The 72,089-nt window shown below is 38.5% G+C and overlaps 3 protein-coding genes across 3 annotated transcripts; 1 reads left to right on the top strand and 2 right to left on the bottom strand.

Moving 5' to 3' along the window:
• Nucleotides 1-7,226: 7,226 nt before the first annotated feature.
• Nucleotides 7,227-16,841, bottom strand: LOC146314095 (breast cancer metastasis-suppressor 1-like protein-A). Its single transcript, XM_084737963.1, has 10 exons — nucleotides 16,555-16,841; nucleotides 16,234-16,324; nucleotides 13,948-14,075; nucleotides 13,578-13,657; nucleotides 13,243-13,339; nucleotides 11,873-11,962; nucleotides 11,662-11,726; nucleotides 11,531-11,570; nucleotides 11,137-11,266; nucleotides 7,227-8,184 (listed from the first exon to the last, which is right to left on the bottom strand). Exons 1-10 carry the CDS (start codon nucleotides 16,688-16,690, stop codon nucleotides 8,067-8,069), a joined length of 975 nt encoding a protein of 324 aa, XP_084594089.1. The 5' UTR covers nucleotides 16,691-16,841; the 3' UTR covers nucleotides 7,227-8,066.
• Nucleotides 16,842-30,763: 13,922 nt separating this feature from the next.
• On the top strand, nucleotides 30,764-33,958 carry LOC146314094 (NF-kappa-B inhibitor alpha-like). Its single transcript, XM_084737302.1, has 6 exons — nucleotides 30,764-31,064; nucleotides 31,604-31,709; nucleotides 31,838-32,045; nucleotides 32,147-32,235; nucleotides 32,838-33,098; nucleotides 33,525-33,958. Exons 1-6 carry the CDS (start codon nucleotides 30,832-30,834, stop codon nucleotides 33,552-33,554), a joined length of 927 nt encoding a protein of 308 aa, XP_084593428.1. The 5' UTR covers nucleotides 30,764-30,831; the 3' UTR covers nucleotides 33,555-33,958.
• A 3,663-nt stretch (nucleotides 33,959-37,621) lies between these two features.
• LOC146314093 (proteasome subunit alpha type-6) lies at nucleotides 37,622-45,159 on the bottom strand. The gene is made up of 7 exons (XM_084737301.1): nucleotides 44,978-45,159; nucleotides 43,446-43,540; nucleotides 42,559-42,640; nucleotides 39,867-40,022; nucleotides 39,548-39,726; nucleotides 39,273-39,367; nucleotides 37,622-37,829 (listed from the first exon to the last, which is right to left on the bottom strand). Exons 1-7 carry the CDS (start codon nucleotides 45,051-45,053, stop codon nucleotides 37,772-37,774), a joined length of 741 nt encoding a protein of 246 aa, XP_084593427.1. The 5' UTR covers nucleotides 45,054-45,159; the 3' UTR covers nucleotides 37,622-37,771.
• Between the last annotated feature and the right edge of the window lie 26,930 nt (nucleotides 45,160-72,089).

The raw sequence follows: 72,089 nt of genomic DNA, 5'->3' as shown, positions 1-72,089 counted from the left end.
ATGCATACACCTTAATAGTAGAATGTGACAGACAGGAAGGGGAGAACAGAACAGATTGTGTAGCTCTTGGGGTCCACTCACTCTCTTTACACTGCTTCTGAAAGCCCAGACATTTGCCTCGTAAACAGAAATGGCAGACTGCATACTGAGATTTTTGGAGTCAGTCCTAGATGCACCCTGTCCATCTCAGGATCCAAGCCTTGAGAGGCTGAGGGCTGTGCCAGTCACGCCATTCACCTGTGACAACAATCCCCAGTATTCAGGATTTTAGCTTGCATTAGCATTGATACCTTAGCATAACATAAGACTGTTGCTCAGTCCAAGAGGTTGACAGGCAGTTCCTCCTGTCTGACTCTCTGACAGCTATGCAAAATGTTAAGCAGCCTTTTTGCCATTTCCCAGGAGAAAACACATCTATTCCTCTGGGTGGATGATCTTGAGCGGATGGGGAGTAGGTGTCCTGCTTTGAGGCATGACAGTCTAAGGCTGTCACTTCTCTGCCACGCTTCATTCTTTGAACTGACTCCACAATAGCCATCTTCTCGGTTCTTGGGGTCTTGGGGTCACCAAGACCTTGCTATCTCACTGCTAAAGGGAATCACGCCCCGCCAGACCTGAGATACTCCAATAGTAGTTTGAGATGTGACAGTAGCAGTCATCCAAACAGCTGTGCAGGATATAAGATTCTGAATGGGTACTGCTGTGCAAAGACCTCACCTGTTACTGCAGACACGCCAAAACTTGCCAAATAAAGAGTAATTGTGAACTTGATCAGACTGAAGACATTGTTACCACTGTTTTATCTCCTTGCACAAAGTAGTCTTTGCACATCAGGAACCCCATTTATAAAATTAAGGTGCACTGAAAAATATGTTTAAGTAGTCATTTATAAAAACCTTACTTTGACCTTATCTCGTCTAGACCAGTCTAGACTGGACATATGTCAGTTTTCTGCTGGTTATGTAGGGATGTCGCAGTTTGGGACGCATGTACACACTAGCCTGTGGTGAACTTTGCATTAGTTTTATGAACAATGTGGTAGCAATTTTCAAGTAAAGGTGAAAGGAATTAATGGCAACGCACTCCCAAGTGATATGTTTAAGCTTTGTTTGTCAACCCACTATTTAGTCCTGTGAATAATGCGTGTTGCCTGGCTTCAATCTCTTGTACAATTACTGTGAGCTTGTCTTCCAAAATTTTTGCTTTTATTTTTTTTGTTTTGGTGCATGGTTATTTCCGAGAAAACTTATAAAGTGCTAGCATTATATGGTGGGAAATCATTGCTGGTAAAGCAGGTGGCATCAATTTTAAGTTAACTTAAGATTTCTAGGTCACAGGTGCTTAAGTTACTAATTTTCTTCTCAGAACCTACATATGCAAGGTATTTATGTTCAGTATCTTTCAAACACATCATAAAAATGATCAGAAGTCTAATTTCAAGTACAAATCTGAAAATATTTCTATAAATGAGGCTCCAAGACACAGGTGAGAGGTCAAAGATATGTTGCAGATGCCAAGACAGTGGCAATGTACCATTACGAGGAAGGATGTCATGCCAGCATGTAAGTCTTCCTGCTATAAAGCCTTGGAAGCTGGAGGTGTGAGACATGATCACCATGTACTCTGACAAACCTGCTAGGGAAGCAATGTATCTAGTAAAAGGAATGGTGTTTCTTGCACAAGAGCAGAGAAGCCCTGAGAACAACTGCTCCACACAGCTCCACGTTCTTACCAAATATGGAGCTCAATAATGTGAAGACACTGGAAATAGTCAAACCATTGCTTGCACCTCATTGAAAAGACGGTTTGGTAGTCGACACGATGCTGGCAGAAGTCAGGAGTAGCATAAGGTAGATACTGAATCTCTTTCTTTGCATAAGTTGTACCAGCACGTTAAGTGTTTGTCAACTACTGATGCCTGATGAGATGGACTTTTTGCTAACCTAGAGAGGGATTTAGACTTTTTTTTTCTTTTGCAAACTCTCAATCACAAGTACCATCTTAACTTGATTAATGCACCTATTTCTGTAAACATTATAAATGTCGTCCTATAGGATGTAATATTAAGTGCCTACATTGTTTTATTCAGCTTGAATTTGACATTTTCTTCACCAGACATTTGTCACCTTGTGGGAAAAAAAGTGTCTTTATTTATGCTTGAATTGTCTAACAGTGAATAATTTATTATCTTTACTTGACTAATGGATGAACTGGTGAAGGGTGACATGCATATGAATGAAACGGGCAACTAAAGTGTAATGTTAAGGAATTGCATCATGTATTGCTGTGTTCCCACTACTTTTATCTCACTTTAAACCACTCTTTCAGTCAGCCAAATCAGATGAAATAGATTATGTAAATGTCGAACATGCCCAGGATAAATGTTTGGTGTCTGGGCTATGACCTATATATAAAGTGTTACTCACACAATAGGCTACATGTAAACTTACTTTTGCAAGTGTGGAAGACAAATCAAGCCTAAGAAGCAGCAGCTTAATGCAAGATGATGTGGTACAAGATGGAGAAACAGCCATTAGCTGCAGAGAGCTAATGGTGAATTCTAGGCCGCCGCCACACTGACACACCTAGAGAGGTGATACCAGTCTCATTTAGATCACAGGTTGCAGGCTGCAGCACTGTCCACTTGAATCCACCTCGCTCTCGTCTATTTCTTCGTCTATCCCGATGATGAGCAGCTTGCCTCATCCCTTTGATGTTAACTTACGGATGTATGCATTTAACATTCTCTTATACAATCAGCATCAAAGGTACACGCCCACGCACGGGCCTGGCACACAGCAACATGCATGCATGCACAAAGAGATTCACATACAGTCTCACTCTCTTGATAACGCATAGGGATGCACACATACACGCACATACATCACACAGAGGGGAAGGGATATAAAGAATTTAGCACAGTGTGACACTTTCACGGTCTAATTAGCCCCAGTGTTGCAGTAAACACGTCCCAATGACCCTCCAGTTCTGGTTACTCATTAAGAATAGATGGGGCTGAAGATGGCCAGAAACTCAGGGACAAGTATCCCGATTCAATCATCATCATCATTAGACAGAAACCACAGAAGGAAATCCTTTCCTTTGCTGTTGCGCACGTTGGGAGGGTATAGCATGTTGTGTATATTTCTGACCATATCCATACATACACAAGGGTGCATGTACACACTCACAAGAGTGTGTGAAGCAGATTCAAAAGATGCTGCGTGCCGTGTTGAGATACAGACATCCCTGTTGCTTGCTTGCTGCTGCCTTTGACGCGGTGATGGGGATTTTCCTCTTTCTCTCCCTCTCTCTCTCTCTCCCTCTCTCTGTTGCAGTAGCAGACGTGGCCAGTGAGCTGTGATCAAACTGTGCCTTCATCCCTCTCTCTCTCTCTCTCTCTCTCATCAGCTGGAGGGCTTCAGCAGCAGGGTGCCCCAGATTCACAGACCACCTCCCTCCTCCCAACTAGTGCAGAGGCTGCCTCCTCTCCACTGCAGAGCACCACTGACACCTTCTGGCCAGGAAAATGGTGGTGCAACGAGGAAGTGCAAAGAAGGCCTGTCTGCTGGTTTGAAATGTGGGACCTTGTCAATTGTTGAAATTCTTGAAGAAGTCTTTCATCAAGGATTCATTGTACCGTACTATGAAAGGGTTCTCTGTAGGATACCCTGGGTTAGTTCTAGATAAAACCTTTGGTATATAGAAGGGTTCTCGGCGGAACTCCTTGGGTGGGTTCAAAATACAACCCTTGGAATACAAAAGGGTTCTAGGTAGTACCCCTTGGGTGGGCTCTAGATAAAACCCTCCTTATATAAAAGGGTTCTCAGTAATTCTCAGGAAGATGGACAGATTCTGGATAAAACCACAGAGGTTTCTCAGTGGCACCATTACATCATAAAAGTTCTCCTTTAGGACGTCTCAGAGAGGGAAGTGGCTGAAACCTTTCACAGCTGATTCTAGGTATAACCTATTATGTTGGGTTCTAGGTATGACTCTCTGAAAGGATTCCAAGTGGAAACTTTATAAAAGGTTCTACCAGGAACCAAAAGTGGTACTCCTTGAGGACAAGCTGAAGAACTCTTGTTCTAATTAGCACCTTTATTTCTAACAGTGCGGTGTGACTATGTGATAATTTCAAACACCAGTGTCTAAATAGGAAATTTAACCAATTAGCCTTTCAGTTGATTTATTTGAATTTCTGGCTACGCTGCCGTATCTGATCTGATCAATACTCCCAATAGATCAATAAAAGGTTGCAGTGATTCTGCATGAATTATCTACAGAGACGTAGGCCTGCTGGATGGACAGTGAGAGGGGGGGCGAGAAAATGGTACATCAGCGTAGATCCTGAATCAATACCAGTATGTGGTGTTAATCTAGTGAGTGTCCCCCTGGCAGAAATAAGTGACTGAAAGGTTGAACAGCGCAGCACACCAAAGAGCCATTATCAAATAGGACTAGCTCAGCATGTTTCTCCCAAATAAGCCACTTTTTTTTGTCACAGAGGAGTGAAGCCAGGGTTCAGCGAACCTCAGGGGTGACTTTGGGTTGAGCACTGTCAGGGACTTTCTCCCTTTGTACACTGGAGTATTATATAAGATTGTATCTGGGCATTTTTGTGCATGCTAGGCCAAATCCAATAGGATATTTAAGTTCTATGCAAAGCTCTGATATTTTTTTTTATCTAAAGCTCTTTAGTCCAAGAAAGGGAAATTATCTAGACTCAAGTTGAGCAGCGCAGGTTGATACTGTAATCATCTAAATGCACAGACACTTTTCTTTTTGGCTAGAAATGCAGGAAGAAAGAATTTTAGTTCAGTAAAAACATCATTCTGCTAAAGTTAAGGATGGGTTCACACAATCATTGTTCAGAACAGAACCCTCTGAACATTTGCCCCCCCTGGAGCAGGTCATTTGGGTTGGTGTGAACGCTGGCCTGAAACTCTGTTACTGCCAAACAACTGCTCTCTGGTCCACATCGAAGAGACGGTTTCTGACCACTTTCAAGTGAAATCTGGAGCGTTCGTTTCTGTTGTGAACACCATTCAAAGCATTCAAATAAGGACAAATCAGGTTCACAGCTCACTGTGAACAGTTCTTGAAATACAAACTTTTGGAGGCTTCTAAAACTCAAAGATTCAAGTTTATCTTAAGAAGAAAAGTAAAAAAGTAAATTATCCAGCCAGCAAAAGTTTAGTTTATTTCAACACTGAAGAGTTTGATTCAAAACTTAAATCTAGTGATGGCAGTTGCCTTGAAATTATGAGTTTTCTTCATTTTCTTTTTCTTTTTCCTTTTTTTTTAAACATTGTTTTAAGTTTTGCCTTCATAAACACAAACTGGACCAGTTGGAAAATTGAAACGATGCATCATCCTGGCATCATTTTGTTTCAGGAACCAGACCTTTCAGTGTGAACCCGCCCTCTGCTCTCTATTGCATATAAAAAAGAATTGTTGTTTATGTGCAGGTTTGACTCTCTTCAAAAGATACAAACAAAATCTTTAATCAGCTGTACATGCATTGGCACAATTTCACGTTTTCTTTTTTTACTTCTAATGTGGATAAGGAACGAGAATTCATAAAAGTGGTAAAAAACAAACAAACAAACAAAAAAAAGTAGAAATGGAAAAACAAAACTTGCAACAAACTATTAAAAGTACTTCTCAGTGAATGCCACATCAGGCTTCACAGATGCTTTGTTTATGTTTATGATATAATGTTGCAACCACTTCTCTTTACAATACTATTGGCAGGTAATACTTTGAAAGATGAATGCGATGTTGAAAATATAAAGCACCGTAAATACAACACAAAGCAAGATCCCCTCCATCGAATCAAGCATAATTTACAAAAACACAAAAGGTTCGATTGGACGGATTGTTCACACATAAAAGAAAAAATCTTTTAACTTTGCTTTCTCATTGTACTGTTAACACGTCAATGTTGAGGAACATTTTTACTGACAGCAAGGAGGAAGACAAAGGGGAACAGGGAAAGAGAAGTGACAGTTGAAAGGGAGAAACGTAGACAAGGGGAGAGGACGGGTAACAGGATATACTTTTGATTTTTCAGAGGTGTAACAGTTACACTGCAGGACTTGATAACCAATCCTTTCAGCTATTATATTCACTGCACACATAAAATGGCCTGAATAAAGACAAAAACATGAAAAATGGCACTATGAATTACAGATCTGAGGCAACTGGATCCTGCCTTCAATGTTCAGTTGTAGGCACTATCAGACGTATGGCAACATGATAGGAGACGGGAGGAAGAATCACAGTGAAATAAAGACAAAACATACAGTTGTTACTATATACAGGGCACCTTCTATTACTGTATGCTTCAGTTACAGCTTTAAACCTTTATGTTTTGCTTAGTGCATGGGGCTGGCCTCGGTTTGAACCTAAAGGGATAGTTATTTTAAGTGGGGCTGTTAGAGGTCCTAATCGATAGTCTGTGTATTAACTGCAGTAGATGACGATCCACACGCCTGCAGTTTGGAGAGCAGAGAGGAGTGTCAACAGGGAAGCTAAGGAATGAAGTGCAATGGACAGGGTCAGCAACACAAGGTATTTTAAAGCTACTACGAGGAGTTTTCAAATGGGTATGAAATAGTCTCAATTTATTACTGATGCCTCAAACATAAGTTAACAAGACCATCTGCAAGATAGTCCACATAAAACCAAACTCCATAAGCAAAATCAGTAATTTTACCTTGCAGAACACAGGAGCTGTTGGTCTCCCATTGCCGTGATTGGTTGGTTTGTTTGCACGATTGCGTGACTTTAGTGAAGCCAAACTAACCTATTAAAACACTGAAGTCACACAAAAACAAACCATCAGAATGAGAAAGCGGCAGACCAGCAACTCCAGTGTTATCCAGTGCTATGAGGCAAAATTACTGATTTTGCCTACAGCGTTTGGTTGGTTTGGAGGTATCAATATTTAGCTTGAATAATGATTATTTCTCATCAGAAAAGGCTGCTTAAAAAGTAAAGTCTGGGCCTCTTTTTAAATAGCTGAAATACCTTTTTCTACTGACCCTGTCTACAGTGGTTCATCGCTAAGCTTCCCTGTTGGTGCTCCTCTCTGCCTCTCCAAACAGGAGATTCTTCGAACGACACCTGCTGTAGGTAATACAGTCTCTATTGATAAGTACCTCATACAACCCCACTTTGAATAATACGACCAATCCCTTTAAAATATAGTGCTGTGAAAATCACAATAAAACACCAAGAGATCATTTCATACAGTGGTTCCCCAAGTGGATTCCAACAAAACCCTGGGGTGTTCTCGAAGAGTAGTTTCATCTCATTAAGTTCACAATATAACCATTTACTCAAAATTGATTAATCATTCTCCGTCTCCATATTGACACTTGTGCAATTGTTTTTACTAAATCAAACACCTCAAGCTGGGCTCCCTGGGGATCCTAATACAGATTTATTAGGCTCTACAGAGCATGAAATTTCATATCTAACCCGGTGCGTCCAGAGAGGCAAATCAAACACACCGCTGATGCCGTCCTCACCTGGATCAGGGTTTGTCACGCGCTCGTTCATTGACCCGCTTCAGTCCTCGGTACAGAGTAAGGCTTCACTGCATTGATTTTAATAGTTCAGGGCTTCTTTTTATGTTTTTCATCAGTGTAGGCATCATATTGTCTCAGAAAGGCACGCGACTGAGCTCCGCGGTTCACAGTTCGACACTGCTCCGGCTCTTCGCCCTTTGTTTTTTGTTTTTTTGTTTGTTTTTTTTGTTTTTTTTTAGCAGCACTTTGCATTGATCTCCGTTCCAGAGAAAATGACACTTTGTGACCTTGTCAATAATATCAACATACATACATATTTACAGGTAAGTTTGTCTCCTTAGAGTAACATGGTCAGATAAGACAGTTTCTTTTTTGTTACTTATACACAGATGATGTGAGCTTGTGTGTGTGTGTGTGTGTGTGTGTCTGTACATATGGCAGGGATGTAAAAAGATACCACACAGAAAGGAGACAAACAGAAACACAGCAGAGATGATGGTCTTTGCCTGTATACATGTGTTTTTTTTTTTACGAGTGCTTGATGGTGTATTTGCCTTTCTGCAGCTGGGAGATGTACAGCTTTGACTTGGTGCCGTCCAGCCGCTTGAACCACACCTCATCGTTGTTGACGGTGGTGATGATGGCGCTGCGTGACACAAACGCACAACAATGTTAGCGAACAATCCATTCCCAGTCCTCACAAGCAACACAGAGGGTATGCATGAGACATCACAGTACACAGAAGACACCACAGTCGACAGTCAGTGTTTGCCATCATGTATTTACATGAGAAAATTTCCATGCAAAACTTGGGTTAAGTGGCAAAGATATCGTAGGATTGAACATTCAGTAAGATTTTTAACAGAATACCTTCTAAAAGACTGTGTGATTGAACCTAGGGCTGCACGATATGGTAAAAAAGTCATATTGCAATTATTTTCATTGAAATTGCAATTGTGACATGTGATGCATTGTTTGCATTAAATTTTCATGTTCACTGAAAAATAAAAACTATTAAAACTGTGATGATGTGATAATTATTGAGGTCCGTACCAAACATATTTTCTTTCATCTGGAGAAGAAGATTTTTAGGCCAGGTCATCTCTGCAGCACTACAGTACCTCTTTATGAAGCTGTTTTCTCATACATTTTTTCTTTTATCAAAAAACTGAAAATCGATTTGGTTCTGGTTCTGCTATTTGGATACTGCACCAGCGATTGCAATTAATTGCACAGCTCTTTGAATTGAAACATTAAGACATTTTTTCCCCCAAAACGTGTCCACAGATGACCGGAATCTCAGTTCAAGCATTTATGAATATAATGGGGTTGCCAAATATGACTAGGGGCCAAGAAACAACTTATATTAACAATGAAAACCATGAATAAAACCATTTCATATACATGAACCAAACACGCCATTCATAAACATGGCTCTCTAGACTCTGTAAAGAGAGAGAGATGAAAAAATACAGTGAGAGACGAATCTAATAAAAGATCATTCCTTTAAGCAATATATTCCATTAGCCACTGATTGTTGTAATACTGAGTTTCAGCCTACACAGCACTCTGTAAAATACCTATTTATATCTTTTATGTTTATATCTTTTATGTGGTCAACAGGAATCATTTCCCTGTGTTTAGGTACTTTTCATTCTTTCTGAAATAGTGCTATAGATGGATACCACAATTCTGCAAAAGGTTTGGACATAATGACAGCAACACTGGTATTGTTAGAAAACACAAACACAATTGATGAAATTGCACCAATTTGCTGTTCTTTTCACCGACAGGTCTTTTCGAACGATGGAGCAGGCAGAAGTATTGTTATGGACAAAAGTGATGTAGGTCACGTCTACATCAATAACTGTGGGTGTAGAAATGAGGTTTGTATCGAGATTTATAAGAACTGGGGGATGTGTATTCATGGCTTTATAAATCTTACAGTAAGACTGCATGTGCACATTTCTGTCTTTGTGCACACACAGTCTGTCCCAAATCCACGTTACATACTAATTCTATACAGCAGGGCGGGAAATCCACACCAGCCAAAAGCCAAATGCTCATAAAATATGAAAGTGGCTGGTAGGTTTCAAACACAAAATCATGGTTTTCAAACTACTTAGTGGCTGGTGAATTTGCACTTTTATCTGCCAATGGATGTTAATATTTCATAGAGTTAATTTCCCACCCTGCTATTCAGTACAGACTGCAAACTAATCATCACAGTGTTCTATTTAAGCAGTTAGTTTACAAAATAAATCATCAGCATGTCTTTATTTTTGTTCCCCCAAAATCTATTTAGAGTGGTTTCTCTAAAACCAACAATTTATTGCATCTATTTATTTTTTCAGCTCTGACTACGTCCTCCATTTCCTGTGTGCATTGCATTGTGGGAGAATACTATCCAGATCGATTATTGCCCTGCCTCATTATCACCTCTAATAAGCATAAAGCATTTTTACAACATAAGAACTGTTTTTTTCCTTTTAAATCCAATTACTGATAAAATAAATTCACTGAAAAACGTGTTACTTTGGCTCAGATGCAGCTGCCTCTCTGTCTGTAATCCACTCTGTGCTCTCACTCAATGTCCCGCCCACACTTCTATCTGACTATTAATTAGACTACTTTATATACTGCTGGGTAACTTAATCTATGATAGTACATCGTAACTGTTCATAACATTTACAAATATAATATTTTGCCTCTAAAATGTTGTGGACTGGAGTTATAAAGTAGCAGATAATGGTTATTCTATTTTTTTTTTTCATTTTTACTGAAACTGTGTATCAGTTCCAAATATTGGTTATTGGTTTCCTTGATTACTAATAATCAGCCTCTTCCCTGAAAAAATAGTTGATCCTATTAAAAACCAACTTATAATTAGTATGTAGTTTGGAGTTGGGACAACAACACATTCGGCCCCCAGTATCTTTCCTGGTGTGGAGCTACACACACACACACACACACACACACACACACACACACACACACACACACACACACACACACACACACACACACACACACACACACACACACACAGAGAGGAATGGAGGAATAAAGTGCATAAATGAACAATTCCCTCTTGTGTAATGATGATGATGATGGTGTAGCTCCCATAAGTCGTCCATTAAGTTGAGATCTGGTGAAGGAAACTACATTTCTTTCTACATTTTAACATCCACAGACTCATTCAGAGCAGCCGCCTGTTGTGTTTGTGTTTCTGCTACGGGAAGGTGGTGGTGTGATGTAAAAAAAAAAAAAAAAACTGACATCAATGCGTCCCCTCTATTCACTGAGCATCCTGTCCTGACAGCACGCAGGGCAGGACGCACAAAGAGCAGAATGTGGAATCACAATCATTCAGCCTAATACTCACATTGTCTCTCTTTGTTTAAATCCCTCCACGATCATTTCCATTACAAATAAATGCATCGTGTGACCACAGCGTCTCAGCCACATACACTCACACAATGAGTCACAAACATTTGCAGATGAGTACACACATCATTTAGTGTTATAACTCACACACTCATGATTACAAAGAGCTTTTTAACTCTGCTCCCACACACACACACACACACACACACACCTAGTCGGGTACTCGTCCTTCCTGTTGATGCAGATGGCCTGTCCCCTGCAGTACCATTGGTTGTCATAGAAAAGTCGACCGTCCTCGGAGCGCGCCACATGGTGATGTCTGTCAGGCTTGACTGCAGGAACTGGAGGGAGAGAATCAGAATAAAAAAGGGGAGTGAGGAAGACATGGGTAGCTGCAGTTAAAAAGAAAAACAGCACAAAATATGACAAGGGAGAACAGGGAGCAGAACAAAGACAGATGAGGATGCAACATTGGTCTCCTTTTCAACTCTGAACTCGAGTACTTTTAGCTCAAAGTATTGAATCGACCTCTCTGTGCGACTGTGGGTCGATCGCTGCACTCAGCCAGCTATTGACTGTAACCGAGGATGAGGAGAGACTCTTACCGTCCACCTTCACCCTGTGTGGCCCCAGCGATGCCATCGCCTGTGTGAGGGGGAGAGGAAAGAGACTGAAAAGGTCAAATCACAACACAGACACATTCACCGGGTGACTACTCTGTCCGTTTCCAAAATACCTTTCTTATCGCAGTCCAGTCTTCAAGAATATCCAGATCTTGCAGCATGTAAACAATATAAGGCCGTAATAGAGCGGTTAAGGAAAAACACATAGAGAAGTGGCGGTAAACATCTGTCTTAACAGCATGTCACTGAGGCGCCACAGCGAAAAGTGGTGCCGATGAATGATGGGAGGAACGTGACAAGGACAGGGCGAAGGGAAAAGGATATCAGAAACAACAACAGGCTTCTTCTTTTTGACAGGGCAGAATGGGTCTTTCTTCTTGTTTTTCCGTGAGTGCAATCCATCATTCCACAACTCTGGAAACAAAGAGGACAGATTAGACAGAACAGAGGCTCGTCCTTCTCAAGGCTATTTGTCTCATATTTCACACATCTGGTTTTTAGATTATGAGTGCAAACTTTATATCTTGTCTGTAAATATATTCTTGAATTCACAATACACATATTATTCATGAAATGTACCATTTATCTTCTATTGAACATTTAATGAACAATTTTTGTTTTTTATGGGAGGGGGTCAAAAATATAAGCCACATAAAAGTGATAAATGTCAGATGGGAATCTGAAGGTTAATTTTAACTGCAGCTCAACATTCAAGTCATAATTCTGTAATAAACATGTTATCTTCACCCAAATTGAAATAAAGAAAAAACTTCATCTTACTCCACATAGATCCAGTAAATATGACACCACCCGTCGACATCAGTTGAGAAATAAAAGTTAGTGTTTTTTTAATCCATAAAAAATTCCAGCTCCCCCATTTACATATATTTGTTCGCAGGTCAGTCTTCAATAAAACCAACTCTACCATCTCTATGGTAAAAATGTAGCTTACGTGTAGGAAGTTCCTACGAGAAACATTAATCATTGCTGCCCTCTGGTGGTCAGGAGTATTAATAACTACTATCAGTGCTAAGGGGTACAATACTGTTTATGGTGTTAAAAAATAACACATTTATTCTGCATGGGAAAAAAACATGTTTTTTGCACAAAAATGGGATTAGCACAAAGTGGGAATGTCTTTAGGGGAGACTTTGTACCTGTAGAACCATTTTCATGCAAATATCTTGAGGCAAGAGGTTGAGGGACCCCTTTGAAAATGACTGTGCCATTTTTCCCTCGCCAGAATTTTGCCTAATTTTGGAGCACTATTTTGTCCCCTTCCTGATAAGCTAGCATGACATGGTTGGTACTGTGTTCTTGGGTCCTTTAGGTTGTCTGCTTTCATATGACTCCAGAATCTTCACTCTATCTCGCAATCTGAGCCAACTACAGCCTCTGAAAGAGAGTAATGCTGGCGAGGACATTCCCATGGAGTTGAAAAGGTTAACAGATTTGTCAGTTGAAAGATTAATCATTTTACTTATTGTTCAATGATACAAAATATTTACTAATTACTGCTTTACAAAAAGTTATGTGAGGAATACTTTTCTCTGTTTCATAACTACATGAACTGGATACTGTGGGTTTGGGGGATGGTGGCCCAACCTCTAATGGATTTTACTGAATAAATTATGAATAAATCGATCAAAACAATATTATTTTACACACTTGTTGGCCACAGCCCTAGTTGGTACCTGAGGTAATGTCAATACTGTGTCTGTCTTCCTCCAGTCTTCTTATTTTCTCCTCCAGTTCACTCTGCACAGTGTCAAACAGCAGCAACTTCTCACTCTGGGAGACAGAAAGAAGAAGGCAAGACACAGTGGTTGGAAAAGTGTCGTTAAATCATCTCCAGAAGGACCAGACTGAGGTTGGATTCAGTCTGTTTAGGTGGTGAGACCAAGCATCCTTAATTAGTGTTGCTTTCCTAAATTGTAAAAGCAGGAATCTATTTGAACATAATGTGGTTTGACGTGGAAAATGAAAACCTGACCTCACATGGGCACTGAATCATTTGTGGACTTCTTACCTCCCAGTGTTGGCAGGCAGCCTGGATCTCACACTCATACTTGTTCTTCACTGACTCCAAACACAGCTCTCTGTAGATCCCTGTGACGACAACCATTTAAATATTACATAAATCTGAAGCAGTGGCCTTTAAAGTGCAAAAAAAAAAAGCACATTAAGTTTTGTTGTACAGTGTATTCGTTCCATATCATTAGACACCTGCTCCCTTTAGGTGAAATGCAATAATATGGTGCCTGAAAGAAAGAGCATCTTGTTTTTGTCCAACAAATCATCTTAACTCTGTCATAAGTGAAGTCAAAGTCAGTCGCATTTAGTCAGAAGTTAATATTTGAGTATATTACAGCAGCACCTGTAATATTACTTTGACCTACCAGCGACTTTGGTTCTGATCTGCATGTTCTCCTGCAGGTTGGCTAAAGGTTCTAGATACTCTTGGGCACAGCCGGCCATGACCTCCTGCAGCTTGATGTCAACCTGGCTCAGACGCTCCTTGTACAGCCTGAACAGCAAAAAACAAGAGGAGGCAAGGACATCAGTTCATGAGCTTAAACTGGTGTCATTTTAGCATTCAGTGAGCTGAAAAAAATCTGAAAATATCTTGTCCGCGAATTTAAAACGGTTGTAGTATATAAGAAATTGGAGGAAACTCAACTGGTCTTGAAGACTATGAAGAAAATAGCACAGCACAACAGAAGAGAGTTTTAAAAAAAAATCTCTCACTTGTCTGCACAAAGGAAATATTGTGTCCTTGTCTCTTGAAAACAGGATGCTGTGGCACATCTACAACAGGAGGCAGTTTATTTAATGCACCTGTCAGTGTGGCTGACGGTGTTTCAAATATACCAGCTGAGTTAAAATATTATGAGCCATTTTTTAAAACAGATTACCTTACTGGTAGAAAACACTGTATCTGACTACCAACACTGGCTGGAGGTTGATGTATATTTATCATACAGGTTCCTACTAGAGGTGCACAATAATATTGGCACATCACTGGTTTTGGTTGATAGAGACTTTGAAAGGAAATATTTGTGTCAGCCTGAAATGAGCATTTCTACTGGTACGACAGGCTGATAAGATGACCCTTTAATTATGCGCTGACCATGCAAGTATGTCTGGGGCGTGGAGGGTTTTTTTTTAAGTGTCCACAACATTTGCAATTATTGCTCACCGTCGATCATGCAAAGAGGAGCCAAATCCCATTCTTTTAACACTACAAATTTAATTGGCCGTCTCGAGAGCTGCCCCGATCATTATGACGAATTTCCGAAGAACAAAGAGATACAGGAGCGGGTCGAAAGAAACTGTCAGCAGTAGTTTTGTTGTTCTGCAGAGTGAATTTGCCAGTTTTGAAGAGCACTGTATGTTTTGTCTGCATCTCACAGCAGGCCATCATGTTAGGGGTAAGCAGGATAATATGTTAAAGGAGACATATGTAATTTCTACTGGCATATCATAAAATGACATGATATGTCATCTAGGGCTGCAACTAATGATTATCTTCATTGTCAATTAATCTACCAGTTTTTTCTAGATCAAGTTGTTTGCTCTATAAAATGTTAGAAAATGGTGCAAAAATGTCCTTTAATGTGTCCTAGATGACATCCTCAAATGTCTTTTGTCCACAACCCAAAGGTATATTAGTTTACTCTTCACAGAGGTCTTTAGTCCTCCTAAAGAAACCAGAAAAAAAAATCACATTTAAGAATCTTGAATTTAGACTGTTTTTTCTTCGTTTATAATCGTTTGATAGTTGATTAAATGTTTCATCTCTAATGTCATCAGAAGTTAAAGAAACATGCTAAGTTGAAATACTGGTTTCTCCAACAACAACGCTACAGCTAGCATGATCTCCTTGAAATGTCCATTCCGGTCAAGAATGACTGTTTTTATTTGCCTTCATAATTCAAAATAACTGTCAGAAATGGCACATTTACATAGATATATATTGACTGCCAAACTGCTAAATTTGATCGACATGCTCTGTCAATTCAAATCCTTATCATGGGCTGAATATGGCAAGAAAACTTCCCAAAAAGGTGTTTTTTTTCTCTCGTCAAAGACAAAATTAATTCTTCTGACTCATCAAAGCTAAAACTGAACGCCCATCTTATCTTGTCCATTCAAAAAGTTAGTGACAAGTGAAGTGAGACAGCTGTTGTCATGGATACAGGCAGTCTTATGTACATTTTAAATACAGATGCAGGCATGACAGGACGAACACTGATGGAATAATTAAGTTTACAGCTCTAACGATGTCCTAAGATAGGTTACGATAAGGTGTGAGGTCTGGGATAGGATAGGACACAGCCTTGAGTTTAGGAATTGTTTCTCTAATAAGAAGATAGGATTTTTCGTATATAGGACACTAAAGTTAAGATGGAACAAGCTCTTAAGATTTTTTTCTGTAATGAGGCCCCAGGGGCTTTGACAGCCAGCTGAACCTCTGGTACATTCATTCAACTGTCCATGTCCTTCTGAGCATCACCTACTTCTAACACTACTTTGATTACAAGGACAGACATGAAGGGTGACTGTAGAGAGTATCCCAAGCAGCCAGATGAATCTCTGGCACTGACCCTTGTCAGTGTAAGTTCTACTTCAACATTAGGTACAGTGTTAGTTCAGTGCAGACAGCAGCATGTGAAGGAACTTACTGCTCCTTTAAGTCAGTGAACTGTTTCTCCAGGGTGGTCATCTCATCCAGGCACTCCATCCTCCTCCTCTCACAGTCCTCATCATCCATTTCTGTCCGTATAAACACATGACAGGGTTGACATCTCCTCCATATCAACTGCTTTTATTTTCATCAACATCAGAGAATCTCCATTCCATATTCTAAGATATATCCACCCTCCCTGGTCAAAATGTCCATTAATTTCCAACAACAGCGGTATATCACGTTGAACCCATGCCTGACAGACATTATATTTGACGCTTTCAGCTGTGTGATGATATTTAAGGCCTATTTTTCCTACCCGAGCTGTCTCCATCTTCAGACACCGACGAGCTAACGGTGTCCTCCTCGTCTGTGCTGCTGCCGTCCTGCTCGGGAAAATCCACCTCCATTTCTTCGTGGTTGCTTTCTTTCTTCTCCCGGGAGTGAACCGGCATGGCGACCTTCAGATGGGCCGGTGTTAACGGGCTAGAAGGGCTGTTTCTTAATTTTAGCCCGAATAAGGAGGCAAATGTACCTCAGACAGCTAACCGGTTAGCTAGCTCGCATCTGGACAGCTGGTAATGCAAACATGGCCACCGTCAGCCAATCGCGGGGAGCGTTACTGAGGCTGTCCAATCAAATCCTGGTATGGGTAACCTAGCGCTATGGACAGAGCTCAGGGACTTGTAGTTCGTTTAACTTTTTCTGAAAACCTAATACATACTGTATGGGCAGGTGTGTCTACATTGAAATGTTTTTAGAGGAATATGGAAAGTCATAGACCTTTTTTTACGGCAGTCATATTGATATGAAATAGTCAAACACAGGTGTTATCAGGGATACTAATTAAGGTCCTGCTACATTTAGCCTAACAGTTTTTCCACTTAGCATGTGCACAATAGCACCACCCTAATTCTGTTTGACCTGAAGGGAGCCTTGATTAGTATAATTTGTCACACCTGTGTTTACTCTAATATTTGATGTCAAAGTGGCTGCTGTGAAAAAGATATATACAAAGAATAAAAAATGTAGGTGACCACACTAATATTAACAAGGGGCACTGTACACCTAATCAAATCATATATAAATGCATGTCATCGCTTTCACTTATCTCCAAAATGTCAACTTTTCATGTCCTCAACTAAATTTTTCAGATGAACCAGTGGCTTTGTAAATTGTTTATTTGGCTTCAGAAATAGGAGAAGTGTCTCAACTCATACAGGAGCATTACCTCCATCAGTTTTTGCAAATAAAAAAAAAAATCACAGAAGAGAAGAAGTGATGAGAAGTGTTTTTTACAGGGCAGACAGAGAATGGAAACGATGGATGTTTCAGAATTATTTCAGACGGATGTTACTGGGGGTTTAGGCTGTTTGTGTTGAATCAGTGCTACCAGTCTGTAGTATCTGTGCTTCAACATCAGTAAAGACTGCGTGTACTTTGACCACTTCTGCTTGAAAGTGATCAATAAAGTGTTAGTAAATGGAGTATAACAATATTAGTTACAACTTATAAATCTTTCACAAAGGGTGGGTTATTATAAAGTGGAAACATTGCATGCATTATTGTCCATTTCTTGTGCAGATCTAGACTAAATCTACAGGAAATGATGAATGCTGTTGAAGATGTTGAGGTAGGTGGGCAGCACAGCACAGAAGAAGTATCATATGTGTTGACTGCTGACTCATGCATGAGAATGCGTCAGTCCTGCAGGTCCAGACTCAAAGACGTTGAATACACGCCGTCAGTGCCGTCATCACAGTCTGTCAGGGAACTTGAATGTCTTTTTTTGGCTCTGGAGGCCGACAGGAGGTTTTCACAGTGAAGGCACCCTGTACAGCTGCGGGGATATTTTGAAGAGGTGCTCGAGAGCCTTTGCTCGCTGACTGGCAGATGATTCAAGCACCCCGGGGGTAAAGCTGTCACGGATCGCTGCTTGACTCTCTCCTCACTCACCTAGGTGGCACTGACGGACAGACTGAGGAGTGGGTGGAGGCCAGAGTCGTGGTGTTGTCTAACAGTGTGATGGGTAGATGGAAGAGTATGACAAGGTTGTTTGGATGTCATAAAATTATTGTGTTGTGATTTAAAGTATGACAATTGAGTTTGAATCAGCAATTATTATGAACAGAGTGGAGAGAAAAGATTTATAAACGTGTACCTTTCATTCGCTTGACCTGCTTTTGGGGTTTAGTCATAGCTACATAATGTATCACTCATTCTTTAGAACTGGGACAAACTGGACGTAGACACATTTGATAGCAATATTATTAACTTTTTATTTAGGGTTGGGGAGGATGATAACATATAAGCGGGAATGCAGTGGTCAAGACTTTTGCCTCACAGCAAGACAGCTGTGGTTTTGAATCCCGATTCAGACACAAGCTTTTTTCTGAGGAATATATATGTTGTTCTTGTGTTTCTGTGGGTTCTCTCCAGGTGCCGTGGCTTCAATTCTCCAGTCTGTATTGACAAAGATGCTGCCTTTGAACTAATGCATTGAATACAGATAATTTAACTGTATAATTCTAATTTGTATATGTCACAATGAAGTTGACCCTTACCTATTTTTTTTTATACTATCAGATATTTTGCTGTACCATTTGTATCTTGGTATTTACCTCTTTATAACACTAAGGCCATGGCTATGAATGTATATATATTGTCTATACTATATATATTTGCCTCAATGTCATAAATTGACTTGATCAGAGACGGCTCAATGTGCAAGTGAATTGATCACCTGCTTAGAGCCCCTGAGGCCACCAGAGGGCCCCCAAGAGAGCTTGAATAGATATACATATAGACAGACATATTATTGTTAATCATCAAAAACACAATATTATGTTATCTGCATGGCTAGCTGTTAATACTTGTTTAATAAATTCAAACTGTTAGAGCTGGTATAATGTTCATGCACACAATGAGGCCCATTACTGACTGAAGTACAAATTAACACCAGACCTGTCTTGGGACTTTGCTCCCTTTTAAGATTTAAAAGGCACATTTCACAACAAAATCAAAAATATATATATTTCCCCTCGCCTGTAGTACTATTTATCCATCCAGATTGTTTGTGAGTTGCAGAGGTTTGGAGATATCAGCTGTAGAGATGTTTGCCTTCTGTCCAGGACAGCGGGACTAAATGTCACTTGGCTTGTGGTGCTCAAAGCACCAAAAACATGTATTTGAACATTTTAAAACTGGTGTCTCCAAAAATGACCTGGTTATCACAAAAATCCACAGACATTGTGAGTAGTTTCATGTAGAAACTATTCCCTTTCTAGTAGAAAGAAAGTAGTTCCGGTTTGATTCTATTGCAGAAAGAAAGTAGATCCTACAGGAAACTGCTCACAACAAGGTCCGTGGATTATCTTGAGTAATCGGGTCATAATTTTTGAAAAGAACTGGTTTTGATCAAATGGGTATTTTTTTTTAGGTGTTTTGAGCACCACAGGCCGAGTGCCATTAAGTCTCATTATCTTGAAGAGAGGGCAGACATCTCCAAAACGAAGTGTACCTTTAAAAACCATAGAATCATAAACACATGCCAGGCTAGCATTACTATGATGAAACGACTCAGCCACAACTAATTAAATTGATAATGGGTGAGTTAGATTTACAGTATGTGTGCAAACGATCAAGTTTTAACAATAGTCAGTTGTATTGGTGGCACTGAGGTGGTGCAGAGGCCTCAAATCAAATTCTGCATAGGGCCCCATGAAACCTTGGGCCTGCCCTGAGTTAATAATTGGATAAACCAAAAACAGACGTTTCCGATCTAGTTAATCTACCCATGAATTGTTTTTCAATCAATTTGTCCAGGAAATGTACTATATTACAAAATAACATGACATATATGTTGATAGAAGTTTTTATCTACACTACCTCCTCCTCCTATTTATGTTTATTTTTCAAGAGTTTTAGTGCATTTTATGCAACTGACAGGGAGAAGGCCTGAAATCCCAGAATCTGCAATTCAGATCTCAACCACAGGAGGGCAATAAAGGCCTTTGCTAGGTGGTTGACCAAATGCTCCCCAGTTGGTTTGACTCCATTGTTGAAGAGCATGATTTATTTTGATTTTGAAACGGGAAGAATTCAGAAATAGTAACTACACAATGGATGACTTGATCGAATCACGAACAAACTGATGAATGAAAAAACTTCAAACCGGAACACTGATGAAGAAATAATGAAAATAAATGCTTGTTATTTATAAATGCTATAAAGACGCCCAATGCTGTGATTAATATTAATATGTTGCTCTGAGTTTAAGCACAAACTCAAACCAATATGTGTTGTCATCAACAGACAAAACAAGAAGTCTTTGCAACACAAGCTGACATAACACACAGAGGGCCTGCTTGGACCTCACAAAAGGCAAACATGCATGAGAGAATATTTAACAGCGAAAGATTTTGCTCAGTCGGTTTGCGGTTTGTCTTGCAGCCTCACTATTTCCGTGGTGTGTAGCACCCTGCCAGTCAGATCCATTCTCACACTGCTCTAAGTGTGTCAGGAAACTTTGCTGGTCTAATTTGTATTTAGGGCAGTACGGTGTGATAGCAGAAAGTCTGAGTTGTCTTTGTGGTTTATTTCATAATACCGAGGTTTTTTTTTTTTCTCACACTCTAATACAGTCCAGGGTGAAGACTGCTGACACAACGGACTAACAAAAAAGCTGCACACAAAGGAATGAAAGAAAAAAAAGTCAAGAATGAAAACAACCTAACAGTGAACCGCAGTTTATGGTCAATTTGCATGTTTTCCAAGTATTTTCCATTTTTATTACTTAACGCTTTGTTAAAACTGCGCTCTGGAAGAAGTTCTTAGTCCGCTTTTACAAACCCACAATTCCCAAAAAGTTGGGATGTTGTGTAAAATGTAAAAAAAAAACAAAAAAACAGAAAGCTAATTTGGGAAAACTTTTCAACTTGCATTAAACTGAATACAGTACAAAGACAAGTTCAAACTGATTAACTTTTCAAGCTCTGAAAAGTGCTTGGATTTTGGATAAAATGCTTTAAATTGCCTGAAATTTTAATTGACATTCCTTGACATTGGAGTTTATTATTATGTAGTATTTGTTTGATTGATTGTTTTATACTGGTTCAGATAGGATGTCAAGTCTACTTATAAAGAATTACATCACAAAACATAATTTTGGTACAATAACATCTGATTTAATGTGAATGATGAAATAGGGGCTAATCACTTTGAGTGTATATTTGCATATGAATACTGTATGACATTTACCACAGCTTTAAGGTGCTGAAAAAAGTGTGAAAATGCTTGGAAAGTGCTTGGTTTTGACTGTGGAAAAGGTGTAGGAGCTCTGTATGATGCTTGTGTGTGAAAAGTGCATCCTTGAAAGGCTCAGCTGTTGCAAGGATGGCAAATAGTCCAACAGTTTAAGAACAATGTTTTTCAACATGCAATTCATCAATAAGAGATTGAAAGAATCAAGTAATATCTCTGCGCGTGAGGGGCAAGGCCGAAAAAACAAATTCGAATGCCTGTGACCTTTGACCCCTCAGGCAGCACTGCATTAAAAATGGCTTGTTTTTGGAGCAACATGTGCTGCCATCCAGACCCTGCTTATTTCAGCAAAACAGTGCAAAGCCACATTCAAGTGTATCAAGACTGGGAAAGAATTTCACTTTCAGAACTTCAAAAATTAGTGTCCACATGTGGTTCTGTAATACTGACACTGTTGTTAAAAGAAAAGGTGATGTATCACAGTGGTAAACATGCCCCTGTCTCAACTTTTTTGCAACATGTTGCTGGCATCAATTTCAGAATGAGTGTGTTACAAAAAAGTTTATCAGTTTGTACCATATTCATCTTAGACAGCATCCCAACTTATTTTTAGAATTGGGATTTGTTTTTGCGTTATTCTAACGGCTTTGTATGTGATAACAATCTATAAGCAATCTATATCTATGACCTCAAACCATACTTTCTTACTTTTCTTTCCCTTTTTCTTCTGATGTGATTTTAGGCGTGCAGTTTCAGAAAAACTTTAACCTTTCAAGCAGTTTCACATCGTTGTGACTTTATTTGAAGGAACCTTGTTCTAAGAATCAACTTGATCTGTGTTCACAACAAAACTAATGGACTGATTATTGACTTTGACGAACAGGTAGAGATACAAGTGAAGACTTGTGTCCTATCGTTGAAAAATTGCTATCAAAAAACAAGTTGAAGAAGGTCTAGAAGCTTTTATGTTATCTCCTTTGAACTATTGCAGCTCCCTTTATGCATGCCTCAAAAATCACTCATACATATCTAGCTTGTTCGGTATGCAGCTGCAGGTATTTGAATTGAGGCCAAGCAAAGTGTTTGTAAATCCCCAACATTAGAAATCCTTCTCTGCTAACACTATAAAATTAGATTAAAATTGTAATGATTATGTGTCATACAGTTATTTTCAGTGTTTCTGCAACGGCTGAGCGATGTTAACTTCATATGATCACTGTATCAGAGTAGTAGCAGAAATACACGTCAAAACTACATTTGAAAAACGCAACAGCAATGTCTGTTTCCAGAAATCATGACATGGTTCCTCAAGATAATCCACAGAACTTGTGAGCAGCTTCATGCAGGAACATTACATTCTTTTAAAAATCTGTATGATAAATATGAAGTTATTCCCAGCAGCCAGTTGTCTTAGCTTAGCAAAAAGACTGGAAACAGGAGGAAAAAGCCTGGTTCCCTCCAAAGGTAAATAATTTGTCTACAGGACTAGTCCCTCTACACTTCACTAATTAACATGTTATATCTATTTTGTGTGAGTTGTAGGTGTAAAATCTCCACCACTTCAATTTTCTCATCTAACTCTGTGCAAGACAGCAAATTAGGGTATTTCCCTTATTTACGTTTTTTACACTTTGGTTTATTTGGACAGAGCCAGAGCTGTTTCCACCTGTTTCTAGTCTTAATGCTAAGCTAAGCTAATCGCCTGCTGGCTCTAGCTTCATATTTACCATAGAGATATGAGAGTGGTATCAATCTTTTCATCTAATCCTCTGCAAGAAAGCAAATAAGGGTATTTCCCCAAAAGTCAAACCAAACTTTTTGAGACAAATATGCCAAAACATTTGCAAATACAACCAAAATCTACATGTTAGATACCAGTGTGGAATTATGCTATTTCCTCTAATTTGAGTGTACTGCCCCCCTTGTTCCCTTACTGATACAAGACTTAACCAGCTATGAACCTGCTGGTGATACTATGACCGTGAGAGATGCCTGGTGGCAGTAGGGCAGTAGGACAACAGGTCATATCAAATACAATTAACCCCTTTGTGTGTGTGAGAGAGACAAGCAGAGTGTATAACACTGTGGGAATGCCTGTTGAGGGAAACAAAGGTATTACCCCTTCTCCGAAAAGCACCCACGCTTCCCCGAAAAAATATGCATTTGCACATTCAGCGTGAAACTGAGGCAACAAAGGGGAGGATCTCAGAGTTTTTCACCTCAGTTTGAAAGTTTCAATCAACAGCTTGCGTCTCAGATGTCTTCAGTTACATTTTCACAAGCTATGGCAAAGGAAAGATGCTGAAACACTCTATTTTCCCCCCATTCTTCATGCCTGAAATATTTCATGACCATCACATGTCACAGAAAGGGAGTAACTTTGTTGTCTTTACAGGTACAGAAACCTGTTTGTTCTGGGAAACACTGAATTCCATGTACTTTTTTTCCATGCTACTCATTAAATGAGGTCAGTGGATTAGGTCATGAGCACAAATGTCAGACACACACTATGATCTTCATTCATGTCTTCATCTCATGACTCCATTAGAATCATATAACATGGCTAATGGTGTGTTCATTATGTTATTACATGGGATAACAACCACCTATAGTAATTGTTTTCATGTACAGCATAGGTATGGTGAAGTCCCTCTAACAAAGAAACAGCCTGACTCATATCATTAAACAGCAAGCGTGCTTACCCCAACATTTAATACAAGCTGTGGACAACAGCTATGCGTGAACTTTTACTAAAATACTCCTTTCTTACATCAGGCCACACACTGTGAAAACATTAAGTGGGTGTAGTGGTACAAACTCTGGGTGTTGAACTGCAGAGTCACCCAGCCCACACCATAAATGTACTGTTTGAGGTTACCTGTCCTCTGATTACTGTAATAATGGAATAATAGCTTCCTGCTGAAACAGGAGGGACGTTGTCATAAATGACAAAAGCTGAGGTTATAGGAGGAGATCACTGATACTAGCTACTAACATAACTGACAAATTAAAAATGAAATCATCTGGTTGTATAACTTTGCCTCATACTGTGTGACACTGTTCACAGAAGCACTATAAAAATGTTGCGTCACTACTAGAATTATATTAAAAATGAAATAAGTAACTTTTGAAATGCTAGGCTTCAAGTCCACTTTCTCATTTCTAGCTGACAACTGTGGAAATTATGACTTTGGCTAGCAGGTTTAATAAGTGAAGCTACCTAACGAAATGCCGCTTTTAACTTTGGGAGCTGAAAATTGGAGCTGTCTGCACAGTATAGTGTAAAACCCAGCTAATAGCCTCCTGGCTCTAATTACATAATTATAATTATGTAATTAGAGCAAGGAAGCTATTAGCTTAGCTTAACTTTAGGGCTGGAAGATGGATGGCAGAGACAGCCAGCTAGCTGGCTCCTTTCAATAGCTATGCCAACCTACACCAACAAAAGTATCTGTGTACAAATGAAACAAGATAGGTATAACATTATAAAAGGTACTGGTATTCATATGTTTTAACATTTTTACTAAAACATATAATGGGTGTAGTTGGTGAAGAACTGCTCTGTTAATGAGCCCACACAGGACATCTGCTGGCTGAGGTTAACTGATTACTGTAATAATGCAGTGATAGCTTCCTTCTGAAACAGGGGAGAAGTCGTCATGAATGACAAACACACATCTGGGAAGCTGAGGCTATTTTTAGAGAACTGAGCTAGTACAAATCACTGATACTACTGACATATGTCAATGACAGATTCTAAATGAAATCATGTGATTGTATAGCAAACTATGACACTCTGTTCAGAGAAACATTGTAAAAATATTCCTTCACTGGTATGATAATACCACAGTAAAATCCATGATATAATTGTGTATTTATTATGATATTAAAAAGTAAAGAAAAATGTGGACTTGAAAAAAAAGTCCTTTATTAAATAATAAATATCATGTGTACAGCATGTTTTGTTTGTCATTTTACCTTAAAGTGCTTCTGCTTTTCTACTTTAATAAAATAAGATAAAAGTAGCCTGCAATAAGCACATGCAAAAAAAATGGCATGAAATGTCTTTGGCAGTGAATGTTTGAATTATGTATGTACAGTTGGAAAACAAACCTGATGCAGCGGTCAGTGGCTGTCCTTGTATAAAATAAAATAAATACAATAAGATAAAATAATTAATTGTGTCATATGACTGTAAAGATTGCCAGATTTTTTTGTGATATTCAATACATTGTTGCATCCCTGTTCATCACTATTAGCCTATTCTTTGTAATTGCTTGGAATAGATAAAATGAGTGAGGAAAGATTTTAAAGAAATAGTTCAACATTTTGAGAATCAACAATCTGCTTTACTGCTGATCGATGGACGACAAAATCAATATCACTTTGATGTTTGTATGCTAATAGCTAGAGCCAGGAGGCTATTAGCTTAAACACTGGAAGCAGGCAGAAACAGCTATCTCGCTCTCTGCAAAGTACAAAACAAAACACACTAGCACCTCTTATGCCTCATTAACACATTACATAACTTTAATCTGTACACAGACATGATCGAGATACAGGTGTGTCGCTAGTTATGTAACTAAGGCCAGGAGGGTATTATTTAGCTTAATTCAAGAACTGGAAGCTAACTGGCTCCCTTCAAAGATTAACATTAATGCCTACCTACACCAGCAAAATTTTACTAATTAACACATTTTGTTTGTATACAAATTAAAAAAGACAGTACTGTATTCATATTTTTTAACGTTGGACAGAGCCGAGCCAGCAGTTTCCCCTGCTTCCACTTTTCATGCTAAGATAAATAAGCTAATCTTCTCCCGAGAGTGGTTTCAGTCTTGGCAAGAAGAGCAAATACCGAAGCATATGTCCCAAAATGTCAAACTATTCCCTTAAGTGTAAATAGTAATTGCTTTCCAGAAATTACAAGCGTTTCGGTTTCATATATAAGCCATGATGTAATTTCAGTATTAGTAGTTTGACTTTTTTTTCCATCTCTTTCCTCTGACTTCCTCATTAGCAGTAGCATGTTTTACCCCTTGCTAAGCGTCTCTGTAAAACGAAAAGTTTATCCATCACTTACATCTGCAAAGCTTGTGGTGCTGCTGTATAATCATGGTATAGAAAATAACGTTAGTTTAAACAGATTTTCCTCAAATTTGATACACAATATTTGGTAATTATAGATTTTTAAAATTTTGTCTGGAGACAAACAAGTTGCAAGTTTATTAGGTATACCTAAACAACTCTACCTGATAACTAATGCAGGATTTTACACCAGCTCTGAAACAGGTGTGATTCAAATTAATTGTAGATTTGGAAGCTGCAGTTTATGCTGCTGCAGGGGTATTAATATTTTGTCAATTTATATCAGTGAGGGTGGGAACAACAACACTTTAACAGCAACAAACTTTAGGCTCCAAAGTGATCAGACAGTTGAATCAACACCAAAGACTTTCAACAAAAATGTATTATTATAAGCTTCATGGTGGCAGAATATATTGCAGGACTGTACCAGACTGTATTAAAGCTAACACAAATATTTTGGAAAATTGATTAATTGCCCCTTTCTAATGTTTCTAGAGAAAGATTTTTTTCAAAATATCACCTTTAAAATCTCCCCGATCTCCTGACATACATTGCCCATTTAGGGTATAAATTTAACATGTTACCCCTTCATATTTAGGGCTTTTTATGCCTTTATTTAGATAGGATAGCTGAAGTGAAGACAGGAAATGGGGATAGAGAGTGGGGGAAGACATGCAGCAAAGGGCCGTAGGTGGGAGTCAAACTCACGGCTGCTGCAGAGGACTCAGCCTCAGTACATTGGGTTCATGCTCTACTAACTGAGCTACCTTGCCACATTGCCCTTTTTTTAAAAGTTCATTTGCCAACTTTTAAAGCATTTAAAAATTATTAACAACCTCTTTTAATGTTTTGCATACAGATTTATTTTAAAAAAAAGTGAAAAATGGCAAAAAATATTCATATATATTGAGAAATCGGGAAACAAATATAATGTTTGGAATAAACAACATAAACATAAAGCTACAGACTTCACCTCTCTTTTTCTTGAACTCTAGAAACTGCTGACACAAATTCTCTCTTCTCAAATAAAAGAGATTTAAGAGTGAAATAAAGAGTAATCAGTATTTCACACCTTCATATTATTACCTGCAGTGTGCAGGCCTCAAAATATAAGTATATCTGTGAGTGATGGTCCCTGTTTTACCCCTATCTGGGCAAAAGCCTCCAGGATACAAACTAAATACCTGAATATTATAATAATATAATAATTTGTGAAAATGTAATTCATTATTTTTCAGCAGGAACATAAAAAAAAAATCATCCCTAAAAAACTACAAAACAAAAACCTCTTCATGGTCAGTGTCTTTATACACATACAGTGCTATCTTGTATTTGATACAAATTATAAGTATATATTTTGAATGTTGTCATCAAGTCACATGACTTGAGTACCTCATCCATGCCCCCCTCATGACTGTACCCTCCAGGATACAGAAACTATTTAAGGGTTCATTTTATTAATTTAATCTTCTTGTACCTAATAAACTAGCAACTAAATGAAACTGCAGAGCGTAACAGCCCCTTTTGTTTCAAAGCATGCAGGGTGAGGTTGGTCTTAGCTCAAGAAAAATGGGTGAGTTTCATGACTTAAGCACTTCACCTACAGGGTGTGAAGCCCTCGGAGGCACTTTTCTGACTCAGATAAGTGGTGCTTTACCAACACGCAGACAGAGGGCAATGTACTGCACTTGATACTCAATTGGCGTCAGTGTCTCTCAGCAGTTGGTGTCCATAGCAACCAGCTGTAAACACAAGGCAAGCGGAGACAAGAGCACTTGCACAGCTTTGGAAAAGAAAAAAAAATCTCAAACATGTTAAGTGGAAGTTCCAGTATTTCCCATGTTGGGTGAATATCTGACCATATATACACACATGCGCACAATCTTGGCAAGAGGAGAAATAACACAGGGCGGCAAGAACAGTTTGTCCTCAGATGCCTCATTATGATATCTGGCAGAGATTAAAGAATGTGTGGAATTCAATGCCATTCACTTGTGCGCCTGTATATGTGGGACATTTGTGTGACGCACGCTCACAGACACAGTCAGAGATACAGCAGGCTGACATCACAGACCTGCAGGGGGTGTGTTTGTGTGCGTAAAGCGTCATCTTGACTGGGTATCGCCGTGGAGAGGTGTGAATGCTTGGATACTGTTGCTATGTTTTCACCAAGCCTACCTTTCGCAATGTAAACAGAAATGATCCTGGGAATTTTATCTTCAAATGTCAGGGGACTACAGACAGGTAGCGCTGTCACACACTTTGCCATCATGTTGTGTAACAGAAAGGAATTTCCTTTTTAACACCTCAAAGCAAATATGGGACAAATGCAAAAAAAGATAACCATGGAAAGTTACAACAACGTGTGTAAAAGAAACAAGGAAAATATTCAAAATTCCTATCAAAAATCCTGGTAAAGTTAGACATTTTTTTGTAGTATTTTCCAGGATCAGAGCTAATCTGTGCAGGATTTCACCTCCAGGGGTGAGTTAAGTATGTGCAATGCTAGATGGGTAAGTCCAGATCATCCTGTTGTGGAACATGCCGTTTTGGTTTCATAAGGGAGTCTCCACGAGGAAACTTTAGAATCTTTCCCCTTCCCCTGCTGCATAAAGTCACTTTGTAGTGTAACCATGTACAGACACAAGTGTGGAAATCCTGCCACTGTCTTTTGTCTGAGCCCTGAATATCCACTAGTAAGATAATACACTGTGGCTGTGTTGCACCAATAAGGATTATTTTTTAAACCCACCTGTTTACCCAATTGTAAACCCAATGTTGCATCAAACTTTTAAACTCAAACTTTATTATAAACTGAGATTAAATTTAATTCTGTTGCACCAAAACTTTTAACTCCGACTTAAAATGTGATTTAATTAAAATTGCAGGCAGGCAGCCTCTTGTTTCCTAACTGTTTTTTTTAATTGGCCAAATTACTCCTATAATTCAACCAAAAAAGAAGGAGAAATTCTAGCTGGTTTGCCAAGCTGTCATGATTAGGCAAACTAACTTTTTTAGTTAGTTAGCAAACTTTAACATCTTGTTAACTTTTTTAGCTTGCTAGCAAACAAAATATTATATTGTTTGGTAGTTAGTTAATTAACTAACTTTTGGAATAAAGAAAACCAACTACATTTAATGTTCATGCTTAGATGCAGAACATGCATAAACATACGGGTGTTTTGACTCTAGTCTTTTTAAACCCCGCTGCTCAAACTAAGTGCAATACAAGTCATCTTGCAAATTATCTTTCAGCAAGCACCATTTTAGTTAAATAAAATGTATTAATGGTCAAGCTGCCAACTATTTTGATAACCGATTAATGGCTTCAGTCATTTTTCAAGCCAAAATGTCAAACATTAGCATGTTTCAGCTTCTTAAATGCAAGGATTTGCTGCTTTTCTTCATTGTTCATTATAGTAAATGAAGAGTCTGGGTTTGGGGCTGTTGGTTGGACAAAAGAAACATCTGAAGATGTCATTTTGGGTACTGGGGAATTTTGATGAACATTTTTCACAACTTTTTTGACATTTTGACTGACTGATTAATTGTAAAAAATAAAAAGCTGATCTATCAATAATGGCAGCCAAAATTCCGTACTTTTTGTGGTATTTACATGTGCAGGACACTGTGACGTTCAGACAAAGCAGAAAATATGAATGTGCTTTGTAAGCACACTGGGCCTCAGCTGCTCTAAGGGTTATGACAGCCACTGAATTCAGTCATATGATAACACAGTGGGGTTATTAGTGTAGGTTTGTACCATATAGGTCATAGTTTAGTGTAAAATTTCAACTGATCTTCATGATGGAAATTTTTTTAACTGGATTTAAATTCATGCTGGAAAATAAATGGAACACATGCTTCTTTGGTTTAGCCACTTGAAACAGATAATTTCCCCAGTGCAGAAGGGAATTCTTCAAGAGCCTCCCAGGGGCTGTCTCCTGTCTCTCATTCATGCCCATCATGTCTCATTCATTGAAATAAATAATGTCCCCTAAACCTACATCACAGGTGAAAAATAGGTGTCTAATAGTTTCATTCTGAGTGTCTTTGGGGGGGATTTTTGTCACAAAAGCACAGCTCTGTGTGTGATTTCCCTTCGCTTTTTCTAAGATAAGTCAATTGGAAATCCCCGCTGAGGCTCCGCCCAGCCGAACGCACAAAACCCTGTGCGCCTTCCTCCGCTGCACTATTCTGCCCTGAGCCGTGGATAGAGACGGATCTGCTTTCCAGACAGTCAAACATGGACGTGCACAAAGTGTCTAACCACAACCAAATGGATTATAACTTCGACAACATGGAGCCCAAACACGGGAAAATGCTGCCCTGCCAAGAGGACCGTTTTGACAGCGGCCTAGACTCCCTGAAGGAGGACGAGCTGGTGACCAGCATGGAGGAGATGAGCGTGACCAAAAGCGAGGATCTCACGCAGGAATACGAGCCGTGGAGAGCTGCAGTGACGGAGGATGGGGACACGTAAGTTTAATTATTTTGTACTTTATCAAAAATGCAAGTACGCATCTGCAAATTTAATTCTTGTGCGTAAATTTAAGTGGAGTTTTGCGCCAGAGTGCAGTGTCCAAAGTCAGAAACAAATGCATTGAAATGATATGAAAAGCTGCAAAAGTGCGCATGAAACTGTAGAAGGTTGCACGAAAACAACAGGCCTTTAAACTTTGTGTGTGTGTGTGTGTGGGTGCTGCACAGTGCGTACTCTGTGTGCGTGTGTGTGTGCGTGTGTGTGTGTGTTCTTTGGCTGAGAGCGCAGTCTGGGCGGTGCTAAAGTCCGCTCTGCGAGTTCAGGAAAGTCCCTGGCCCTCTGCCAGGAACTGATAAAGCATCAGATGTGTCAAGCCACAACTGGTGGAAATAACCCGACAAAACTCCATTCTTGCGAAACGCTCCACTGCTCAGCCTTTGTTCTTTCTTATTTGGCTGGAACCATTTCCTCCGTGCGTAATTTTTTTTGAAAAGCACTATTTTAACTAACCCTTCTCTTTCTTTTCATCCAACAGGCTTCTTCACTTGGCCATCATTCATGAAGCCACAGAACATGCCCTCCAGATGATCAAACTGTCTCACAATCACCCCTTCCTCAACGTACAGAACCACCAGAGACAGGTAATAACCAAAATAAAACCCAAAATGATTGATTATCAGCTAAAAACAAACCCCAAACTGCCTTCAGAATCAATAATAATGAAATATATCACAATAATAATAATATGTTTCTAATGTTTTCTCTGCAGACTGCCCTCCACCTGGCAGTGATCACAGAGCAGCCACAGCTGGTTGAGAGGCTCCTGAAGGCCGGTGCCGACTCGCGGCTGTCTGATGACAGTGGCAACACAGCCCTCCACATCGCCTGCAAGAGGGGCTCCCTCGCCTGCTTCGGTGTCATCACCCAGAACTGCCAACAGCACCTCCCCTTCATCGTGTCCTACCCCAACTATAATGGTAAATATTAAGATAAAGTAACACAGATAAAGGCACTCGTTGTGTCTTTTCTTTGAGCATTTCTTTAAATTTGGTTTTTAACCAAGCTTTTCTCCCCTCAGGACACAACTGTCTCCACTTGGCGTCCATCAACGGCTACGTTTCATTGGTGGAAAACCTTGTTCAGCTGGGTGCAGACATCAATGCACAGGTAGTTGTCATGAACTCTGCAGCAGTCAGTTTTGCAGACAGGATATCTGCATACAAAAAACAACAAGTTGAGAAAACTCAAAATGTTAAGGCAACTTACTTCAGTAGATATTTGAGTATTGAGCCCAATTTGAACACTTTGAAAAAGTTTTACCAACTGACAATGTTTTGTTGAGGATTTACTTTCCTTCTTTATATAAGCTTGAATGTTTTACCCTGTAAATGTATTTACAAAACATTCTCCAGTGAACTAATTAAAGTGAAAGTGAAAATGGTTAATAATTTGAGGTTTTCGGTTGCAACCATTTAATTTTCGAGCCCCCAAATAATGACAAATCAGGTTCACAGTTCACTGTTAACAGTTTATGAAATACATTTTTGGGGAATTCTAAAACTAAAATATTGAGTTGAAAAAGAGGAAAAGTAAAATTTCTCAACAGAAGATTAAAGCAAAACCTTGGTAATTTATTTCAAAACTTAAGAGTTTGAGTTTCATTCAGAACTTATAAATCTAGTGAAGGCAGTTGGAATTATGAGTTCCCTCAACCATGTTTTTTTTTACAATGTAAAGGAAACTAACATTCTTCCTCTTGTTGCCTGTAGGAACAGTGCAGCGGCCGGACGTCGCTCCATCTGGCGGTTGATCTCCAGAACCCCACACTTGTCCGTTGCCTCCTTGACCTTGGCGCTGACGTTAACTGCTTCAACTATGGCGGCTTCACGCCGTATCACCTCACCTATGGGCGCCAGAACGAGGAGATCCGCTGCCAGCTGTACGAAAAGACAGCGCAGGAGCTGAGGGAGCTGCCTGAGAGCGATTCAGACGAGAGCGACATGGATGATGTCGACCTATCGGAAGATGAGGTCAGTTTCTGATCTTTATTCCGCACTTTTCAAAACAGAAGTTACAAAGTAGTTTACAAGACAGAAATAAAAGGATACAGGATGATTTATTCATCATTTACAACACATTTCTATAATTCGATTTTAGTGTAGTTCCATATTTGATTGATTGATTGGAATTGGCTGGTACAACAGTAGATACTTCTGTATCTCTTGCCAGGAGATACAGAATTACTGTAGACAAGAAGTAATAATACAATTAAAGACAATATAAAAGGTAAACAAAAGTAGATATATGACAAATAGTAAACAATACAAAATTATTAAATAGACAGTCAATAAAAGATGGAACACAAAGATTTAAGATCAATTGAAGCTTAAGATTTCATATAATTATCTTTATAACATGGGTTCCTAACATTTTTTTCTGTTTCTTCTTCCCTACAGCTGTATGATGACATAAAGTTTGGCAAGTAAAGTGAAGCATCCCTCTGCTGGTGGTGTGAACGACAGTGAAGCTGCTATGGGGTGGCCCAAGCCAAGGCCCCGCAATGAGGGACGGACGCGTCAGCCCCCGTCCAGGTCAGAGTCCAGAGGTGCTGGCCCTGGGATTCACAAAATGAAGACGGTGTCCAAGTCTGGTCAAGGCCTGTGCAGATCATCCAATAATCTGCACCGAAAAAACAACAATACAGCAAGACCAAGACCTCCATAAAGTCCTTCTACATACTGTATAAATATCTATTGATCTGTACATACCAGACGTGTAATATATTGTAAATATAATAGAGATATTATTTTTGTACCTGTACATATGTTGTGTGAATTTAAACACTATTAACAAAAAGTGTTCAGAATAAAAAGAAGTTTATGACCATAAACGGCACTGACTGAGTGTAATTTCCTTCCATGTGACTGTGACTGTTTCACTGCCTTTCCACCTGGTAAAACATGATTTCTCACTTACACAAAATGACGAGGAAGAGAGTCATCAGCCCAGACTTGTGAAAGATACACAGACAGAAACGATCGCACTCAGACGTTTGGAACGGTCTGGGATTTCCTTGTTGAGGCGAGGTCACCGGGTCTCTGAGTCACTGCGTTGAAAGTCCCTGGGCGGCATAAGAGGAACATATTGTACTTAAAATATTCCACCCTGCTCTGGTGCCGCCGCTGAATAGCAGCGAGGAACTGGTGCTCGCTAGAAATACCAAGGAAGTTTTGTAACGAGGAAATGTCTTTTAACAAGACTGGAGTGTGGGCCAAGAGAGAGTTAGATGAGTCTGTGTGTCACAGTGAGCAGGAAACTTTGCAGAAGTCTGGGAAGTACAAGATTTCCCTGCCAGCTACAGTCATGAAGTAGTAATCAGATCCTTAAGTAAAAGTACCAATACCACACTAAAAATACTCCTACATGGACAATATTCAGTAACAAGGTTTCTCAAGTTTGAACAAGTTAATTTAAAGACTTTTTTTAAACCATTGTGAATGTAGTTTTAGATCTTTTTCATGTCCATTAAAGTATATTCAAAGTTACATTGGTGTTAAATGGTTCAATGTTGGGTTCATTTTGAAGTTATTACAATGTTATAAGCACTTTCCCCCCCAAAAAAAAAACACATTTAAAAGCAAGACTGAACTTAAATCCAACTTTACAAAAGTAACGGTAACCTCATAAATGAATTTTTAAGAGATGTCAAAATTGTATTGAAGACATTTAAGGCCTAAAATTCAGATTATTCTAATCAATACATAAAATGTCCCCTTTCACTGTTGCACAATTATATTTAATATCATTAGATTATTATGACTAATTTAATAATGTAAAAGCAGGGTTTTACTGTTTTAGTTGGTTCAGTTGGAGCTCATTCTCAGCTGTTTTGTGTAGGACTGCAACTAATCTTTTTCTTTCTTTATGGATTGATCGTCTAGTTATTTTCTCCAATAATCAATTGATTACGATTACTGAGAGCCCAAAATGACACCTTCATTGCTTTGTCGAATCAATCATCCAAACACTGAAATGATTAAAAATACATAATTGTTACAAAGCACAAAGTCTTCAATAACACACTCTAAAAATACCCTGGATCAACAATGTTATTAAGGAAAAAGGTGTAAGTATAATCAAGAAAATGTACTTAAAAGTATTAAAAGTACTTAATGCAGAAGAATGCCCCTGTAAATCTTAAAATGATTATGTATTGTACTGTCAGGTTTTTATTACTCATGTATGAGTAAAAGAAAAGCAGGATTTTACAGTTCATTTTGAACTGAATTGTTTGCAGGAGTTCCCAAACTTTTTCATATCAAGAAACCCCACAATACATGCACATTAACCCACAGACCCCCAGTGTGAAAGGATTTTGTTTTAAGCAATCCCCTCTGAATAATATTTTGGGGTTTAAAGATAATGAAGTCTATGTAGTTGATCAGTGATCAAATTAGGATCGTTTTGAATTACAATCAATCAAAATGGACAACTGAATTTCTTCCCTTCTTCTAATTGACACAAAATGTGCGAAAAGTTAAAATATTCTACTCGTCCTCCCTACAGCCAACTCAAAGACCCCAGACCCCAGTTTTAAACCACTGCTGTGCAGGACTGCAACTAATGATTATTTTCATAATTTTATCCATTAATCTATTGATTGTTTGGTTTGTAAAAATGAAAAACAAAAATAAAAATAAAAATAGTGATACCCAGAGCCCAAAGTGACACCCTGCCACCTTGCTGGCTTTGGCCAATCAACATCCCAAACCTCAAAAATATTAAACATAAATTAAAATAATTAAAAGAAAAAGAAGCAAATCCTCATATTTAAGAAGGCAGAGCAATTAACTATTTTTACATGAAAATACACTGTACACTGTTGGCTAGTTTACTCTATAACAAAACATACTTTAACAGTTCTTAGTGTGTTTTGTATGCAGAAATAGTAATTTGTTAACTAGTAACAAGAGAAGGAAGAAGTAGTAAGATCATTTACTCAAATAAAATGAGTAATAAAGCAATGTGGGAATACTTTGTTAAAGGTAAAAGTCCTGCACTAAAACATCAAAATACACTTAAAGTAACAAATATAAAAGTACTCATGCAGATTGACCCATTTCAGAATATTTAATATTATATTATTGGATGATAATCTAAAGCACGTGTGATTTTAAAGTTGCAGCCAGCTAATTTTTACTTTGTAGCTCAGTCTATAATAATAGTTATAATGATATATCATATCGTCTTTGTTGATTATATTTTGCATTGATCATTTGAAAGTATTGGGAAAGTACTTAGTAACTCAATTTATAAAATTAATGTAGTGAAGTAAAACACGCAACATTTCCCTCTGTAAATGTAACAAATGGAGTGTCCCAAGAAAAGTACAAGTATTATAAAATTGTACCTAAGTATAGCACTTGAGAAAAAGTTCTTTGGTACTTTACCACTGCTAGTAACTAAAGCTGTCAGACTAATCTAAAGGAGTAAACAGTTAAATATTTATGTTGCTCTACTTGCGTAAATGTACTTAGTCACATTGCAGTACTCATCAGCTGATGTGTGCACAGCGGCAGTCAGGGAATTTTCAGAGAGGAATTACCTGAAATAACCGGCACAACCCACAACTCTAATTCCCAGTATGAAGTCAAACTGGAGCCAATGTCCCTGAGTGATTAGGTTTAATAGCAGTGCGTATTCTATCTCAGCCTGTAATTGTCCTCAGGGCTGTAAACATTAACAAGGTTACAGACCTGCAGTACGTGACTGCAGGGGAATTTTCCAATGACCAAGTTGCTACTTCTTAAGGACAGTGGGAATCATATAAGAGACAGAGGCTGTAAACATGGATCTAGGCAGAAAGTCTTTTTAAGATTTTCACTGCATTTAGGATGAAAAAGAATGGAATTTTTGCTGGATTTCCATCTGTCATAGCTGCATAAAAGACAGAGAAGCTGGGGGGCAAGACTGATGGGAAATGATCTAAAAGTGACTGAGAGTGACAGCACATCATAATTTCTGATCATATGATGATGACAAAATCCTTGTAAATGCTGAGCTGGTCAAGGTCACTGACTAGAATCATCAGCCACCCCTCTACCCCCCCAACACACTCCAGGTGGCCATTTGTCATTTCGTAAGTATCATGTGGAACAAATCTCCCTTTGTAAAGAGAAACTACTTGTGCTCTGCATCCGGTGGGTTAAATAATTCTATTTCTGACATGCTACATGTGCCAAAATGTGGAGAAAAATCAGGTCAAATCAGGTCTACATCACTGTGTAGTAAAAGAAGCTCTCCGCAGCTGCTGGGTATGTCATGTGACTTCAGTGCATTCAGAGCCACAACAGGAAGCTGAGAGGTAGGCGCACTGCTCAGGTTCCCAGAAACATTTCCTTTGCTGCTAAATTCTAGTGACACACAGCTGATGAAACAGAGCCGTCTGTTTACATGAACAGAACATAGACAACATACACTGTACATTTTTCTATGCAAACAGCTCCGTGAAAAAAAAATCATTGATCTGAATAAACAGGTCTAAAGACACTGGTTATTTTACTCCAAAAACTTTTTTTTTTTATTGTTGAATGAAACAGTGGGGTAAATGTACAGCAAACAAAGATAACACCAGTCTCCTTCTGGGAACTGCATATCCCATCATGCTCTAACTTAATCCAACAGGTAACGCGTCTCTGCTCGCTCAGTCGCGCTCTGCCAGGGACATCAGGTGGGTGTCCACTTCAGTCTCTGTCAGGATCCTGCAGAGAGAAGACGGGGAGATGGATGAGGATTCTGATAATAATAATAATAATAATAATAATAAACTATCCATATAAACCCCAACTGCAGCTGCAACCATTCAGCAAGAAAACTGATTCACTGGCTGATGGGGAATTAGACATACTTCCTTATGGCACCTTATATTTGAGTATTTGGTTTGCACTGTTGGGCTGTTGGTTGAATAAAAGAAGTCATTTGAGAACATATGTTGTGGGAAACCTATCATGGAGTCATAGGAGTGCCATACAAAAGAATAAAACCTTAAAAGAATAAGAAAATAAATGTGGAAATGTAAAGAGTAATAAAAACGTTTATATATTATTTATTTATATATATTTATTTATTTATTCTTATGGTTGTTTGTTTCGGAATATAGTTTTGAAAGATGTGTTCATTCAAGCAAGAGCAATAGAGAAAAGCAAAAACAAAAGTGAAAAAATAAGGAAAAATGAAGGGATAAAAATAAATCAATGAGGCAAAAATAAAAGTGAAAAATTAAGGATGCAAAGCTAAAAATGCTTAGTATTCACAGTCTAAATTTTGTTTTGTCTTTACTTTCCACATTTATTCATTCTTTTACTTCCATATGCTTCTTATATTCTATATATAGTATGTTTGCTGAAACAGAATATTCAGACAAACATACTGAATGAGCAGCAATGACTGACTAACTGACTGAGTGAAGATTAAAGTGATGCAACAAATTGAGGATAGATAAGAGAATTTATATTGTTGAACTGTTATTCTCATCTCATAGGGTTAATTCTAACAACAGCGTTATGCTGGAGGGTTTCTGCAGGTCTCAACAAGTTAAATGTTTTAAAAGACAACAAAGGTTTTAGCTACGTCAGAATCAGGAAATATGGTTTGAAACAGCTCATCTGTTGTGGTCACTGGTTTTATATGACTGGTGTTCAGAGCAGCTCTGCTTTTAACACTGGCATACATCCGAACTGTCTGGCGGTGTCTCACCAGAGCTGCAGGAGTTAACTTTGTTAGTGCAGAGCGGGTTGCGCTGACACTGGCTTTTTACATCGGCTTCATTGTTTATCTGACTTCCTATTAGACTCAAATGCTTTTATATCCAAAGTTCCTGATTGGAGAGTTTTCTTGTACGTGTGCAGTGAGCTTCAAATTCATTCATTTCAGCAGGCTACAACTAAACACTATTTGTGCTGTTCTCAAACCAGATCTCGCTGCACTTACACTTACTTACATTAGATGAAAGTTAAATTAACATGAACTTATTAGAAGTAGCCATTTTTTATTGAGAAGAGATGCCATATTAGCCAACACACCGCACTGTGACACACTAGCGGGGTGTGCTGTGAAAGATTCTGACTGGATTTAAAGCCTCAAATTCAGATTTTAGACTTCTTAAGAACCTGCAGAAACCCTGCATGTATTGCTGCTTTGTTTACCTGAACTTAGGGTCCTGCGTTGTGACCACGCCCACCTCGAGCTCAGAGGGCTTGAAGTCAATGGAGAGAACAGTTGACAGACAGGAGATTGCCGTCTGAAGAGGAAGAAGAAAGAGGCAGAGAGATAAGATTGTGTTCGTGATATTTCTGTTTATGTCATATAATCATAAAGATTAAAACGGTGGTTCTAAAAGTAGAAGCTACAAAGCTGGAAACCACCTGCGAGGTTAATTTTACATTCATGTTCCTCCCTTGTCAACGTGTTTTATTTTTACCTCAATAGTTTGTTCGAAGGTCCAGTCCAGTTTCTTTTTCACTTTCTTCTCCAGGAAGCTGGTGGCTTCTGTCTGCTTCACTCCGGCAGCCGTGGCTTTGAAGCCACAGTAGTAGCCTGCTGGGTCGCATTTGTACACCTGGGGGCCGTACTCCTCGTCTATGCCAATCACAATCATACCTGCAGGCAACAGACATGAGAGAGGACGGCGACAGTGACATTTGGCTTCAAGGTTTCACACTTAGTTTTGTCTAATGCCAAAACAGCTCAATCATGATGAGGAAACCCCTATTTGACTGTAAATTAATCAATACACTTACAACAGCCCAGTGGTCGCATCTCAGCGTTCTGTGTGTAGACTTGCGAGATGTCAGCAATTCTCTTACACAGCATATCCACTGGGATCTCATAACCATACTTGTACTGCCAGTTGGCCGCCTCGTAGCGAGCTCGCTGGACTTGGGACCTGCTGTCAGCTGCAAGAGAACAGAATGAGAAGGAGGGAAGAGTGGATTATTTGTTCAATTCGTCTATTTAAAGGTCACAATGTCATGTTGGTACTTCAGCCTCTAATGTAATGTTTAGATGACATCCACAGAAAACTGCTCTCACGTTGTTAGGAAAGAGGAAGCGTCAGCAACAGTAAACGCTTTGACTGAGAAGAACAGAGATGTCAAGTAAGACTCGTCGCTTTCAATTTAAACAGAAAATACTTGGGGTTTTTAAAAGAGGTATTTTGGTTTTAACTGGTTTTCACGCTGATTTTTTTTGTTCCCTTGTGCTGAAAAATGACTGTTTCCTTCTGCATGAAACCGCCAGAGTTTACAACAGTGGAAAGTTTACAACCAGCTGCACTGGAAAAATGCTTCCAGTAAAAGAAAGTGAAGAGCAAAACGGGAAAAAATGCAAACACGTTGCTGAATATGCACCCTATGAAAGAAAATTAAAAAGGTGTGTTTATTCCAGTTTCACCCAGTCTTTATTTATAGTAGGGCTGGGTGATATGGTTTTAAAATAATATCTAAATATTTTTAGCCTATCCCACAATATACACATTTTATCTACAATAACATATTTTAAATTCCCAAACATTGCAAACATATGATGATCTTGCAGAATATGAGGCATTGCTGTAGAATAAACTATACAAGAGTATATAAACTAGTTAAAATGAGCTCAACCTTAAACACCCAAAGCAGTAAAATGCAACATAGATGCAACAGTAATATTAATATAAAAACATTAGGTATAATAGTAAAACACTGACAGGGAACATTTTACTACACAATGAGTTATGCTACATTTAGTCTAACACTTTAAATAAACCTTGCTGTAATACTTTTATAGTAAAGACCAGTAAATTTGCCGATTTTTTTTTATTATTATTGAATATTTTTTGTTTCTGACAAACTTCTGCTCCACACTTCAGCCCAGGAGTTGACAGTAATGCGCAAATGAGCTGGTTTGCCAACTGACATTAACTCCAGAAGAAGAAGAAAGGAGATGAACACCAAAGAAGAAGAAGGCAGGCCAATGTGTGTGAGAGCAAGGGTTGAATGACCACTGTGATTGGCTTATGTGTGAAAAGAGGCAGGTCTTGGGGTTATCGCGCGAATCCACAAGTTTCACATAACTCTTGTAAACAATAAACAATGGCAAAGAGGACTATCAGTTGTTACTTTCTCCCCAGTAAACCTCGTGTTCCAGAGGAGACAAATGCTGATAATGAGTCCAACTCAGATTGCGAGGAAATGGTCGTGGTGAAAAAAGCCAGGAAATTCTGTTTTCACAATGAGTGGCTGCGTGAGTTCACCTGGCTGAGGTATTTCAAGGAGACAAATTCAATGAACTGCATTGGAACATGAAATTCGCTGATAATACTGGCACCACATAATTAAAACACGACACTTTGAGCAAACACAGTGCCAGTCTGAAACAGAAAATGTGCCGTGATCTGTGTAATCAAAGTGCAACTCCACTCCTAGTTGCATTGAGAAGACTAGAGGCTGCTAACCAGTGCGCAGAGGAGGCCGAATTGATATTAAAGTTTAACACGGCCTATTTCATTGCCAAGGAAAACATTATAGTTTCTGCATTTATTGTTCAAGTATTTATCAGTAATACAGTGAAAATGACAGGAAATGTGAATATTTACTTTGCAAGTCGATTTTGGTGTGCGCCCCTAAATTTTCTGCTTGACCTCCTAAAATTTTAAGTTAGGGGCCACTGTGCTCCTGGTAAAAAAAGTTAGTCTGGAGCCCTGGTTGACCAATCAGAGGCTGTATTCCTGACTTGTAAACCAATCAGAGACTGTGTTCCTGACTTGTGTGACAGTGCTGATCTGTAGATGTTTTAATAGATTGATGCGCTAATCTCAACATGAAATTGACCCTAAAATATACGGTGATAACGGTAATGAGATCAACTCCACAGTAAACATCACATGACCGCGGGATTGCGGTTACTGTAAAAGACCTAGTAGCAAACGCAACAAGATGACTGATTGTATTTTCTCATTTGATTTTTTTCCATGCCTTGACAAAAGAAAAAAAAATCACAATAACTCATAGCTGCTAACTAGCTAAGTTAGCCGTTATGTCAGGAACTTTTTATTTCGTTTCTGTGGCAGTAAACACAACACAAAGCATTTCAGTAAATATCATATAGCAATCTGCACTGATCTATTAACTCTGTGGCTAACTGAAGTAAAGTTGCAGCAACCAGTTAAAACACTGAAAACTCCAATATGACAATATGGTCATCTGCTACATTGCACTTTAATTCATACTCGAATATAATCAATATATTGCCCAGCCCTAATATATAGTCATTTTTCCTTTTTCAGTCTGATTGTACTATTTTCATATTCAAAATAAACAAAAAAAATCTGAAAATAATAAAGCCTAATTACTTGTAACACACAGTGCTAACTGTATGTGCCAATTTAATCGATCACTTGGTTTGTCCGTTTTCAAATGGTTTGTTCTGCAAAGTGAGAAGTCTTTTTCTTACCCGTCATCCCGGACATTACGCATCCAATATTATCTGTTATTCTGAAAAGGTGGGTCACTGTGGCAGCATCCAGAAGCTTGTCCTGTTTCAAGAAAGAAAGCGTTCAACAGAACATGAACGACTGTGGTATGGTGCCATTACTTCATCCAAATGATTTACTTGAGGGTATTCATGTGATCAGAATAAACTAAAATACATAAAAATACTACATGCACACAGGAGGCACTAAATATGTCATTGCCCTTTCTGGCCACATTCTAAGATACATTTGGCAAAATAATCAAGAGTGCAATATAACTGTCTCCAGCCAATGTAAAACTATGTATATGAAGATTAAATAAAGAAATAATTTAAGTAATTAAGTTATTTACTAAACATTTTCTGGTTTAAACTTTAAAACTGCGTAAAGTTTTGGTGCTTTAAAATTCATATAGGCCACTTAGATAGTGTAAGCAATGTCAGATACAGCTTTGGGCACTAAAACATTACATATTATACCAACTAAATAACTGATCTCTTAAAACATGATATGTATACTGCTAAAATGTGAAGCATTTTACCAGTAGATTAAAATTTCCCAGTTTAGAGAATCTGAGGAGCATTGTAATGCCTTTTTCTAATATGGAAAAGTGGTATATGGACACAATATGTATATTTACTCCAAACAAATTAATGAATCATATTGAATAGCCATGAAAATCTAATAATTCCACATGTTAAAAGCTTTACAGTGAATACATTAAACTGTCTGTAAAGATGTTGCCAGAACCAGGTGTTATTGGTACAGGATGACACACTTTGTATTCACTTCAGACTGTGAGTTTACAATGTTGACACTGTTTCCACTCTCACAGATGCATGAGAACAAAGACTTGATATCAACTCACCGGTACTTTTTTCTGTGTTACAACAACTGCACAGTCCTTCCCCCTGACTGCTACTGATGTGAGCCCACCTTGGTTTATGGCCTTGAAAGCATATTCTGCAAACAAGCAGGAAAAGAGGGTTCTTTAAGTGGATGCATTCATCTGACAACAGCTATGAATGCTACAGAACTTTACAAAACAAGCACGGCATTCAGTGATTTTGAACAGTAGGGTCAATACATATAAAAAAAAACAGCTGTCTCCATCAGTAGAAATACAAGCAAACAACTGTTAACAGGTGTCATCTGATTGGCTAGCTGGCACTGAATCATTGACTGATGCTTCAGATGTTGTTTCCATACGAGTGTCACTTGTAGGATTTATGGCTGCATATCAGGCAATATCCCCTTAAATATGCAGTAAATTTTGGGGTTGCATGGACTTTTCTTGAGCCCACTGAGAAGATTACCTGCTTCTCTTGGCTGAGACCAACTGATAATTTCACACTTTTGTATTATGAAAATAAATTTGGATAACTTGTAGTTTAGGCACACTTTCAAGTGTGAATGATAAAGATATAGTCAGCAAGGATGGATGATTTAATGTTTCACTCTGACAAAACCAAATCATTATTACAACAAAACAAAAACAACAGCTCTAATTCCTCAAATGTTGTGAATGTGAATTCCATAAAAAAACATAGCAAATATACTTTTGGCTTAACACAGCATTTTGCCTAAGATCTCAAATTAAACACTTTTCCATAATCTGTCAAATCACATAATATTTTATTAATCAAATAATAAATACAATATAATATAATATTAATCTTCCCATTATTGGCCAATAACTTGTCGACCACAACACTTAATATCAATCTCTAGTAAATGTACAGAGATTTGTTTTGTTATTTATGTTTGTAGAGTAACTGTGTTTGAAGAGTAACAGGATTTGTCTCCTGACTGTTGTTGATCAGATGCCATCTGTCCATGTTTAGTTCAGTTTAAGAAGACAATAACCAACTTTACGCATTTAAACTCAATTTCAAACCATAGAAATAACGTATGTAGTTATTATCTTATGGTGGATTGTCCCTTTAAGTCCAACCAACGTTTGCTGTATTACAAATAAGATAAGAAATTTTTCCCATTGCAACAGAATTCTATCATGATTAAAATTGTTTAATAAAAACAAAAACATTAAATTAACTTTTCTATGCCGTAACTTTTGACTCATTCTCAAGTTGACACTTTCAGCAATGAATCAGCTTGCTTGACTGTAAGGCTAACCATGCTAACTAGCCTGTTAACCAGCTAGCTATTTTGAATCGCGCTGTTTGGTGTAACTGAAGCTTCAGCAATGTAAACCTAAAATAACGACTGGCACAGCACAAGTACTACTTTCGTGGTTTTATAAGACACTACTTTCGCTTTAGCGGAGTGTTATTTATTAGCTACAAGCCAAGCTAAGCGAACCATGACAGAGCATTTAGCTAGCTAGCAAACAAGTAAGGCAGCGAGCCGGCTTTTGTCTGAACTACTGCACACACTGACCGACTTGATAGAGTCTTCCTTCAGGAGAGAAGATGGTGATGTGTCGATCGAACCCTGCACTCGAGCCTCGGGACATTTTACAAGCTTAAGTTGGCCGATAAGTTCGTCCAAATAAATTTGCGAGCAGATTTTACTTCATGCACAATTTCTCCACCCGGAAGCTGAACTGACGACCCCGAACTTCATCCGGTGTGAGAGGCTTGCGCTGTTTCCATGGTGATATACAGTAATACTCACAGGTCTTCAGAAAGTGTGCTTGGTAAGGTAAAATATCCTCGAGAACTGTACTTGAGTAAAAATATGAGGTACTTATACTAACTATACGCATTTAAAATTTAGATAGATGTAATAAAATGAAAGAGAGAAGTATGTTTATACTTTGCATTCAAACTACAAACCTGTATACCATGAATAAATTGTACACACTCTTATGCAGTTTTGACATGAAATAGAAATAGTAGGATAAACACAGGTGTTACCAATGATACTAATTTAGGTTCCTTCTGATTCAGGTCAAACAGAGTCAGGGTGCTGCTTTTGTGCATGTTGGGTCACTGGAAAGGCCCGGCTACACTAAATGGAACAGGACCATAATTAGTGTCATTTGCAACACCTGTGTTTACCCTCCTATTTCAGCATTGCTGATGTAAAAAAAAGGTCTGTTAATATGTATAATGGGGTTAATTATGGCTCTAACCAATGATGGCTCTGTTACTTAAATGTCCCAGTAAGCATGTCAGTGTGTCAGTGAGCCAACACACACATTATCTGTAGCCATTAATTTTCTTAATTAAACCTGTGCTACTGTTAACATGCATTCCATGAAAAGGGCACTGTACATGCTAGCCCACTGACATGGTTTACTGGAAGACTTAGATGGAAATGTGCCATCATTAATGCCTTTAGTAACAAGTGTGCTTTCCCTGCTATGACGAGTCAAAACGTTCCCTGTGAAAAAGGCCCGTCCTGCCTTTGTGAATTTTGCACTATTTAACTTTTGTCTTTTCGGTGCGGCAGGAACCTGGTGAGTCAGTGTCAAATTGTGTAATTCGTGCTATTGTTTTTAGGAACACTTTACCACATAATGCAATTCAATACAAACCCACCATTAACTACTGCCTGCTGTTACACGCATAAACTGACACAGTACAAAAATAAATGTCAGTTCTAATTCCTCAAATGTTCACTTAATTTTTCAAGTGCAGTACATAAAAAACACTTAACAAATATACTTCAGCTTTTACAGAGCAGTCTACCTAAGAACTTAAATGCTTGGACATAATCTGTCAAATCACATATTAGTATAGCCAACTCAAATTTCATTATCTGAGTACTACATATAATATAATAAATAACATAAATGTTCTCATTGTTGACCTAATTTATTGGGCACAATATTTTTGTGTAACTATAGTAAATTTATAGTGATTGGTTTTGTAATTTATTGTTTGTGGAGTAACTTCAGGATTTGTTTCCTGGCTGTTGTTGATCAGATGCGATCTGTCCATGTTTAGTTTAACTTAAGAAGAGATTAAACCAGCTTCACTTCATGGAAAGATGCCATCATTAATGCCATTAGTAACAACTGTGCTTTCCCTGCTAAGATGAGTCAAAATGTTCCCTGCGAAAAAGGCCTGCTCTGCCTTTGTGAATCTTGTACTATTTAACCGTTGTTTTTTTTAACTGTGGCAGAAAGCTGGTGAGTCAGTGTCAAATTGCATAATTCAAGTTATTTTTTTTTTCAGGAACATTCTACAGCATAATGCAATTCACTACAAACCCACCACTAACTACTGCCTGCTGTTACACGCATAAACTGACACATAAACCATCTCAACCAATAATGAAGAAAAAGGAGTTACATAAACACTATTAACTGTGTCCACTCTTGTTAGTGTTCCAACCTTTTTTGTTACTTTAGATTTACATTTAGTGATACTTTACCTATTATATTACTAATATTGTGAAAACTGAGAAGCTTCCTTTTTGCCTGCCATAGACGCTAATATAATTTCCGCTTATAACCTGCACAGAGAAGCTAAAATCATAGCTCTGTATTAGAGTGGCAAAGTGAAAAGAGATTCTCTTCTGATACCAGATGTTTACTTTGTCCTATCATGTAACAAGCCAAGTGATATCTTTAACAATGGAACATGAGTCAGGACTTTTTTTTTTTTTTTTTTTTACAATTCATGGAACTAAATCACTGACAGATCACTCGGCAAGCACTCGATTCCTATTTCCTTGTTCCTGAAAAAAAGAGCGTGTGTCATTATAGGGATTTTCCCTCTGTCTGTTCCCCAGGTAGCTAATGCAGCTGAATTGAGGATGTGTGCTTCCTCTTTATAAGTTACTGACACGTTCAGATAATGACTCATACAGCGACTCAGTGTGGTATCATGATCACTGATTATCAGACATTGGGTTGGGGTTAGCTATGCCAACAGGAGGTTATCTTGCAAAATTTTCTGATATGGTTTTATTGCAGAAAGTCCCCGTCTTTGCTTGTTGTGTCATAGTCTTATTCTAAAAACACTTGTGACGTGTCACTGTAAACACCAATTTGCTCAGTCAACTTAAAAGTTAATTGTAACAGCTTGCACACAAAACCTGTGCACAGTAAATAAATCTCAGCTGATTCAACTCAGAAATGTAAGTCAACTGAACTTGGGCTGAAAAATTTGTTTAAAGTCTTATTTCATTTTTGTAACAACCACTTGAGTTGACTGAACTTGAGGAAACACGTTCAACAAGCTTAAGATATTAAGTTAAATCAACAACTGTTCAGTCACACTGATCACTTTGTTTCCTTTTACATTTTCTCATTTCTTCATTTCACACAAATAAACTCTCACACAATGCATGCTGGGATGTCTGCTAATATTCTGTACCTGCACTCTAAAAATAAACATGGCTTGGACTAATTTTGACCAAATTGTGTGTACAAGAAAATAATAAGTTGGTAAGCTGCTTTTATGTTAAGGAAGCAAAACACTTTTGTTTTCAGCATAATACTGTAATTCTTATTGTAAAAATGTGTTTTTGTTATGTTAAGTGAACATAATTTATTTATTTTTATTAAGCAAAATATGACTACATGTCATATGAACATAAAAATATTAAAGTACATATTTTTGGAACCATTTTGGTTCATTCAACTATCAAAATACATAAACTACAAGTGCACCGTTTCCGTATGTTAATTGGTTCCAAAGTAATTAGTCTATAGTGGCTTTATAAATGTTAGTCAAATGAACTGAAATATCAAAAGTTGTTAACTAAACATAAAAAATGTGAGCGTCACAAGGGATTAAAGTTTGTATCAAATGAATATAAAGTTTCTATGCTGTTTTGACAGTCATGGACATTTGTGTGGTCATGTCTGGACTGGGGTTTACAGTTTATGTGGAGTATTTTTTATTTAACCAGTGAGCCACATTTCCGAAATATGACCCAATCATACAATTTGTATGCAATACGGTATTTTAACAACAAACAGTTAGTCATCTTAAATATTAATGCAAAATCCAGTATTGCAAAAGCTTTGTCCACTCCTGCACAACCACATCCCTCTTACTAAACAGTTTCCAACAAGGATTTTGCAACTCCAAAATATGCACTTTTACTTCACCTGAGGAAATGATACATTCTATATTCATTGTATAAGTTGTGGCATTTTAATTTATAAATCATTTATCTGTGAAATATATTCTTAAAGGGATAGTTTGTTTTTTGAAGTCGGGTTGTATGATGTACTTATTATTAGTAAGTGTATTACCTACAGTAGATGGCGTCTCTCCAAACTAACCAAACTCCGCGGATGAAATAAATAATTTTACATTGCAGAACACAGGAGTTTCTGTTCTACTGTTGCCTTGTCCACTTAGTTTGTTTGTGTTATTGTGTGATCTTGGAGAATCTGAACTAGCCTTAAGTCACACAGTAATTCAGACAAACTAACCGATTGAACTAGTGTTTGACTGACAACTCCTGTATTTTGTGAGGTAAAATTACTTATGCTGCCTATGGAGTTTGGTTGATTTGCAGAGAGTGATATTTGGCTTACATAATGGCTGTTTCCCATTGGAAAGGCAAGGTAAAGTGGTGAAAAATGAATGTTTTTAGGTGGCTAAAATATATTTTAGTTTTTCAACCATCATCTACTGCAGGTAAAATACACTGACACACAACCCCACTTCAAAAACCCCACACTATCCCTTTAAGACCTAAGGTTGCTGAGTTAAATAAATGGCTGCCAATGCTGATACCCTTCTACACCGATACTTCTGTACGTCCTCCCACTTTCCTGTCCTCTTCCCCACCTCTGCTTTCTCTCTCTCTTTCTCTTTGTCTCCCCCCTTGTTTCTGTTCTTACTTCACAAAAGCGTGGCTCATTCTTACAGTATTTATCAGTGCAGCATTTGCACACTGTACTCACATTTTGAAACCAGAAAGACCCCCACCCCGGGTCTTAGAGAAGAGGCGTGGGACTGAACTCTGGAGAGCAGGGGGATCTCCACCATCTATGAAAATACTTTTTCACATCGCAAAGCCACAGCCTGGCTAATGTTTTCCAAGCACAGAAGTTTAGATGTTAGGCAATAAAGGAAACATGAAGTCTGATGACGCCTTTCTCTGAAAACTGTCATAACTATATAAATATCAGTAGTTTAGACTCATTTTAAACATTTTGAACAGCTTTTCTTTACGTAAGCAGGGGCGTTTTTACATGAGGTTTTAAAATTTCCCACATATATTTCTCTGAAATCATCTTTTGTATGTGATCTTCTGTACAAACCCTGTGCCATGAACCACTTTGTACGTTTTTTTTCTTCTTAAAAAAAGCTTGAAAATATATATGTCACAATCACAAAATATTCATTTTTTTTTACAGTACAGTTTCTAAGAATCTGAACCTTGTGTGCAGCTTCTAGGAACAGCTTATCTATACAGAAGTAAAATGCAGGATGATGCAAACATTATATAAGTCTACTGAGTGTTTGTGATAACAACATGGTGTGTGCTCGCTTCCTTTTACTGCAAACATCTTCTTTAGAATTTGGATGTCGTTCCTTGTAAATTATCTGGTGGTTTGTTATGTTGCAAACACGCCAGCGGTTGCTTAATAGCCTCAAGGTAAGTTGCAATTAGTGGTGTTGCGTGTAAGATTGTGGTGTCAGTCTCAAAAATGGGAAACCCAGAATGTGATTAAAATTAAAAAGAATTTTTCTCATTCAGGATTTTTTGCATAATAGCGAGACAGCAGAGTGCACACAGTCTTTACACTGTAAAAAAAAACAAATAAACAATAATTTTGGGAACTTAAAAAAGTTTGTGTCTGGGCTGGCTTAAAATTTAAAAATTTTAAGTTGAGTAAAGTTTATGATTCAAAGCCAATAAACATTTCTAGTCATGTGAATTTAATATTAATTTTGTTGTGCATGAGAAAATATGTTCAAAACAAATCTGATTTCCTTTCACATTTCATTTTCAGTGTGAAGAGTCAGTTCTTCATTTCACAAATTTCTCTTACTGCTGCAGCTGCTCCTGTTGGAGCTACTTTGTTCCAGCATTGGCACAAAGACAATAAAGCCTCTTTTACACTGGACAAAACCCCACTAACATCCATATCTGGTTTTTGTCTTCAGCGGGAAAGGGTACAATCTGTGTTCATTCCTGGCTAAAATCTCGTCTCTGCAGTAGTCACGAGTATTAATCGGCTCCAGCTGAGGCAATGAAGGCTTGTTGCCTTCAATGGTAACTGCGATTCTTTTGCCCCTTTTTCATACACACACACCACTTGGCTTAATGTGGTTTGACTTGGTGCATCAGTCCAGCATGGAGGAATTTGCACCTACTTGAAGGTGTGTATTTAACGGATATGCGCTCATCTTGAGTTGAGCGACTGACAAATGGTGAATAAACAATCCCAGAAATTCCTCACAATAAAAGCACTCCATTATTTTGTTTTATTATGAAGGAACAAAATCAAGAAATGTTGGGTTTTCATCAGCAATAACTTAACACGACCCTTGTGCTTTACACAGACCAACATGCGATGCTTGTTTTTAAAAGTGAGGGTAGATAAGTTTTACTCTGCAGCACAGAACAGATGGCAGATTTTTAAAATAAAATCACACCTGATTCATATTATCAACTTCATGACCTTCTGATCTAATGTGCTGAGTTACTGCCGTTTGTGTCTCCAAGCACATTCTCTCCATTATACCTGTCTGAAAAAAGAGTATTGAGACAAACTGGGAAACACAGGCAGGTATTGTTTTCCATTAGAGGTGGGTTATTTCAATTCCTTTGTATCTAAGGCTTAAATGAGCTGGTCACATGCCAGCTAGGTCAAGTCTACTTTAATACACTTTTTATTCTCTGAACTTTTTTTGCCAGGAAATGTTTCTGTTGGCTTGTATTTTTTGGCATATCATGAACAATCCTCAGTCATGTACTATTAAGGTAATATCTTCACTTTTATGACCAAATTCCTTTCGGTGCTGCTGTTATTATCTTCCAGCTGAGTACTGGATGTGTTAAGACCTACTGAGACTGGAGAATAGGGAAAACAAAACTTACTGTAGTTTACTTCTAACAGAAAGGAAAACACAAGTCAGTTCTTGCGCAACTGCTGCAATTCAACCACTTAGAGCAGATAAACAACAGAAATACACTATGAGATCTTGTAAATTACACTTAAATTGAAAGTTATGTTGGAGAAAGAAGACAATAAATCCAAATCATTATTCATTTCCTCCTTCATACTTCACTCCAGGCTGCAGTGCAACCTGTAAACTGCAATCTGTATATGGATCTTATTTGGAAAAGGAACAACACAAGGTGTGAATGAATGCAGAACACAGTGCGATCAGAAAATTATCAGATTGTCCAGACCACATCTGGAGGTGGTCTGGCTCGCGTTATGATTGGAGCTCACCGCGGTGTAAATGCAGTCTGTACAGTGTGACCACATGGACCTCTTCCTAATAGTAGGAGTAGATAAATCTTACCTCTCAAAAAGTTGCATTGCAAGATTTAAACACAATGTAGGCTGAAGATCAGATAAGATAATAAACGTGTTAATACCAGGTGTAAATGCAAAGGTGTGAGGATAAGATACAGATAATGTATGCAGGGAAAGAACACAGATCCCAAGGATTAAATGGGGCTCATATTTATTTATATTATTTTATATAAAGTGGGCTTGTGTGCAACAGATTTTTAAAATTAATCGTTGACATTGAGGCAGAGATTTTCTGATGTTTAGGGCCTAGAATGAGTCAAGCTCCAAAAACACTGGATCCTGCATTTCCCATAATGCAACTTGATAGCATCTTTCACAAGACTCCCTCTGTCTCCTAAATGTCCACTTCTTTTCAAATATCATTATCCAAATAATGTGTCCAGATCACAAGGATAAATGGGGCCTGAATTAACTGTTGAATCAGGAGTACAACTGATTGTAGAAAATGCACCTATACGTAGGATTTAGTGGCATCGCAGAATGAGTTTGCAGATTGCAAACGATTCGTCTCGCTCTGCTTCCAAACATGTAGGAGAATGTGTGATGTCAGCAAAACGCCAAAGGCTGTAGAGCCAGTGTTTGGTTTGTACATTCTGGCCGACTAACAGCAGTACAACATAGTGGAACAAAAGCCCCGAATAACTCTGATTTTAAGGTGACTATACACTAATGCATGCACATTTTGACATACATAATATGGGATTATGATATTCTGTTTCTGCCGTATTCTGCTAATAAATCATACACACTGGACTTATAACATTTTACAAGAGTATGCTGCAGTTAAAGGGGACTTGTGAGAGACAGACTTAAAAAACAGCGCTCAAAATAGATACAGCAAAGGCTGAGATATGTTGGTATAAGTCAAGCTTCCAAAACTCTATATCCTACATTTCCCATAATCCCATTCAAAATCGTCTTTCACAAGACCTCTTCTCTCCTTGATGTCCACACCTTTCAGACCCCACAGCTCCAGTTGCAGGCTTTATGGAAAGAAATGTAAAGAACCAGTGTGTAGGATTTAGCCAGTATTTGGTTTGTCTGTTCAGGGCTACTGTAGAAACAACACTCTGTGGAAGAGGACCTCTGTAGATATAAACAGTTCATTAAAAGGTAATGAAAACACAATATATAGTTTTCAGGTGATTATACACCAATGAAAACATACTTATGAATATTATAGTTTTGGCAACTTTGAGTTCAGTGGAGGTTGTGGAATTAGTTTTGCTGATACGTTTCCCGTGTAGCATTGCCAAAAATTGTTACTTACTAACTATAATGTTTTAAGCTAGCTAGATATTACTAAAATGAGCTAACTATGTGTAAGTATTATAGACTGTTTATAGAGAAATGGACAATATCAGAGCTCCCTAAAAGTGAAGAAAAAGTATTTTGATTGCCCCCTGGTGGCGGGCTGCAGTATAGGCCATAAGATGCTTCCCTGGTGTTAATAGATAGCACATGGGCCAAACTAAAATATCAAAGTATGTGTCAAATACATTTTCCCCAAAGATGGTTTCTGTCATTTTAGGTAGTTCTTATCATACTGGTGTTTGATTAAGAGTTCATTTTTCACATCTGTTTGGTTTTAATTAGTTATTTGATGTGTATAAAAACAAGTTTTCATGCCGTTATTGACAGCCAAATGGTCACTACTGCACAGACTCTCCAAATGATTATGTCGTCAGTGCCAGCTGGCAGCACTCGTGTCCTGAATATTTCGACATTGGTTTTGTGTAGTAGGAGGAAGTGGAGAAGCATTGTCCATCTTTTATTTATGTCGCTGGTAACTATATGCAGCCGACAAGGCAGCATTGCTAGAGCATAGTGATGATAATGATGTCATCTGGATGACTTTTTTATTTTTTTCCCCCAAACTTCGGAGAGCTCCCTCCATTGCCACAGAAGACATTACACAACTGTTTTCACAGAGCAAGTAGTACTTCTTGTGGCAAATAAACTGATCTTCATGTGTAAAATTGTCACAAGGCCCCTTTAATATTTCACACATTGTATGGAACATAGTTTTAGGTTGAAATACTTGAGCTACTTTATCACTTTTTGGTGAGCAAACCGTAACGGCCATTGCAGCACTGGTGTTGTGGGCCGCGTGAGTAGACCCAGCACGATACTTCCACAACGTGAACTAAGTTTAGAGTGTTTATGTAATGTGGTTTATGCATTATGAAGCTCATACAGTCGGTTGAAATATAGATACCGCAGTGTTCGATTTAGATGAGTTTCAGCTGGAAAATTATGCATGTCGTGTATTGACTTTGCAGTTTATTTAAACCAAAGCCAAAGGGTTGAATACAAGCAGCCTGCCAGTAGCAGAAGTCACAGTGATTGTGCAATTATACCATATGCTTTGACATGTGCTTCCTCTGCTGTTTGTCAGAGACAGATGTGAAGTTTTACGGTAAATTGTATACTTTATCACATGAACAAGTTTTCTTTCTCAGTGTAAAAATAGGTGAAAATCCCACTGAAGGTTTCTTTTGCATATAGTCATACATCATAGTTCCAGGTTATCATGGCGGTGATCAGAGTTTTACAGTAAAGCTCAGTGAGCCAGTGACCGTGACCTCTGTGTCCTGGTTTTGAATCAATCTCACGTCCTCCTATGTAATTTTCTCTCCTTTTTCCAGTAAAAACTGAGTCTATATGAATTGACTGTGTTCATACAGTGAGTGAGAGCTGGCTGAGACATCATTGGCTTTCAGAGTGAACCACCATAAAGAACAGGTGTCTGTGGTAACAATAGAGCATGGAAGGAGGGGGGATATCCGTGGTTTTAACCCACATATCCTATTATAAATGTCACATGAAAAACCCACACATGACAAGACGCAACATAAACGATTTTGACGGGGAGCTTTTAATTTTATTTAAAGTAGATGCTCTCCCTGTCTGCACATGGCCTGTGGTGTAATAAAACATATGGAAAGAAACCTACATGAGTGGTGGGTGGGATCAATAGCCAGTTTAGACCAAACTTCCTCTTGCTCTTAAAAGTAACCACAAAACTGTTCTGTAGGATGAATATATTAAAGTCGATTCTTTAACTAAAATGGCTTGTTATACACTGTAAAAATAAAACATTTGTTTTAACTTTAAAAAGTTGTGTCCACACAGCCTCAAATCTTTAAGTTAGCTGAATTTGAAAAGACAAGCTGAGGTTACAAATAAACATCTCTACTCATATGAACTCAATATTGATTCAGACATACTAAAAAAAACATTCAATAAGCTTAAAATATTAAGTTGAACCAACAACTCTTCAGTCACACTATGAACATCACAAATAAATCTGATTTCCCCTTAACATTGTCTCAGTTTGAAAAGACAGCTCCTCATCTCACACATTTCATTTGATTTTTAGTAAAAAGAAGGGTCACAGGAATTTTAAACTCTCAAACAATGCATTCTGGGAAGTCTGCTAATATGCTGATCATGTTTCTCTAGAAACTTAATTTATAGAGTTGATTGAGCTCTGTGCAGTACATTCATTCAACTAATTTCAAGTCAAAAGATTTCAAGTTAGAAGAACACTTTTTTTTAAATCACTTCTGAAAGTAAATACTATAAATTTTAAGTTTAATTAACTTGAATAAATAAATGTTAAGTTAATCAGAAAAAATTAGATGATTCAACTGAATTCCTGTTTTCTTACAGTGTATGCACACAAAAAAGGGGCCTGGATGCACTGAAATAAAATAAACAAACAGGCCAAACTTGACTCGAAGAATAATGAAATTGGGGGCTTCAAACAACAAAAACAAGCTGAACTTGACAGTCTCTTGGGTAAGTCATCTGCTTGAGGAAGTAAACATGTCTCACTCGGCTGTGCCACGGGGCAGCAGGAAACCCAAAACCTCTTCTTCTTTTTCGATGTCTCTCTGTGTTTTGAGCCTGAGAACCTCGCAGAGCATCTCACAGTGCTCACCGACAGGCGTATTCAGACAGGCCTTAACTATCAGGTTCTACTGGTGAGCTTTGTCAGCCGTGCCTCATACCCTGCTCACTGTGTCATCCTCTACGGTCAATTATGTCTCATGCAGGGCTGTCTCATTATGTGTGCCTTTAATGCCCATCATTTGATAGCAGTGTGCAAACCAGACATGCGAGGTTTTACTAACACGTTGACAGCATGTGCAACTTTACTCCTTGCCCTCGGGCTTTGAAGCCATCTTTCACTATGTTGAGCTCTGACCAGAAAACAAAAAGCTACTCCAATGTATAAGAATAATAATGCACAAGAGCAACTCATTTATTTGCAACAGTTTTAGCTCACAAAACATTTTTCAGTAATCCTGCAACTTAAACAAATAGATTTTTTTAATTCTGCATTTTTTGCCACTTGTGTTCCATGGAGCAAATACACATTAGTTCTGCGTTTAATGCCTGTAACACGCTTCAAAAATGTTTTTTTTATTTCATTTAATTTCATTTACTATTATACAGGAAAAGATTAAAAGTAACATAATAAAATCAGTCCCAGTTAAACGGGTCTGACTCAGCTGAAAGTGATTTACAGCAGGTTCCTGTTCTGCAGCACATGAGAGACAAAATCACATTACAAAAGAGAGGCAGGCAACAAAAACAAGAAGACAAACAGCAACGCGGACATATCATGAGGCAAGGGCCTGAATGAAGTGAGACAAAGGCAACAAAAGGCTCGGAAAGTTGTGGGACACATGTTCAGAACATTCAACAGGTAAACAGGTGATAGTATCATCAAATTTGGATCAAGACACAAAATATCTAAAACAACGTGGCACCAAATTAAATATCCTTCAACTGGAAGGAGGGGGACTTTAAGGTAGAGGGATGGCTGATGCAAAATCTGGAAAACCCATTGATAGAGCAATTTTGGAGGCCAGTAGTTCCTGGTGGCCTCAGTAATAACAGAGTGGAGTCAGTAATCTCCTGATGGCTTAAGAAGAGAGGAAACACCCTGCTGCATTGCACCAATGCCAACTGTACAATACAGCAGCGGCCAAACCAACGGTACTTTGGACCATTTCTTACATGATGATGAAAGAGATGCATCAGCCCAATATGTGAAAGACCAACAAGAACAATCGAACTGTTGTATTACTAAACATTGGGCAGTCCTGGAGAAATGACCACAGCTTGATAGACACGCTCGTGGCGCAGTGTGGAGCGAGACTGATCCAAGTCACCAAAAAGCATGACTCATTTTCTGCACACTACTGTACGCCTACAAAAATCCCCCCTTTCACACACTTGTGCATTCATTAATTGAGTGTCCACACTGTCCACAAATGGAAAACATGCACTCAGCGATCTTATTTGGTTATGTTAGATCGTCAAACATGATTAGAAATAAATAACTATATTCGGTGGTGGAGTCACTTCAGGGAATGTTAGGGGAATTTGGAATGAGGAAACTTTTCCCAAAAATTAAACAACCGATATGACTGATGGTTAGTCATGATGCTATTTTGCATGCTGGCTAAACATAGACTCTATTTAGAGCTGCAACCAATAAATTATTGGGCAATATCTTGCTTTATTTAACATTTTAGCACTTTAAGAATGACTTTGCTCTTAAATCCTTTGGTGTCTTCCTCCTCTTGTCTTCTCTGCCTGTTCTTTCATGCTCCCCCACATTCCCAAAGTGAACAGCATCCAGGAAATTCAGCAGGGATATAAGCTTACATGCAATATCCTCAGTCTAGGAAGATTTATTGCTAGCTTGAGGGTACGCTGGAGCTTCAAAACTGGCCCACAACTGTAAATTCAACTTTCATTTCAGCAGCGAGATGTTATGAAAAACACAGGAATGTGCTCACAGAGGACTGCTAGAGTGGAATTTTTGCTGGGAATTTCCCACTAGTGTGTGTGTGTGCACATGCGTACAGCGGCTAGTATGCATGTGGCCTAGGTGGAGCGCCTGTTGTCTCTGAGTGAGTGTAAACAAGACTGACTGACTCAGGTGCATGTCTTCCTTAGAAGAGGTAAACAAACCTGTGCCAGGTGAGGAGTGCCAAAGACGCCTCCTGTTTGTCAGATATTTTAGATCAATTAGTTATAGTAGCTGGGAGTGTTCCTCGTTCCAGAGGACATGCTGTACTGTAATTTAAGAAGAAACCACTCAGACATGCATGCCTACTCTTTCACACTTCTTTTCTAAACTTCTTTTCATTAATCTCATGAAAGGCCTTTATGCACTTCAAAGTAAAACTGCACATATATGTTGAAAAGTTGCTTTGTTTGCAGAGGTTGTAAAGTACAAATACTTAATTACTGTAGAAATAGCTACACTTTCCTCTCAAATTACATTTGCAAAACAGGCTTGTTACGTTAGTTGTACTGTATTTGAGAGGAATTATGGATTAGCTTTATTTTGTATCATTGCACGCTGCCTTCCCAAGACTGATTTAATCTTAAAGAGATGGGATAATAACACATAGAGAAGACAATTTCTTTGTGTATCCATCACTGCCTATCATGCATGACTGACAGAATGAGACAAAAATGATGTAACAACATGTAAAATGATGTAAAAGAAGTAATGAGACAAAAAAGTTGTAACAAGTCATTAAAGAGGTAACAAAATGAAAGAGACATTACAGGACATAAAAGGCACTTTAAAACAAAAAACATGTAACAAGATGTAAAGGACATTTCAAGACAAAAAAGACCAGGTGACGTAACAAGACATAAAAGACTCAACAAGGTGTAAAAGACGTGACAAAACTAAAAGGACATTACAAGACAAAAAAAAACGTAATAAGACAAAAAATACATATTAAGATGTAAAAGATGTTTCAAGACAAAAAAGATGCAGCAAGAGGTAAAAGACATAACAAGACAAAAAAGTGATGTGGACTGAACAAAACAAAAAAGACATCAGATGAAAAAGGTTAAAAAAAAGACATAAAACAAAAACAATGTAAAAGACAAGACAAAACAGACAGAGAGGGAGACTCGACTGGAGAAAAGCAGTTGACTTTGTACATAAACAGAGTATTCAGAGGGAGACTTTATTACTTTCATTGAGTCCATTTCACAGCCTGTACTTTTTCACTTTTCACTTTTACTTGAGTAAAGAAATTGATTAAGTGCTTTTACCAGAGTCTGTTTTATTTTTACACAAATATCTGTGCTTCTACTTGAGTGAAGAATGTGAGTACTTCTCTGTTTCTTTGTAGAAGTGGTTTTGAGAAATGAAAATGAAGCTTTAACAATGTGCAAGCCCTGCACTTCTGCACGTTAAAAGTGCCGTTTTGCAGAGGTGGCGGACTACTGCTGACCTCCAGTAGCACTGTTACTAAGAGGCTGCATCTCTCCCTTCTGAAATCCCCCAAACTTTCCCTCCGCCAAATCTTTCTCCTCCCAGCCGCCAAGATAATGGTCTTTTCAGGCCTCCTCCGATACACGCTCTGCCATGGATCCGCCGCAGCTGGTGAAGCGGCTGCCCGGTGAGCGGTAGTTTACGCCGGCCATGTGTTCAACCTAATTGCTTTAGCAGGGTAGAGCGGAGGGCAGTGTTATAGAGACGAGACACGGAGGGCTCGGAGGATGGAGGAGCGGGAGGAGGAGGAGGCGTGCGGGGAAGCTTTTCTGGCCCAGATGTGTGCAGTAGCAGTCGGCCAGGCGCACATCTGCAATCGTTTGAACTTACTGAGGGGAATTCCTCTCTCACTGCGTGTCTCCATATATTTTGTCCCGCTGAATCCTCAACTAAGGACAATGAGTTGCTTGACTGCCTCCCTCTGTTCTTCCTCTCATATTTCCCTCTGTGTGTCATGAACTGTTTCCCCCACAGACAGACAAACAGGCCGGTCTGGTAGCGACTCCAGAAGGCGTGGGATCCTTTGTGTCGAGGACATTTAAAGGGAAGATAAAAGAGTCAGGTCTTTTCTGTAAATATACAGTACACTGTGAATGAGGCACAGACATAACAAGCACTTAGCTATGAGGCTGTATTTGGTGCACCTCACCGCACATGACAAAGAAAAAGATGCAAAGATGTCAGCCACAAGCTTTATCAAAGCAGCGAGCAGGCAGGAGACAGGGTTTGTCTTGCCAAAAAACCCTTCAAAAATGTAAATAGCAATTTGATTTTAACAGTGCTGGTAAGTGGGATAAATTTAACAAAAGGCTAAAAATATCTATTGTTTTGCTGCTGCGTGGGCAGGCCAGAGTACAACAAGAGCAGGGAGTTTCCTCCCCTCCAGGATGTCGGGAGATTTCCTTGTCACAAGTTGTGTTAGCACTTCAAGATTTCAGACAAGATGTTCTGACTGACACGCTGAGCTGCACCTCCATGCTTGACCTCCTCTGGGACGCAACGTTCTTCACGTTCTCGCCTTCTTCCAGTGACGGAAACAGTTTTTTTTGGGGGGTGTGAATCATGTTATGTGTGATGTCCTCATAATTCCCCTTTGACGTTACCACTCCCCAAGGACTCACAGACTCACTAATTGCTTGACCTTTGTTTGTGATACTCCTTTTTGCAGGTCATAGGTGACTGGAACAGGGGCGTATCCGGGACTTTTTGACTGGGGTGGCCCAAATAAGGCGCTGATTTACAGTCACTGTGTTTAAAAAGATAATCCTACCAATCATAACTCGACATAGTAGCGCAAGACAAATACTCTAAGGTAAAGCTTCTAGACTTATCTGTAAATTAAATTAACAATTTAAGAAAATAGACCACTTACACATTGCCCATTTATAAACATCAAAGACTTTGTTCTACTTAAGGTTGTGCCTTTCACTGGACAGATAGCCAATGATATTTGTGGATAATGAGCACTTGGGGTGGCCAATCAGATTTCAGAGTTGGCCAGTGACCCGCCCCCTCCCCCCCTGAAGAAATACCCCTTGTCTGGTCATATTCTGTAAATAGGATGAAATAAAGACAGGTCATGTTTAACACAAATACACATGTGCAGTCTTTTAAACAGAGACAACTGCTTTCTTTGGCAATGTAGACAACAGACAGAAAGCTGCACTAAAAAAAAAATAAAGCCAGATGACCTCAGTAGTTGATAGAAAACAAAAACTGAATGTGAATTTTCATAAATTTGTCTCTGTAGTTGTTTTGTGTATTTTGTAGCTAGTCGTGCATTATCAGTGACTGCAAATGCATGCTAATGTTGCCTTATGTCTGCTGGATGTGTAAATCTGCAGTTGCTAACATGCTAGCATCATCAGTTGTGCAAGGTAATAACATGTTGTACTTATGGCTTGCTTGCTGCTTAAAACTGGCACAAAATCTAATGCTGTAATCCACTAAATAAACCTGTATCACACAGATTCTAGTTTAAACTCAACAAAGTTAAAGATGTGTCTTTAAAAGATGTTTAACTACATAATATATATCTGCTTATATGCTACTTGTATTACGAACCTGTGCATCACGTATATTATGCATTTATTCTCAATAATCATCTATGCAATTCCATTAAAGCACCTGACATACCAAAACAAGACAAAGGCACTTTTGTTATATTTCTAAGCTGAACCTAATGCAGTTACCTGCAGTGGTGACCGGATCTGGATCGTATCTCACAACACATTCGTTTATGATGTAAGTGCTGTATAGGGAGAGAGAGAGAGAGAGAGAGAGACCATTAGTGCACCAATGGGGAAACAAACCTAATTTGCTTAGTGCTTTACATAGTTCGTGCCATTTGTTTTTATTCATGTCTAAATTTAGTCAAAATTAAGAGATTTGCCTAAAGCAGGTCATGACCATCAAATGAAGACAAATGTCAAGCAAATGATAAGCTTTCCATTTCATTTTCTGTCTGTGAATGGTTAAAATAAAAGTACAATATTTTAAAAGGTACATTCAATTGAACTGCAGTCCCCATTCTGTTATTTTTGTCACAGACAACCACAAGCTGAGCTATCTGTCATCGACCCAGAAGGGAGCTGACATATTTACTGCTTCCTCGTTTCAAACCCCTGTTCACACACCGCTCGCTGTGCATCAGATCTGAGAACATGAATGACAGACACTGGGACTGCCCTTTACAGAGGAAAGTACCTAAAGTATACATCTGGACCTCAGTGTCCTTTGCAGCTCCGCGCTCCACCCATGCAGGCGCATTATTCTGCAGAGGATGTTTCACTACCGTTTTGCTCTGACCAGTGGTTACATAAGCCATTCTGAAAAAGGGAGCAGGCCTCCACCCTGCAAAAACAAAACACCCACTGACCAGTCAAGGTTTCTCAAACAATGTCAAAAGGCCAAAATAATCGCACTTACTGCTACTTGTTCCAACTGGAAATGACATGGAAGTGGTGGTGCAGGGAGTGAAAGGTGGACTGCATGTGACAGTAAACATTTTGTTATTACCTAACCACCTATACTGGATACTATATCACCATGTTTTTTTTGACTTGTTTACCTTAAACTGGGATTAATGAGCATTTGCAGTGGGAGGGCCAGTTAAGACTTAGAATTAAAGTTGTGGTTACTAGATTACGCGACGATGGGCACACAGAAATGTTAAAGGTCCCCACCCTTCCTATAGACTAGCAAGACACCCAGATTGACACAAACAACTACAAATGACACAGCTGTGTTGTTAAACGTCTCTTTGTGTTTGTTTTGCATCCTTGTAGTTGTTTTGGATCTCACTGTAGTTGTTTTGCATCTCTTTGTAGTTGTTTTATGTCTCTTTGCAGTTGTCTTATGTTTCTTTTTAGTTGTGTTATGTCTCTGTTCCTGTTCCGGGTCTCTTTGTAGTTGTTTTACATTCTTTAGTAGCTGTTTTGCATCTCTTTGTGGTCATTTTAAATTATTTTATGTCTCTTTGTTTAATGTCTCTTTGTAGTTGTGTTATGTCTCTGCGTCTTTTTGTTATTGTTTTGTGTCTGGTTGTTTTACATCACTGTCTGGTCTTTTTCATCTTGTTGTAGTTGTTTTATGTCTCTGTACTTATTTAATGTCTTTTTGTAGCTGTTTTGCATGTCTTTGTAGTTATTTTATATTTTTTTGTAGTTTTTTAGTGTAATTGTGTAGTTATTTTGCATCTCTTTGTAGTTCTTTTCCATGTTTTTGTAGTTCTTTTGCATCCATTTGTAGTCTTTTGCATCCATGTTTTATGTTTCTTTGTACTTTGTAGCCTATTTGTGTTTTTTTTTTACTTCTCTTTGTAGTCATTTTGCATTTCTTTGTGGTTTGCTTTGCCTGGTTCTGCCCCTGGCTTAAACTTAAATTTATTCACAACTTGACTGATAAAAGGACATAAAAAAGTGTAAGTGTCTGTGGCAAAGATTATCAGTCAGTCATTGATATAGTATGTCAAACCTAATCAGGTCAGTTCTGTACAGGGACTTTTCACAAAGTTTTAGCATCCATCAGTCATGACTCTTGTCCAGATGAGACGAAAGTTGGAGATAGTGATCAAGGACGCTGTGCGTCCACTGGTCGATGGTTGACGGGAGCTTGAGTCATAATGTGTTTGAAAACGATAAGGATGAGATACTGTCAGGTGCTTCTAATGATCAAGGACATGAACTGACTCATACATTCCATTCACCTTGTGGTCATGTTTTCTACAAGGAAATTTTCAAATTTTCTGCAGATATATACACTTCTACTCAAAAATGAAATGCTTTTTTATTTATTTGACTTTTTTCTGTATTATTTTTAGCAGGAAAAACATCCCCAGCTGTGGGCCTGACTCAGTTTAAAAACAGGTTTTAGGCTGAGCCAGGCGCACAGGTTTCCTGCTGTCTGACACAGTGAGCACAAAGAACGATAAAATAGCACAAAGAGAAGACAAACAGAGAACAACAAAAGTTAGACTTCATATAGGGGCTCAACAACAACAACTGAAGTGAATACTTAATTAAAAGTACATAGCTTTTAACATAAAAACAGAGAATATATACAGAACACTTTTAAAGAGACTTAGGGCTGTTGCAGGAGTGTTCACAAGATAGAGAATATTTCTTAACTTCACTGAGGGTCTTGTTGGTCAGAACTATGAGGTGAAATGGACAAACTTCTTCATTTGCATGAAGAATTACACCTGATTTTTCAGCGTAGTTCCTCTTTTGTTTTGCACTGTTAGAACAGAATGATTGAGTACACATCGGAAAACCTTGCAATGTGTATATAACTTGAGGCCAGCCAGAATTAGTTTGTGGTTGGGGTTAATTCTGGGCCCTGAAATCCCCCCTTTATTTAATTTAGTGTTTTTAAAAACCTTTTTTTTTTGTCTAATAAACCACAGGTCAATCAGTGCATGCACAGCTGGCACTGTATAGGTGGCACAGGTTCATAGGTCATATTCTCTTTGCATTGTTGTCATTAACAGCCACCTGAACTAGCAAACTTGCAGCTGAGATAGGAGGCAGCCAGTGCCAGGGACTTTCCACAAGCCAGTGTGTGTGCGCATACATGTGCGTGTGTGTGTGTGTGTGTTAAGTGCTTCTTTGACAAGTCAAGTGCGTGTTTTCTGCATTTGGGTGTGTGCATGTGTGTTTGGGTGTGTAAAGGGCACTGTGTGTGTGTGTGTGCTGTGCAGACAGACTGAGTGAGCGTAGTGTGAACTGCAAGTGTGTGAAGATACAGAAGAGCTTCAGCAGTAATGTAACAGGAGATCATTATCATGCATATAAGATGTTTTTATGCATTGAAAAATAAATCTGTGTTGGAGAAAATAAAATGATTGGATGATGAGTATTCATGTTTTTAGACAGTAATATTGCATTGCTTGCAAACTATGGATTTAACAAAGGATGCTAATTCAAAAATATTGCACTATACTGACATAAATTATACTACTAAAGTATCAACACTGTAAAAATGACCAAAATGTGCACAGTAAGGTCACTGACTTTTGATCTTTGAACACCAAAATCTAATCATTTCATCATTGGTCCAAGTGGTCATTTGTGCCAAGTTTGAATAAATTCCTCCATGGCGTTTGAGATATGGTGTTGATAAGTATGGGATGACGTTAAAACATAATGCCTGAAGACATGGCTGTTGCCGGCGTGGAGGCAGGTTTTTCAAAAAATGTGAATCACAGATGTCCATCAGCACACCATCATAAGTATACGCAATGAAAAAAAATCACTGATTGGCCCAGTAATTTTGGAGATAAGCTGCGGACAAGCTGCAGGTTTGTTGATCATGTAAGCACTCACACATGCACAGGCGCATATTATCAAAGAAAGACAACATAAGAAACTGCTACCAGTGAATTCATTATGATTAAGCAACAATAACTTATATATAAATGTATCAGAGACACATAGCTATATTCCTCAAACTATAAAAAGAGCATTCTCCGCTACTATGTTTTTGTAGAAACTTAATTTATTGAGTTGATTGAATTCTGCCGGTACAGAGTGGCTTATCAAACCACTTTAATGCATGTTTCAATGAGAAGTATGAGTGTAAACAAAAAAAAAACCCATCACACTATCATCATGTAGTATGCAAACCTAAAGAAGAGGAACTTCCACAGCAAAGCAACCCACAAACTACCATCTGACTCTACTCCACTTTACCCCCAAAGGGATGTGGTAACACAACAGTGTCTTATCACTAAAATACCAATGGCTCTGTCATTCCAGGGTGACAGCGTTGGAGTCTTTGTCTCGCTGTAAGCGGGGCTGTCTGCCTGTCTGTGTTTTTAAGCTGTAGCCCACGGAGGAAGCAAAGGCTAAAGGGGGTTGAGACAGGAGACCAAGTGGTGCTGGAAATCCCCTTCCCTCACAAGGCCTGCCTCGTCTTAGACACACACAGGGCCCCGCTGAGGCCCACATCAAAGGGGCTGCTGCTGTTCTCATCATCCTCCCTCCTTCTGTCTTTCTATATGTCTCACTGTCCCTATGGTGTCTTTGCCCCCTCACCTTTGCCTCTGTTTCCATTTATATACACACGTCTTTTTTGCCGCTGAGGAGCAGTTGTACGGATGTTTTTAAAAAAAAGAGTCTGTATCTCAAGGAAATTAGATTGTAGAGATGTGACAGGCCAGCCAGCCTGGTAGCAGACTGGTCTGCATGAAGTTTTGCATCTGCAGCACAAATTGTGCTTTTGTAAAGTATTTGTAAGCGTGATTTGTGAGTGACTAATCTGCATGTGCGCCCTGGTGAATAAAAGATTGGATGCATCAGTGCACATGGCAGTCAGGTGTGGTGTGAAACATTTTTAGGACATGTGGTTAGACTAGTGTATCACCTTTGAGCAGAGGTGAAAAAAATACACACATTCTTTACTCCAGTAGAAGTACAGATACTTTGTTGAACTCTGTTCTGATTTGACTTCTTTACTCAAGTAAAAGTGAAAAAGTGCATGCTCTGAAAAGTACTTGAAGTATAAAAGTAATAAGTCTCCCACTGAAGGACATTTCTACTGCCATCTCCCTCTCTGTCTACTTTATCTTGTTTGTGTTTTTTATATAGTATTTAGCTTAGTTTGTCATCTTTTTTGTCTGTGGTTTGTGTTGTTTTTCATTTTGTTATCTTTTTTGTCTTGTAACATCCTGTCTGTCTTTTACGTCTTGTCATGACTCTTTATCTTGTTATATCTTTTATGTCACTTTTGTTTTGTTACATGTTTTTTGTTCTGTTAATGTCTTGTACGCCTTTTTTGAATTGTTACGTCTAGTTACGTGTTTTGTTTTTTGTGTTTTTTTGTCTCATACGCCTTGTCGTGACTTTTTTTTTGTCTTTTTACATCTTTTATGTCTTTTATGTTTTGTTGCAACTTGTTACATCTTTTTTGTCCCGTTACAAATTTTACACCATTTTTCATACGCACTGATGGTCTTTTCTTTGTGTTGCTGTCCTGTCCATTTAGGTTGAAATCAGTCCTGATGTTAGGACGGCAGCGCTCAAAAATGCAAAAGAAAAGCTAATAAATCAATGCTCAGAAACATTCAAACTAAAGTAGTGAGCCTGTTTTGAAAATGCAAGAAGTTTAAAATACAGATATGTTTGTTCAAATTCAGTTATGTTAAAATGACTTTAATTCAGTTCAGTTTTATTGTCATTAACACAGTGTGCAGGCATGTATGAAAAAGAAAAGGAGGGTTATGGCCTCACTAAGACAGTGCAGGTGGGTTGGGGGGGCAAGTGTAGGGAACAAAAGTACAGTAACAAAAGTATTCGTCCTTTGTTACTTCCCACCTCTTCCTTTGAATAAATCAGAAGTGAAGCTTGCTAAACTGGTCTCCCCAGAGCTCTGAGTACACCTCCTGTCCCCACCCCCACAACTCAAAGCCCACAAAAATGTCAGGTATGTTTGAAGTAGCAGCGGACAACTTGAGGTCGGCGCGTGGACACGCTTGCAGGCGGGGGACTGGCACATGAGGGCTGAAGTTTGGGACGGACCCTTTTGCACACATGCAGACGCATGCACATCGACGGCTGCACCAGTAAACACTCAGTCACAAGGAATGGCATTGTGAATTCTCAGCTCTGGATTTTCCCTCTTAATCACAGATTGCCTGATGACTGCTGCGTGTCTCATGTGTCCCAGAAGGAAGCTGCCCAAATAGACAGCGTCTCTGCTCAGACTCTGTTTCTTCCCTGCTGCACCACTGCACACACTGTTGCCTACAAAGGTCGATGACAGACACTCAGTCAAACCTGTTTCACACTAGAAAACCCACATGCACTTCATTATATAATCTTTTCCATTTATCATCGTTTTACTATTTTATCTGAAAATATTTCACATGATGTGCTTTATTCTATGTTATATTGTTAAAGCAATTTTCAAACTTTTCCTAAAAATCACCAAAAATCCTACTTTAAAATCAGTTTATTTACATTCACTGTTTGAACTCGAATATCACCGCTGGCCCATAGTAACCCCAGTTAGTCTCTGCTGGTAAATCCAGTACTGCCCTCTAGTGGACTGACTGGGGAGAACCCCACCAACCAGTAATAACTGGCCCTGGAAAGTAATTTTAAAAAGGAAGGAAAGAAAGTGGACATAATGACAAGATAGTTTCATAAGAATGAAAAAAAACTCCTTCCCTCTGGATATCATGATAAAAAGAAAAAAAGTCCAAGACACACTAAATAGGATTTTTTTTTTTGAGAATAATGAACAACCTGCACACAGTGCCGATACAGACAAAGTCACTGAACATTGTCTGGTTTTGCTGCAAGACAAATATCGGGCTGGACAATAAAGATTGAACTGAGAAAACGTCTTGAGATTTTTTAAAAATAAATTTTAAATTTTGCTACTATAACTAATGACATTAAGTGTGTAGTATTACACAGATCCATCTGGAAAGTCCTCCTTAGAAACTGTTTGGAAAAGGGCAAGCACCTCCAGAAACACTTAGCAGGTGATTGGATGAACCATCTGTCTATCACGTCTAACACAGACTTCAACCAATCAGATCAAACTCTGAGACGTTCTTTGCTGATGCTATCACAGTATCTGTGTGAACCGCCATGGTTTGTTCGAGACGAGTTGCTCCCATGGACGCTTCTCACTGTCCAATGGTCCCCTCTAGGACACTGACTGACTTTTGGTGCAGATACAAAGTGAGAACTTGAAGCCTGGCAAGATGGATTCTCGTGTGATCTTGTGATCTCACAAATCCAGCTGCCTTGCGAGGCAAAATTTTACGTACTGCTTAAGAAACTCATCAGCAGTGGTTTCATTTTTCTTTACCTACTAATTACAAAGATAACAATGCCTCCAGCCTTTTTCCTCATTCTAACTCATTTTTCCTGCATATTTTAAGGTCTGTTGAACATGGATGCAGCCAATTCTTTTTGGGCTGACACAGCTGAAATCAACATAAAACAGCTGTCCAGATTTTCTTCATGATTTGGTTAAGTTTTTGGTTCATGGAGCAGAGCTGGCTCGGCTGCTGGCAGGCAGTGAAGGTGAATGCTTTGGGTGTTTACCTTGGGTGCACAGGAGGACATCCGAGAGAGAGAGAGAGAGAGAGAGAAAGGCTGAGAGAGAAAAAGAAAAGCGTAGTGATAGAAGATTTTTCATTTTCAGACTATTTACATGTGTTTCTGTCTGCAGAGACCACATGGACAGTCATTTTCATGGCTTGTGAAATGAGGAGCACTCAGACTTCTCCATGTTGCAAAAGAAAAAAAAATCATTTCATGTGCGTACAACTGATTCTCATCAGCACTGCCAATCACAACCGTTTGATCAGATAAACTCAGAGTATAAACAGATTTATGCAAAGTTTGTGCTGAGATCTTTTATATAGTGGCCAACTTTTATTTAACTTGAAGCAAATCTCCAAAACCCCTCCAAAATAAACTCTATCCTGTCAGCAGGATTATTATTGGAGGTTCTCAGTTCAACCTTTATTTTTCTTGTATACAGATGTTGTGGTGATGGTTGGGAAGATATAAAATTTTCATCTGTCTGCAGATCAGAAGACATATTAAATGATATATTTCTCTCCCAAGTCAGACACCACCGGGTGCAGCTGAAAGAATAAGACTAAAACACGCACAACAAGGATACATCTAAGCAGCACATTAATTTAACTGATTACACAAATGTAATTATAGTCAGATCTACTGGTGCTCTAATGATGGAGCAGTGATATTATAACGCCCTGTGTCCAAAGTGTTTTTTTTTTCAGCTGAAAACATCAGGCACCCTTGTGAAAACACTCAGCTGTGACTGTACAAGAGGCTTTGGAGACACAGTGACTTTTAATTTGCATTTTGAACTGTTTTTAATGTTTGATCAGTGTTGTGTGTTTAATATATTTTTCCTTGTCTTTTCTTTTAATTGATGTAAAGTGTCTTTGAGGATCCTGAAAAGCATGATTACCATGATTATTATTATTATTCACACAGTGTGATTGTTTTTTTTGCCGTCTGTCCTTCCTGCATGTAGCTGCAGGAGTTTTTCTTTGAGTCTGGATTATGATTGTTATCATTCCTATACCACTCTTTATTATTTGTCTAATATTATAGTTTGCTTTTTATTTGTGCAACATGCCGGTGTGTTGTCAGTGGTCTTGTTCATGCTGCGATTGGTCAGATGCTGCAAATGTTCAGTGTTTAGTCAAGCCAGATCACTTAAAGACACCCTGAGTATGTTGAATTAGTTTTATAATACAGGCCCCTGGACATGCCTACAAACCACAGTGTCTCGCACACACTGTGAAATTTGGTGGATCATCCGTAATGATCTCAGGGTGCTACAGTGAGGCTGCTCCCAAACTCTCACTTGTTTTTTTTTTTTCCAGGAGGACAATGCTCCATGTCACACAGCCGGGTCAAACCAAGGTGCAGATGGAGGACCACCGGATCGAGACCCTGTCATGTCCAACCCAATCTTCAAACCTGAGCCTCACTGGGTTGTGATGAAGAGGAGGAGGGATGATCACGAGCCAACAAATACAGCTGAGCTGACTGGTGTCATCTTGACCACTTGTCATTTTCTGTCAATAAATGGAGAAATGTTGGAACATGATAAAATAAAATGCTCATTTCAGTCAAATTTAGATATTTATATTTTTTTCTCTTAATAAAATGCCATACACTGTGTGTACTACAATATGGGTGTCTGGCACAATTGTCTTTTCATTTTTATAAGTGAGAGTTGTATATATAGTGTATATAATTTGTGTAGATATTTTTTTTTATTTTATATTCTAGATATTTTTTCATGTGTATTTATCATTCACGGTTTTTATCCTTGAGCAGTTGTATGAGATCAATAAAGCTTATCTTATCTTCTATGATCATCCAGAAGCCATCAGACTTATGGACAGCCACAGTACAAGAAATTGTCAGTTTACTTTGTGTGTAGATTCATAAACACACTTGTATTTTTAATGCTTTTTGACACAATGTGCCTTTTTGACGTTATGTCCCTTCATGGTGTTGGATATTGTTAGCAGGCTAGTGCCGTTCACCTTTGCGTATTTCTGCTCTTTGCTTACATTATCATATTTGATTTTTTAAAATTGTTTTTGTGTGTGTGGATGTGTTTATGATACAGATAAACAAGTGTTTGCTTGCCTCAAACTGCCCCTTGATGGACAATAAAAGTAATCAGTCCAACCAAATGCCATAGGAGTTAATTGATACCGTCTTTGATGAAGAAATTACTTTTGTCTGTACACCTACAGTGTATTCAATCATAAACCGGAGGCTTTCTGAAAGTGCATAATTGAATCAAAAGCAAATAAATAAATAATAAAGATAAGCAGCCAGGAGCTGTTTTTGAAGGATAAAATGAGTCTTTTTCAATGATGGACCGTTTGCAAGAACACTGGCTTTGGCCTTGCCTTGAGGCTCACATCTCAACTGATACCGAGCAGTTACTAACAATATATCAGGTCTGAATCATAATTAAAAAACCTGCCCTGACTGTGTTTCTGAATTATGTATACGAGCGTGATGAATTATCAGCAGTGTGTCTGTCTCTGTGCACTGTGCAGGCTGTCAGTGGGCGGCATTGGCCGTCAGTCTCGTTGTCGTGTGAGGCTGCCTTGTGTGGCCCGGCTGTGGCATGGATCGACTTCACTACAAGTATGTCATTACTATGAGCTGTCTCATCACGCCATCACCACAATGACGTAGTTCAGCAGTGTGTAAGCAGCCACCAAACAGAGCGTCATGCAGCAGCATCTTTATTGTGAGTTTGTATACTATGAAAGATGCTGCATGTCCAAATACACAATTTCCAACCAGATGAGGCTTTTGTAAATCACACTCAGCATCAGTTTGTGTCTTGAAATGAGAAAACAATTTGACTTGAGTGTGAATGGTCATTCTTGACATTAGAACCAGTAGTTTGTCCACCTGCTAACTTATTTCAGAGCTTTCAACCGCAAATGCCATCCTGTGTATATGGAAAAAGCTAGAAAGTGTATCTTGAGTCAAGATTAAGAAGCAGTAACTTACTGGAGTCTCTGACGATTGTCTAGAAACAGTTTCCAGCTAAGGAATAGTCAGGTACATAGTGTTAAAGCTAGAATATGTAACATTTCCACATTAAAATTTCTAGAAACACTATTTTGTTGAGTTGTGCACTTACCCAAGTGTTTTCAACAATCGCTCAATTGTTAAACCCAGAGAAACCTGTTTTTATTCAAGGCAATGATGCATTATTTA

Source organism: Lutjanus erythropterus, chromosome 15 (genome assembly GCF_056507025.1).
Source record: "Lutjanus erythropterus isolate fLutEry1 chromosome 15, fLutEry1.hap2, whole genome shotgun sequence".
NCBI lineage: Eukaryota > Metazoa > Chordata > Actinopteri > Lutjaniformes > Lutjanidae > Lutjanus > Lutjanus erythropterus.
The sequence above is the reverse complement of the archived record's forward strand: the minus strand, read 5'-3'. Positions and strand labels throughout refer to the sequence as shown.

Excerpts from the sequence above, each read along its gene's own strand:
- LOC146314095 (XM_084737963.1), bottom strand. The coding sequence starts at position 16,690 with ATGCCGGTTCACTCCCGGGAGAAGAAAGAAAGCAACCACGAAGAAATG. Across the intron at positions 16,325-16,554 it reads TGAAGATGGAGACAGCTCGG|AAATGGATGATGAGGACTGT; the intron begins GTAGGAAAAATA and ends TTATACGGACAG. Across the intron at positions 8,185-11,136 it reads AAGGACGAGTACCCGACTAG|CGCCATCATCACCACCGTCA; the intron begins GTGTGTGTGTGT and ends TGTGTCACGCAG.
- LOC146314094 (XM_084737302.1), top strand. The coding sequence starts at position 30,832 with ATGGACGTGCACAAAGTGTCTAACCACAACCAAATGGATTATAACTTC. Across the intron at positions 32,046-32,146 it reads GTCCTACCCCAACTATAATG|GACACAACTGTCTCCACTTG; the intron begins GTAAATATTAAG and ends TTCTCCCCTCAG. Across the intron at positions 32,236-32,837 it reads GTGCAGACATCAATGCACAG|GAACAGTGCAGCGGCCGGAC; the intron begins GTAGTTGTCATG and ends TGTTGCCTGTAG.
- LOC146314093 (XM_084737301.1), bottom strand. The coding sequence starts at position 45,053 with ATGTCCCGAGGCTCGAGTGCAGGGTTCGATCGACACATCACCATCTTC. Across the intron at positions 43,541-44,977 it reads AGGAAGACTCTATCAAGTCG|AATATGCTTTCAAGGCCATA; the intron begins GTCAGTGTGTGC and ends GCTTGTTTGCAG. Across the intron at positions 39,368-39,547 it reads CCTTCGAACAAACTATTGAG|ACGGCAATCTCCTGTCTGTC; the intron begins GTAAAAATAAAA and ends CTTCCTCTTCAG.